Here is a 72,089-nt window from a genome sequence, read left to right as displayed (position 1 = left end):
TCACTAGCTTGTCCAGGTTCGCACCTGAACTTGTGGCGTTTGAGGAACGCCGCTTGTATTGAGTTCGAGAAGAGGTTGAGGCGCGACCTCAAGATGAGGGTTGGAGGTTCGATGATCCGAGATTATGGGCGCTTGGTTGATGATGCAGCCTATATAGAGATCATGATGCAGGAAGAGGAGGGACAGAGAGGCTCCAAGAGAGCCAAGATGGTCAGGGTGATGGCAGGAGACAGAGGGGTGCTAACCCTCAGCAGTCTCAGGGTGGTGTTGCTAGATCGACCTTTTCGGTGCTGAGTGCAGGCTCGACGAGAGGTAATCAGGGGGAGTTCACCTGTTACAAGTGTGGTCAGTTGGGCCACAAGGCTTCAGTTTGCCCACAGAGGGGAGGAGGTCAGAGAGCTGCTTCATCTTCAGCTAGACCGCAGAGCCAGAGTCAGGGCAGGGGTCAGCCCTTGTCGTGTTATCAGTGTGGTCAGCCTGGGAACCTGAAGAGGTTTTGCCCACAGTTGAGTGCCACTTCGGGCACGTCTGGTTCTAGGCAGACGCAGGGTTTTCAGCCAGCTCAGTCTGTGCAGGCCTCGAGGGCCAATCAAGGGGCTTCATCGTCCCAGTCTGTGCAGCAGTCGTTTGCTCCGAGGGGTGAGCAGTTGGATCAGGGGCCTACAGGGCGCGTGTATGCTGTTACCGCGCAGGACCTAGTACCGGCTCTATTAGTAGTGAGAGGTACCTTTCTGTTTTGCAACTTGGTTGCTAGTGTATTGATTGATACGGGTGCATCTCATTCTTTTGTATAAGCATGTCGTTTAGTTTTGTTCTCTTTAGATCTAAAGTCAATAAGTAGTTTATCAAGATCAGCAGCAAAAGTTTTACTAATTGTCATGAGTTGAGGATTAGCTAGAGGTATAACTTTGAAATCAGCTTGAGTAGGAGATTCTTGTGACTCACAATCTTCTTCTTGTAAATGTGTGTGAGTAGAATAAATAGGTTTACTAATTTGAGATGTTGTAGAGCTATCGACTCCTTTCGTTTTATTATAGGAAGGTTGACTAAGATGGATTTGACTATTTTTACGAAATAAAGGTGTATTAAATATCTCATCTTCAGTTTCAATTTCAATAGGGACACTAGATGTACTGTGTCTAGAGGATTGACTACGATTAAACTTAATCCAAATAGATCCATCAATATATTGTTGAATATCCTGGATATCATGATTAGTAGATTGGTTTTGATTATGTTTGTAATTTTCATTAACAGTAACCCATTGTTCAGGAAGAGTAATATTTTTCCATTCAATCAGTTGAGGAATGTTTATATGAGTATCATTGTTATTACTTTGAATTAATAGAGTTTTATCTTTGGGACTTTTATGCAGTGCTTGAACATTTAGATTAGTTTTAATACATTTATAATGAACACGATAAATTAATGCAATATTATGGGTTTTTTCTTTCATGTTAGTAAATGAACCATGTAATTGGATGTTTAATGTTAAAGCATCTAAAATATTAGGATCCCTAAGACTAAGAGTAAAATCAGGAAAACAGTTAAAATGAATAGGGCCTTTGTGGAGACCAGTTTCTACTATACCCATCAAACTATCATTATAATCAATAAAACGAGCATCTTGTAAACATAATAAAATAGAAGTGTTTTTCCCTTGGGGAGTTAATGGGTTTATTCCGACTTGAATTAATCCTAAATGAATAAAATTATGACCAGATTTTAAATGACGTTTTATAGTATTAGCATCAAATAATTGACATGTTTCTCGAGGTTTTTCTAAAGCATAAACTTGCTTTAAAGTTTTAACATGCAAATTAACTTTGAAGGTATTTTGTAGAAAAGTAGTTTTATAAATTTCTTTAACAGACAATTTTGGTATATTCCAACTTAAATCAATTTTATCATTTTGTATTTCTACTTCTTCTTCATTAATGACTAATGCCTTATTAGATATAGAGGGCAAAGTAGTTGATCTAGAACTAACTGAAGAGTTACTTCTAAATAATCGACTCATTTTTCTATTTAATTAAACTATTTTACAGGAATCTTAATACATTGTCTAAATTTATCATGTTTTCACATACCTTGTGTTCATACATACCCTATTCGGATGATCCCTAAAATCCAACACTGCCTAACCAAAGGACTTACCAAGGATTGGGACGAAAGTGGGTGACTAGTAGCAAGGTGGAAAGACACATATAGAATTTTGACAGATTAAGATAACTGACAACAGATTAATCAGAAAGAAAATAGAATTGACTCAACAGAAAGAAAAAAAAGAAGAAAATGTATCAATTAAGAGAAGAAAAAATAAATAAAAGAAACAAGGAAAAAAAATTATTAATGTTAATTGATACTAATTAATAATTTTCGTATTAATTGAGACTAATTAAGCCATTACATTTTTATCAAATATATCAATTTTTATATAAATTGATACTAATTAATACTAATTATGTTAATTGAAAAAAAAATGACAAAATTATCATTTTTATATTATATAAGGGTAAAAAGGACAATTATACAAAAAAAAATAAGAAACTATTTTACAGCTTATTTACCAAACACTACTCTGCTACTTAAATCCATAATCCCACAGCTGCACCAAACAGATTAACAGCTTATGTTCACAGCTATAAGCTATAATCTATAATCACTTTCCCATAGCTTTACCAAACGGGGCCACAGGATTAAATGACATGTTAAAAGATATAAAAAGCATTGCTCAGTGTAAATCCAATTCTGAGATGGAAGACATATCAAAAGAATTCACCTTCTATTGACACAAACCACCATAAAAATTGAAGTTCAAAGATTAAATATATATTTGAAACACAAGCATTAAGAAAAGATCAAATTCAGCAAAGGGTAAGAAAGAATTGGAAATAGCAAAAACAACACCAACTGCAATTACAAGGATAAATAGCTAGGACGAGAAGAACTCCTACTGCTCCATAAACAATAAAGAATATTAAATCTGCAATCTAATAAGCTGGAAATCAGCAAAAAGTTTAAGACTATCAAGTGCCACTTAATAAGAAGTGAGTACTCAAAAAACTGAGAAAAACCTTGGGTAAATATTATGTCACAATCATCATTGGGGTACTTTGTGTTACAGCACCCAAAAATTGGACTACATTTGGATGTCGTACCTTCTGAAGTAATTCAAGCTCATCTCTGAAAGCCCTCCTGAGCAAAATCAACAAAAGCAAAATGAAAAACCAAAAGTTCAAAAAATAATGTAAACAAAATGAAAATGCCATCATATGGACAACTCACATTTTATCCTCATCAGCAGTCACTTCCTCCCCAAGTTTTTTCACAGCAACTTCTATTCCTTGCCATGATACTACATAGAAGGCTCCCTGGGATATGTTTCAATTAGTCTATAAAAGATGAATTACTACTTTCAAGACAAAAAAAGAAGCAGAAGTATGATTGTTGCAACATAAAGTAATCAGATCAACAACCTGAGTTTGCCAATTAAACTACACCTATGATTCAGTTAGCACAGATGTTTAGTCTCTTCTTTGTTACGAAACATTAATTTTAGGCAATGTTTCACCAAAATATAAGAGGTTAGACACTTTAAATTCTGGAAACTAATGTTTTTCTTGTTTTAAATATAATAGGCTAATAAAATCGCTAATGTTTTTCTTGTTGGTTTTTTAATATTAAAAACACAATCCAATGACAAAAAACAAAAATAAAAGATTAGGTTGTCTCCCATTTAAAGTTTTTATTTATTTTATGTTATGTCTAACAGGACATACAAATTAAAGCACCAAAGTGTTACATAACCACTTCCAAAAGAGTTGAAATTACCTTTCGGCTTTGCCCATGGCCTCGAACCATTTTCTTTGCAAAGCTTCATTGGTGGTGGAAATGGGTTTGGATCACGACCCAAAATAAAAGCAAAATCAACATGGAAAAGGCAGCCATCAATACATGCGCCATTTTATGAAGCTGTCCCAAAAGCTAAACTGCCTTAACAGAGTACTTGTTGAACTGTTGAGGTGTTTTTAGCCACCTTAAAATTTCATTTTTGTCGTAGTGACAATTACATTACACCATTTATAACTGAAATAGGAGACTATAATTTTTGTAACGCCCCCAAAATAATACAATAAAGATAACTCATATGTGGAATAAATATGAGAAACAACATACTTTCATACATCAGAGTTTACTGCTTAACAAACAATTAAATGCCATGTAGGCTTACATTTTTCCAACTCATTGCTTGGTTACACAAATTGAGTCTCGCTCATTACATCTTAAGCCCTTGGCTTTACAAATACCAATAAACACATTACAATACATAATTAAGAAGCTCTTGCTTCCCGAAAGTCCATCCACGCTATTGCCTTGGAGGAAACATCTCATCTGCACCTAAAAAATGGTATTCCCTTATAGGGTGAGCCAACAGCTTAGTAGCAATAATCTAACACAATTTATGAAGTAGGTATAAATACCACGTATATAAACAATACTGATATGGAAGCACCCACAAGGCCTACATATCCATATGCCACTAAGGCCAATCTTATCCCATTTTCCATCAGTTCATTTCCAATTCATATATGCTACTCAATTCATGAGTTAAATTCATTACCTTTCAACAACCAAAATGAGACCACAACTCAGTGATTTTCTAATTATGCAAAACATACACATAAATACTTCAAACTTTGCCATTTTACGGATATTTCGTCCGAAGGAACCAACACCCATTTATGTATATATTTTCGGGTCTTTCACCCAGGACACTCCGGCCAACTTGCTTTAAATGGAGTCCATCCCATTTCTCCTCCCCAAACAAATATACATATGCAATGTATTTATAAATATAATCATATATGGAGTATATCCCCTTTCTTCTCTCAATAAACATACATATACAATGTATTTATAATATGGTCATATATAGAGTACATCCTCTTTCTCCTCCCAATAAACATACATATACAATGTATTTACAACATGGTCATATTCAATGACACCAACAATAGATTAGCATTAAATCGCCTAATGCTCATACAATTTCTACAACAATCATAGCCATCCTCCACCGATAGCCCAATACAATTATTTCTAAACAAATATATTCAATATCGGATTTAATAGTTTATTCAAAACTTCCATAGATGAGATAATACATATCCAATATCACCATCTATATCAATAACCATCCAATTTAACATATTCAATGTTAATTCCAATTATTTATACAAAATAATCATTTTATCAAATTAGGGCAAAAATCCCCCTTTTTCCATTATTGACTCAACCACCCAAAATCAACTATTTTGGTACACCAAGATCTTATATTCAACCCCATACATCATTTACCTCTTATACATCAAAAACCCCTCTTTTCATATAACACCCAAATCTTAGATTTGTCCAAACCACAACCAAATCTCATCATCTATACACAATAACAAATAACTAAGCTAAAAACCATATTAGAGTGTAGAAAACCCAAGCAACAAGATGGAACTTCAAAGATGACGAAACCAATTTCTTCTTGGATCAAAACGAAGCTCTTGAAGCCCTCTACCTTATTTTCCAAGACACTAGGGCCAAGAACACAATGAATGTAGATGAAACCTTAGAGAGAATGTGAGTTTTAGAGAGAGAGACTGCAGATTTAGCGTTTGGGGATAAAAATGAGATAAAAAATGAAGCCAAAATGGCACTGCTGTAAACTGATGTACACCCGGCTCGCTCAAGAAAAGGAATGCTCGCTCGAGCGTTCAAACACAAAAAGGTCGCCTCACTCGAGCGAAAGAATGCTCGCTCGAGCGAAAAATGCAAAGCTTCAGGTTTGCAACGCAGAAGCACGCTCGAGCGAAAGAATGCTCACTCGAGCGAATAAACATTTTCACAGGGCTCGCTCTAGCGCAAGAATGTTCGCTCGAGCGAAGAATACCACCCTACAAGTTTTAATGAGACACAGACGCACGCTCGAGCACAAGAGTGCTCGCTCGAGCGAAGAACAGTTTACATAAGGCTCGCTCGAGCGCAAAAAGCCTCGCTCGAGCGAAGAGGCCAAAATCTGGCCAACAAAGTTTTGGAAAAACAAGCAACTAACTTGTTTCAAACACACAACCACAACCTAATAACCAACATTAAAGGGAAGACAAGGGAAAAATAAGGCATAAACCACCCTCCAAACCACACAAACCCGAGTCCGGAACACCACAAGAGATGGGTCAAAACCAGGGTCGCTATAACCTCCCCCCCTTAAAGAATTTCGTCCCCGAAATTACAAATCATGTTTCAAAACCACATTTTAGCCAATTTCCAAAATGATTACCAAAGCATATACAATGCTTCCAAGAGTGATACAACACCCACAATATTCCATATTCTTAAAACATATACAATGTTTATATTGAATCCATGTTCTTCCCAAACAATTATAACATATACAATGTTCTTACAAGTTAAAACATATGCAATGTTCATACTTTTCATTAACAAAATTTATTCTCAATACATGCTCATGCATCAACAAACAAATCTGGATATTTCTCTCGGACTTCTAATTCATGTTTCCAAGTCGCTCCTCGACTCCGTGATGTTTCCACAATACTTTTACCAAGGGAATCGTCTTGCCTCGCAAAACTTGATCCCGTCTATCCAAGACTTCCACCGGTCTCTCCTCATACGAGGCATCCTCGTCTACCTCTAAGTCGGTCCAATCCAACATGTGCGATGGATCCGGCTCATATTTCCGAAGCATACAAATATGAAACATGTCATGAACCCCGAAAATCTATGGCGATAACTCCAAACAGTAAGCAACCTCCCTAATCCGTTCAAAGATCTCAAAAGGGCCAATAAACCGAAGGGACAGCTTCCCACTCTTTCCAAACCTCATCAAATCCCGTCTAGGTGATATTTTCAGAAAGACGTGATCACCCACCTCAAATGACAAAGGTCTCCTCCTACGGTCGGCATAACTCTTTTGGCGACTCTGGGCTGTAACTAGCCTCTTACAGATAAGTGCTACTTTTTTCGTCGTTTCTCGCACCAACTCTGGGCTCAACAAAGGTGCATCACCCACCTCGGCCCTACGCACTGGAGATCTACACGGGCAGCCATACAAGGCCTCAAACGATGCCATACCAATACTCGATTGGAAACTGTTGTTGTAGGCAAACTCCAGTAAGGGTAAGTGTCTCTCCCACGACCCTTTAAAGTCAAGGACACAGCTTCTAAGCATATCCTCAAGTATCTGAATAGTATGCTCAGACTGCCCGTTAGTCTGAGGATGGTAAGCCGTGCTAAAAGTCAATCTAGTGCCCAAGGCACTTTGTAAATCCTGCCACAACCTAGCAATAAAATGCGGATCTCTATCTGAGACGATCGACACTGGGACTCGTGCAACCTCACTATGTCCCGAATATACAAGTCGGCAAGGTGATCTACGGAATCTCTCACGCGTATAGGAATAAAGTGCGCCGACTTAGTTAACCGGTCTACTACCACCCAAATGGTATCACTACCCCGTTGAGTCCTCGAAAGACCTACAACAAAGTCCATTGTGACATACTCCCATTTTTACTCGGCAATAGGCAAGGGTTGCAACAAACCCGCTGGCCTCTGATGCTCGACCTTCACTTGCTGACAAGTAAGGCACTTAGATACAAAAACTGCCACATCCTTCTTTATACCCCGCCACCAAAACTGACGACTCATATCATGATACATTTTTGTGCCTCTCGGATGCACCGCAAGGCGTGAATGGTAAAACTCTCAGAGTACTTCCTCTCGGCAAGACTCCAGTACAAACAAGCGGTCTCGGTACCTCACACTCAGGTCGGGGTACATAGTCAGACCCTTCTCAACCTTTCCACTAGAGATCCTTTCCTGGAGGGATTCTATCTCAAGGTCATCCTTCTGTGCTTCTAACACTCGATTCACAAGTGTAGGTTGTGCAACTACAGAAAACAAGGCTGCAAACTCAACAGACTCGCCCAGAAGCAAGTCAAACTCGCCAAGTGCACCTAACATCTCCCATTCTCGGATGGCTATACAAGCTACATCACTAATGGATTTCTTACTTAGGGCATCAGTCACAACATTGGCCTTTCCAGAATGGTAATACAACTCAAAATCATAATCCTCTATGAATTCTATCTACCTTCTCTGTCTCAAATTTAAGTCTTTCTGTGTAAACAGATATTTCAAACTCTTGTGATCAAAGAACACTTCAAATTTCTCACCATACAGATAATGCCTCCAAATCTTCAAGGCAAATATCACTGCTGCTAACTCTAGGTCATGGGTAGGATAATTCCTCTCATGTGTTTTCAACTGCCGTGAGCCATAGGCTACCACTTTACCATCTTACATCAATACACAACCTAAACCTTCCCGTGAAGCATCACAATAAACTGAATAACTCAAGCCCCTCTCCGGTATAATCAATACTAGAGCAGTGGTGAGCCTAATCTTGAGCTCTTAGAACGACCTTTCACAAGTCTCACTCACACAAACTTGATTTCCTTCCTAGTCAACTTAGTCAAAGGTAAAGCTAGTCTAGAGAAATCCTTCACAAACCGACGGTAATACCCAGCCAACCCCAAGAAACTACGAATCTCGAAAGCATTCTTAGGTTGTGCCCAATCTTGCATTGCTTCTACCTTGGATGAATCTACAGTCACCCCTTCCCTTGACACTACATGCCCTAGGAATTTAACCTCTTCCAGCCAAAAGTCACATTTCCTAAACTTAGCATACAACTTATGGGCTCTAAGTAATTCAAGTATTACTCGTAAATGTTCCTCATGTTCCTCCTCAAAAGGTGAATAAATCAAAATGTTGTCCACAAAGACAACCACAAAATGATCTAAGAATTCACGGAAGATCCGATTCATTAAATCCATAAACACCGCTGGGGCATTAGTTAGCCCAAAAGGCATCACCAGAAACTCATAATGGTCATACCGCTTACGGAATGCCGTCTTCAGGATATCCTCCTCCCTTACCCTCAACTAATGATAACCCGATCTCAGGTCTATCTTAGAGAAACAACGAGACCTCTTCAACTGATCAAACAGATCATCTATACAAGGTATCGGGTATTTATTCTTAACAGTAACCCGGTTCAACTTTCTGTAATCAATATAAAGCTGTAATGCTCCATCTTTCTTTTTAGCAAAGAGAGCCAGCGCTCCCCAAGGTGAAGTACTAGGGAGAATAAAACCCTTATCTAATAATTCCTGGAGTTTAATCTTCAACTCACTCAATTCAGCAAGTGCAAATCTATATGGAGCCATAGAAACCGGTGCCGTGCCAGGCACTAAATCAATAGAGAACTCGATCTCTCGGTGAGATGGTAAACTAACAAGGTCCTCGGGAAAAACATTCGAGTATTCACAAACTACTCTCGGCAATTCAACCCGAATTTCATTACACTCACTACTCAAAAAGCTAATAAGGAGACAAGTAAGTTCACTTCGCCCACTCGAATCATATACCGGTGATAAGGCTCTATCTACACGGTCCCCCAAGAAATAAAAGTAATCACCGCTTAAAGAACATACAGTAACCTTCTGACGGTAGCAATCTATAATAGCCCGGTATGATGATAACCAGTCCATACCCAATATGACATCTATAGCAATCCCGATTTTCCCTTCCTTATTTACTGTTTTCCGAACTCGGTTCCGTTGATAGTTGTTGTTGTCTGTATTTCATTCTCGTCCCTTAACTCTTGGTGTTTGAGCTTAGAATTGTTTTGGACGTGTTTCGAACAGGTTGGTTGAGCTTTTGTCCCAACTCTTGTTGCCCAGATTTCTGGTGATCCGCTCGAGCGGGTCTTCTTGCGCTCGAGCGGAGTTTGCACACCTTCAGTAATTTGTCCGTCTGCAGAAGTACTGCAGATGTGTTTTTCACGCTCGAGTGGATTTCCTTACGCTCGAGCGGGTCGCGCTCGAGCGGGTATCTTTGCGCTCAAGTGGGTGTTCGATGTCTGTAAAAGTACTAGAAGAGTGTAATCTACGCTCGAGTGGGTATTCCTTTGCACTCGAGCGGGTGGAGTTTTGCAGTTGTGTCTTGGGACTCGAGCAGGTATCCTTGCGCTCAAACGGGTCCAGTTTTTGTGTTTGACGCTCGAGCGTTCTATTCTCCGTTTGAGCGGGTCATACGTATATCAGTTGGCAGCTGGGTCATTTTAGATAACTTTTTCAACTCTCACTCTCTCTCTTATTTTTCCAAAATCTATTTTGAGAGCTTCTCTCACTACAGTTCACCTTCTCTCTAAGATTTGATCTAGTTCTAGTGTGTTTCTAGCCTTGTCCCTTTGTAAAAAGTGTAGAGCTTGGCTTGGGCTATCTATCAATCCGAAAATCTTGGGGTTTAGAGCACTTTCGATTTTCTTCACCTTCTCTTTTAGGCTTCGAATTTGAGGTAGGGATAACTACTCATATTTATGGTTTTTGACATAAACTTGTTGTCATTTTGATGTAATGTTGAAGTTAGGTAATTGTGGGTGTTTAATGATAATATTTGGACCATTGGGTCAATATTGGAAAAAAAGGAAAAATACCATATTTGGGTTTTATTGGGTCATTAGTGTAATTAATGACTTTCATTGTAAAATAGTAAAATTGGGAAATTATGAGAAAGAATGGTGGAGTTGGATTGATTAATCACTCACTTTTGAAAATATTGATAATTTATCTGTTGATGCATTTATTATCTGTCTAGAAATAATTGTTTTGGGCTACGGTGGAGGATAGTCGTGATTGTTGTAGACATAGCATGTTGATTAGGGAAAACTGAAACTAATCACGTTGAATATGTCATTGAATATGACAGTTGGACTAATACATCGAATCTGTGTATTGATTGATTGTGTATATGATAATTGTTTATATACATTGTTTTGTGTGGGAGGAGATAGGGGATGTACTCCACGATTTAGGAGAAGATAAGGAATGGACTCCTAAACCAGATGTTATTTGGGAGAAGATAGGGAATGGACTCCATTGATACAGCAAATCTATGTATCATTTATGAAGTATGGAAGTGTTTTAATGTGACATTGATACAGCAAATATGTGTATCTATTATGAAGTATGAAAGTGTTTTGATATGAGTGGTCATCTCATTTGAAATAGAAGTATTGTTGGTATGAGTTGTAATCTCATTTAAATTGTTTGGCCAAGTTCTGAGCCATATTTATAAATTGAAAATTTGTTATGTAATGGAAAGTAAAATGAACATGGACATATTTGTCAAGGGATTGAATGGTGTTGTAAGTTGGTTGACTAGTGTTAACATTTATCGAATGCTCATGTTTTAGTCATTGCTCATATTATGTTTAGCATATCTCTACTGGGCGTTGGCTCACCCTATATGGGACATCATTTTTAGGTGCAGGTGATATGCCGCCTCCAAGGACTTAGCTTGGGAGGTTTTTGAAGCTGAAGGCTTACTTTTGTAATTATTTTGTGTATTACATGTAATTCAAGCCAAGGGCTTATTTTGTGTTTTGAGTTAGTACTCTCCTTTTTGTAACCAAGTGTTGGCTTGGAAAGTTATAAGCCCGTAGGGCATTTACTTTTATTGTCAACATGTAATACCTTTGGATTAAATACTCCGATGAATGGAAATATGTTTATTTCTCTTACATTTAAGGATGTCACGAATGTATGATATGGGTTTATTTTGAGGGTGTTACAACATCAAAACTATGCATGCCAATCAATACAAATGCAAAAGGTAATCGACGACCCGCGACCTCGATGTCACAATCTCGACATCCCTGTTTTAAGATAATCTGACCACCAATAGGTGACTCTACACAAATAGGAGATGCTAACTGTGCCAACTCCAAACCCAAAACTTATGCAAACCCATACGAAATAAAAGAATGGGATGCACCCGTATCAATCAACACATTAGCAACTGAATTACAAAACAAAAAGGTACCTCTCACCACAGAAGGATCAGGTACAAGATCTGGCCTTACAATTGTATACATACATCCAGTAGGCCTCTGCTCAACCTGCTCAGCTCTCGGAGCATATGCCTGATGCACAGACTGAGTCGAAGAGACTCCTTGATTGGCCCTCAAGGCCTGTGCTGACTGTGCTGGCTGGTGACTCTGTGTCTGTCTCGAACTAGACGCACCAGGTGTACCACCCAACTGTGGGCAAAACCTCTTCAAGTGCCCTGCCTGCCCGCACTGATAACAAGTGGGCGGCTGGCCTCTTCCCTGACTCTGGATCTGAAAACGAGCTGAAGATGATGCTGCTCGCTGTCCTCCTCCTTTCTGAGGACAAGCTGGAGACTTGTGGCCTAACTGACCACACTTAAAACAAGTAAAATCTCCCTGCCCACCTCTCCCAGAACCTAAACTCGGTATTGGAAAAGTAGACCTCGACTGAGTCCCCTGAGACTGCTGAGGGTAGGAACCCCTCTGCCTCTTACTGTCTCCCTGACTATCTTGACTCCTCCTGGAGCCCCTCATCCTTTCCTCTTCTGCTTGCATAATAGTTTCAAGGTGGACTGCAGACTAGTAAAGGTTGTCTTAAATTCAGCCACTGACGTGTTCAATTGTAACAATTTAGAGAATTGATCTCTCAACTTCTCCCTAACCGTGGAAGATAGAAATTTATCCTGGAAAGCCTCAACAAAAGCCTCCCAAGTTCCCCCAATACGCCCACGTGCATACTTCCACCACTGACCCGCATCCCCCTTCAACTGGAAAGACGCCAAGGTCACTTTCAACTGATCATCCTCGATGCCAAGCATCTCGAATGTCTTCACTAATTGTTCTAGCCACTTATCCGCCTTCAATGGCTTCTTAGGATCACCCAGAAACTCATCCGGATTCGACCGGAAAAACTCTCTTTTTAAGAAAGATGGCCCTGCTTCAGCTACTTGGGCCTGGACTTGATTCTTAGCTCGAAGAATGTCCATAGATTTTCTCAATGCTCCAACCATTTCACGGGCTAAGGCACTATGGTCTGTTGATTAACCGGTTCGGCCACATTGGCTTGACCAACTCCTTCTTCCTGTGCCAGAATATCATCCAATAAAGGCACCTCATGCCTCCTAGGCCTACCACGCTTGTTACCACCACGTCCATGTCCAGACATCCTAATAAAGGTAACAACAGGAGATTAGCACATTCACAAATGTGACGACGCTAACTCACTTGTGTCCTAATACATTGGACAATAATAAATCATTCCACGCAAGCACATAATCACACAAGCACATACGAATTTTATTCCTAGATAATGACTGTTCCACGACGTTGCTAGAGTTCCAATTAGAAATAACAGTGATCAGATGCTCTTCCAATAAGACTTCCACAAACCCGTAGACCCAATCAACATCTTAGGAACCAAATCCCATACTCACATAAGCACATAAGCATGTTATCACATAAGCATACAATACATGCTAATGTCTCAGTCAAGCGAGACAAACCCATTGTGGTACTAACCACTTCCCACGTACCCAAAGTATTCAAACCCGGTACGCTCTGATACCAAGTTGTAATGCTCCCAAAATAATACAATAAAGATAACTCATATGCGGAATAAATATGAGAAACAACATACTTTCATACATCAGAGTTTACTGTTTAACAAACAATTAAATCCATGTAGGCTTACATCTTTCCAAGTCATTGCTTGGTTACACAAATTGAGTCTCGCTCGTTACATCTAAAGCCCTTGGCTTTACAAATACCAATAAACACACGATAATACATAATTAAGAAGCTCTTGCTTCCCGAAAGTCCATCCACACTATTGCCTTGGAGGAAACATCCTATCTGCACCTGAAAAATGGTATTCCCTTATAGGGTGAGCCAACAGCCCAGTAGAAATAATCTAATACAATTTATGAAGTTTAGCAAAGGTATAAATACCACGTATATAAACAATACCGATATGGAAGCACCCACAAGGCCTGCATATCCATATGCCACTAAGGCCAATCTTATCCCATTTTCCATCATTTCATTTCCAATTCATATATGCTACTCAATTCATGAGTTAAATTCATTATTTTTCAACAACCAAAATGAGACTACAACTCAATGGTTTTCTAATTATGCAAAACATACACATAAACACTTCAAACTTTGCCATTTTACGAATATTTCGTCCGAACAAACCGACACCCATTTATGTATATATTTTCGGGTCTTTCACCCAGGACACTCTGGCCAACTTGCTTTAAATGGAGTCCATTCCCTTTCTCCTCCCCAAACAAATATACATATGCAATGTATTTATAAACACAATCATATATGGAGTATATCCCCTTTCTTCTCCCAATAAACATACATATACAATGTATTTATAATATGGTCATATATAGAGTACATCCTCTCTCTCTTCCTAATAAACATACATATACAATGTATTTACAACATGGTCATATTCAATGACACCAACAATAGATTAGCATTAAATCACCTAATGCTCATACAATTTCTACAACAATCATAGCCATCCTCCACCGATAGCCCAATACAATTATTTCTAAACAAATATATTCAATATCAGATTTAATAGTTTATTCAAAATTTCCATAGGTGAGATAATACATATCCAATATCACTATCTATATCAATAACCATCCAATTTAACATATTCAATGTTAATTCCAATTATTTATACAAAATAATCATTTTATCAAATTAAGGCAAAAATCCCCCTTTTTCCATTATTGACTCAACCACCCAAAATCAACTATTTTGGTACACCAAGATTTTATATTCAACCACATACATCATTTACCTCTTATACATCAAAAATCCCTCTTTTCATATAACACCCAGATCTTAGATTTGTCCAAACCACAACCAAATCTCATCATCTATACACAATAACAAATAACTAAGCTAAAAACCATATTAGAGTGTAGAAAATCCCTACCTCAAGTGTAGAAAACCCAATCAACAAGGTGGAACTTCAAAGATAACGAAACCAATTTCTCCTTGGATCAAAACGAAGCTCTTGAAGCCCTCTACCTTATTTTCCAAGACACTAGGGTCAAGAACACAATGAACATAGATAAAACCTTAGAGACAAGGTGAGTTCTAGAGAGAGAGACTGCAGATTTAGCGTTTGTCGGTAAAAAAAAGATAAAAAAATGAAGCCAAAACAGCGCTGCTGTGAACTGATGTACACCAGGCTTGCTCGAGCGAATGAATGCTCGCTCGAGCGACCAGACACAAAAAGGTCGCCTCGCTCGAGCGAAAGAATGCTCGCTCGAGCAAAAAATGCAAAGCTTCAGGTTTACAATGCAGAAGTACGCTCGAGCGAAAGAATGCTCACTCGAGCGAAGAAACATTTTCACAGGGCTCGCTCGTGCGAAGAATACCACCCTACAAGTTTTACAGAGACGCAGACGCACGCTTGAGCGTAAGAGTGCTCACTCGAGCGAAGAACAGTTTACACAAGGCTCGCTCGAGCGAAGAGGCCAAAATCTGGGCAATAAAGTTTAGGAAAAACAAGCAACCAACTTGTTCCAAACACACAACCACAACCTAATAACCAACATTAAAGGGAAGACAAGGGAAAAATAAGGCATAAACCACCCTTCAAACCATACAAACTCGAGTCTGGAACACCACAAGAGATGGGTCAAAACTGGGGTTGCTATAATTTTAAATAAGAAACAAATGGCATATGCATTAAAACGCAAATTACATGACAAGAAGGCATTAGATTTCCAGTGACTATTCAAGTAGAGAAATTCTGAGGACATGCTGAATACTGAGGACCTAGTGACATGCAAAACTCATACAATAATACATCAAAATGAGACAAAAAAGACATGGTTTAAATAAGTCCAATCCCCTGCTCTAAACAAACTATTGAAATTGCATAAAACAAGGGGTAAATTTCAGTTCCCCTCTCAATGACTGTATGACCACCCTCCAACCCTTTATGAAGACACATAATAATGTTTCTATTACTTGTTAGGCCTGTATCTTTTGACATTATGTCAAATGCAACAAATGTTGTCAGCAACCACTTCCCCACCACTAGCGCACACAAGAAGAAAAAGTTAATTTTGCATTAAATAGTTACGATTTAGGGTAAGCAATATATATTTATATGTATGTACACTCAACTTACTATTTAGAAGGGGAGAAAGAAGAACAACTAACCTAACAATTACCATCACCTTGAACCTTGTGCTCAACTAAGTCATACAATTGCAATCTGTAGAATAACATGTGAAGTCAAGTTTACTACATGTAGTACACGTAAAAAAGAGCATATTGCAAAGAAAGAATATACAATTGCAATCTGTAAAATAATATGTGGGTTAGACACTTTTTTTTTGGGTCTCAAAGTCTAAAGAATATATTCATCAGAATAAAAAAACAGAGCATAAAATTAGATAAGCATAATATATCTTAATATATGAAATTATAAAGCCAAGTCACTATGTCGCTGACAAGTATGCTAAGTGATGGTGGAAAAAGGTTATTTGGCTTAGTTCCATCTCAAGCCATACTAGAGCTTCCCCAAATTCTGTAGAACCATACAAGTTGAACCCAAAACCTATCTATGCTTGGAAAGCTTTATTATGCATAAAACATTCAAGCTGATAAAAAAAAAATGCATAACACATTCATATATTCACAAACAAAGAAGGGGCTGGGGAGCTTTATTCCAGTAATTTTTGAGTCTTTAATATATATATATATATATATATATATATATTTGTACATACAAGCAACAACTAGTAGAACATAAGCAACAACTTTTTTTAAACATATATAAGATGCATAACAATCTCCAACCTGAGTAGTGTAGAGATATTGTTGGTGGAAAGTTACTGTATTTAAGCAATGAAGACAAAATCAACCTTCAAGAACTATCATCCCAATCATTCTTTGAATATTAGCATGTTAGGACATTGACTACAAGTATAGAACATGATGTACAAATATTATATACAGTCTACAAAAGTCTCTGAAATGATACTTCAAATAAATTAGAATTTATTGCCAACCCTTTATGTTTTAAGAACCTCACTTAAATGAACTCAGGGTATACAAGGAGAAAAGCAAGATAAATGGGCATACCACAACTATAATACAAACAACTGTAGAATCCTTTTAGAAAAGTCAATACCGTATCATATTTCTCCACTTGTCCTTCAAATCAACCTAAACAAAATAACCTCAGATATTTAGCACAAAGAAAAAGAATGCCAAACCAAACAAAGACACTTGCAAATGATCATAACACTTCTCACCTCAGTTCTCTCTTCAAATATGTCACGATATGAATTTAAGATGAGCTTCCAGTTCGCTATACCAGACCTTCAGAAGAAAGATACACAAACGTGTAAGGAAATTTAATTACTGAAAAAGATTATTATTCATTTCTTAATTTTCTTAGAGGACATGGAAACAACCCTCAAAGAAAACATAAACAAAACATTATTCCCTAATGGTTAACTCATATATGCTACAATGCAATCCATCATGTTACTATTATACCATTGAGGTCATAAAATTAAACATGCTTCTAAAGAAACTGAATGAGAGGCTCAATTCTATAACTGCTGTGAATAAAATTCAATAAAAAAGAAGAAGAAAACAAAAGAGGTGAATTTCTCATCATTTGATTGTTGGAAATTTCCACAAATTTGTGTATAATTCAACAAAACATTAGTAAATTTGATACTAGAATTGTATGATAGACAACAAAAACCCATTTCCTGTTTCAAAAGTGTAGTTCTCATCATTTGATTGTTGGAAATCTACCCTCAACTATAATTCAAATACATAAATTCAAGTACATACACACACTCACAAACATACAAAGAGAATCTAAAAAGACAATACCAGCATTGTCGTGACTGTCTCTCTTGAGTTCCCATCAATACGAAGCATAGTGCTGGCCTCACTATAAAACTAGTGAGCAAAATCTGGTTGCTGCTGAAGTACCTGGTAATACTGCCCAACAAAGTACGTCCCAACCTAAAATTCAAAGATCCATCTTTTTAGAGAGAGAGAGTGAATATATATAGATATATATATATAGAGAGAGAGGACCTGAGCAGTAGTGACGGGTAGGTGAAACGGAGTAGCCATGACGAGTCTCAAGGGGCTCTAAAACCCTAAAGCTCCAATCAAACCCTAGATCGACAATGCAGTGGCGACTCCATTGTCATCGTCATCGTCGTCCTCATCGTTCACGCTCTCCTCTGAACTGTCCTCACTATCATCTTCTCTATTACTCCCGTGAATCAACCTATCTCCTCTCCTCCTCTTGCTTCGACTCGACCGATCACGGTCTTGGTCCTGGTCCCTGTCTCGATCCTGATGATCTCAATCCTACTTCACTCAACTGGTCTATCTTCCTTTGCAAAATTATCAGAATCAGAATCAACTCAATCCTACTTCACTCAACTGGTCTATCTTCCTTTGCAAAATTATCAGAATCAGAATCAAGAAAAACAAAAAATCGTAAAGAAATTTCAACCAAATTGATTCAAGAATCGATGGATTTAGAATTAGATCTGAAAAAGTACTCTGTTGAGGCAGTTTAGCTTGAGGAGAATGAAGAGAGACAGAAAAAACCCTAGACCTTGAACGGTGAGAGAAAATGAGAAGAGAGAGAAATGAAGAGAGCAAACAAAATTGAGACTGAGGGAGACGGAGCACCATTATAAAGTGGAATGAATTCCGTTATAAAGTGGAATGAGTGTGTATAAGAGAGGATAATGTGTGTCTTTCAATTTCACTTCATGTCTTCTACAACATTTTTCAATAAATAGTGTCCAACAAATATGGTTATAGACAACTTTTGTTTTAGTGAGACAGGTAGTTTTAAACTATTTTGGTTCTTGAATGAACTATTGGTTTGTAATATGTGATAGTGTTCTTAATTCTCAGCTTTTGCTATTGTTGCAATTTTCTATTTTTATTGAACTATGTGGAATTTATTATTACGTTGTTAGGTTAAAAAATTGAAGTTTTGTGTTTCATTGTGTTTTGAGTTGAAGTTTTTAACAGGTTTGATCCTTGATTATATTTGTCTCAATGGAACAATTTTGAAGATTAAATTTGCCCTAGTCAATACGTGTTATCTGTAGTCACTAATGATCTTGAGAATGCAATGATGGTGGAGTACCTTTTCCATTTCTTATTCAGGAGTTAAATATATCTCACTTCTAACATGCCTGAAAAATAGTGGCGAGTTGAAACTACGTGGCCTTGAAGTTCATTTGTGAGTTTGGGGATTGTGCACCAGTATTTTGGGTTGCTCATGTGTTCTGCTACCAAACGCAACAAATTCATCGCAACACCTCTTCAACTAAAATTATGAACGATAAAGTTTTTAAGAAAACAATTGGGACTTGAGTTCTTGTTGGTGTTGCATATTGAAAATGCAGGAGCCCTATGTGTGAAACAAGCCTAATGACTTGTAGTCTGATTTGATGTCTTTTATGTGGGAATTGACCAAAAAGGGTTTATTATAAGTTTCTAGCTAGTTGTTGCATGACAACCAAGAATGGTTATATAATTAGGGCAAGTTACAAGTTTTGTTTATATCTATATATATGTGTTCAATTTTGGGTTGTTGTCATTTCAATTTCCACATTTTGTTAGGAAAATGGTGGAAAATGACTTTTGAGTTGTGGACATACATATTTTCATGTTGCTTTTGTCGTTTCGTAACAAAATGGCGGCATAAAGTTTAGATTGAAACAAATCAAAAGATTAATAATATAAAATTTAGCATTTTTTGATTGGAGGGAAGAAGTAACAATAGTTCATAGTTGATGGTGGTCTGTGTAGTTTGCACTTATAATTACATCCATACTATTTAAAAAAAGGGCAAATTACCTATACCTTCATTGAGATTTAACAAAATTACAAATTTCCCCTGAGGTTTCAAAAATTACATCTTGTCCTGTCGGAATTAACGCCGTTAATGGATATCATAAATTGACTAAAATGCCTTTTTGACAAATAAGGGCAAATTACCTATACCCCCTTGAGGTTTAGCTAAATTACAGATTTTCCCTTGAAGTTTTGCTAAATTACAGATTCCGTCCTAAGGTTTGGCTAAATTATCATTTTTAAATAAGTTATGAAATGCAAAATTAAAATGGAAAAACACTTGTCACACTACAAAAAATTAAGGTTTTAGAGACCAAAACTATTGGATAAAATTATTTTTAGGGGACCAAACATTTTTGTTGCGAAAAGTGTCATTATATTTTTAGCAATGAAAATTAAACATTAGTGATTAATTATTATCTTTTTGGTATCAAATTTTTTGTCTCAAAAAATAAACCATTTTGAGACCAAATTATTTTCTCCCTAAAAGTCTATTTATTATTGACATTTTCAAAATTTTATCGCTAACAGCCTTATTTTTGACTTTTTAGGGCGACGTTTTAGTGACTATTCTCACGACGATAGAAATTAGTCCTTAAATGTTTTTTACAACAAAATTTTCACTTTTAGAGATCAAAAAAATTGGTCTCTAAAACTCATGTTAGATGGTGAAAATATTATAAAATTAACAAATAATTAAATAAGTTAAAAATATAAGAAATTACTTGTCAAAAATTCATAGAATATGTTTGGTTTGATTTTAAGAAATTTATTTTTAAAAAAATTAAAAATTAATTTGGTTAAGAAATAAAAAATAAAAAATAATTATTATTTTTATATAATTTTATCTTTTGAGTGGTTGGAAATAATTTTTACAAATTAAATATATTTTTTCATATTTATTTTTATTAAATTAGTTTTTATTTTTTATATTTTGAAATTTTTTTCCAAACAACAAATCAAACATGGTTTCAAATTTTTTTTGTTTCCCATCTAACGTAATTATTTTGTAAATTTTGTTGATTTATCAAAAGGATTTCAACAGGGGCAATATCGTCCATCAATTTATTTTTTGGTGATGTTAGCTAACCATTCTTAATGTTTAGTTAACGGTAGGGGTTAAATTGTTATGCGAATATAAATCTCGGGGGGCGGGAAGTAATTTCTGAAACCTTGGAAGAATTTGTAATTTAGTAAAATCTCAAGGGAGGTGTAGGTAATTTGCCTTTAAAAAAAAAAGTGAATATTTGAAGTTTTTTGCTAGTAGGGACTTGAAGACCTAAATACAAGCATTGTTACGACCAGTGTTTTAAAAGGCACACTTAGGCACGAGGCTCTCTAAGGCACACATGAGACGCTTCAGACAGTTTGAGGCGAGGTGCAATAGAAAAGGCGCTTGAGGCGTGCGCCTTAGGCTCAGATGCGAGGCGCACGTCTCATGCGCTTCATTTAAATTTTTCTCTATCCTTATTCTTTGTGTGTGTGACCATATAAAATTACTACCCCTTTAATATAAAATGTAAACACATGCTTTGAGCATCAATTTTCATATCAAAAAAAGCTCTAGGCATTAAGCAAAAGCTCTGGGATTGCAAGATGGGTATATGGCTTTGGGATTCCTTTCAATGTAGTAAATTACAACAGTTTCGGGCCAATGATTGAAGCTATCATGCAATTTGATCCCGATTTAAAATTAAAACTACTAAGATATTATGTAATGTGAGTTCTTTATCTAGAAATGATTGAAGCTATCAGGCAATTTGGTCCCGATTTAAAATTAAAATCACTAAGATATTATATAATGTGAGTTATTTATCTAAAAAAATTTTAAAAAAAATCATGTTAATAAATTGATAAAGAAAGATAAATAATATAGGGAAAAGTAAGATTGAAAGTTATTTTTAAGAAATTTTTGAAACGTTGAATGTTATCTTTCATGATTTTTGAAATATTGAATATTGTTCTTTTTTTTTCTCATTTGAAATTTTAAGAATATTTGTTTTATGTTAAAAATTTTGCCTATATTAATATTTTGGTTATCTTCAACAACTTGTGCCTCGCTTCGGTGAGGGGCACGCCTTGCCTTGCGCCTCACGCTTAAGCTCCAAGAGACTTTAGTGCCTCAATACACTTAAAACTTTTTAAAACACTAGTCACGACATCTGATTGCTTGAGAAAAAAATTATGGCTTGAGAGCTTGTATTGATGGTGATTATGTACTTGGTGTTGTAGTCATTGGACATGCTCTAGATTGTCTAATTTAATGGGAGCCATTGTGTGAATGATTACTTTCTTTGTTTCCATTTCTTGTTCATGTTTGTGGATTATAAATTAGAAAATGCCAATATTGACCTATCTATTTGGAAGAATCTCAAACAACAAAACACTAACAGGAAGTGGAAGTAGCAAAATGATTTTGTTTTGTAGAGGGAAGCCTCTACATATTTGTGTGCATATATATATAAATATATTTGAGGAGTTTAAGAGCGGTGTCTTCTCTTCCTCCTCAATTATATGCGCACAAATCAGAGAAATTTCAACTTAGAGAAATTTTTAAACACAAAGAAAATCAGAGAAATTGAATTTCTCTATGTTTTGAAATTTTTTTGTATCGAAATTGCTCTAAAAAAATATTGAGGGATCCCAACTACTATGAAAATATCATATGTCTTTTATCCTATAAAATCTTAATTAGGGACCTTAAAAAAAAATTCCAAAAATCTATGACAAGTTTTTAAAAATATATAGAAGTACTTAAAATGTGTAAAAATATATCTCTATTTTTTTTCTCTCCATATTTTAGGGTGTGTTTGGTAACGTTTACGTTTTCAGTTTATATTTATAAAAATTTTATAAACTGGTTTTTGTTTATTTTTTGTTTATTTTTAAGAAAACATAAACTACAAACGCGTTTGGTAATTGACAAAATGTTTAAAAAAATTTTAAAATATAAAAAAGAGTGAGAAATGACAAGTGGCGGCAAGTGACGGCGGAAGACGGTGGTGGAAAGTGGTGACGGTGGGTGGTGGGTAGCTGGTGGTGGTGGCGGGTGGGTGGTGGTGGTTGGTGGGTGGGTGACGGTGGCGGGTGGTGGGTGGTAGTGAGTGGGAGGTGGTGGTGGCGGGTGGTGGGTGGTGGATGGCGGGTGGTGGTGGGTGGCGGGTGGTGGGTGGTAAGTGGCCGATGGTGGGTGGCGGGTGGTAGTGGTGGGTGGGTGGGTGACGGTGGCGGGTGGTAACCAGTGGGTGGTGGTGGTGGTGGTGGTGGTGGCGGGTGGTAGTGGGTGGTGGCGGGTGGGTGGTGATGGTGGGTGGATGGGTGGTGGTGGTGGCGGTGGTGGTGGCGGCGAGTGGTGGGTGGCGGATGGCGGGTGGTGGCTGGTGGCGGGTAGGTGGTGGGTGGTGAGTGGCCGATGGCAGGTGGTGTTGGATAGCCGGTAGGTGGCGGGTGGTGGTGGTGGGTGGGTGGGTGGGTGACAGTGGCGGGTGGTGGGTGGTAGCGAGTGGATGGCGGTTGCGGGTGGGTGGTAGCGAGTGGATGGCGGTGGCGGGTGGGTGGCGGATGGCGGGTGATAGTGGGTGGTGGCGGGTGGGTGGTGATGGTGGGTGGGTAAGTGGGTGGGTAACGGTGGCGAGTGATGGGTGGTAGCGAGTGGGTAGTGGTAGCGGCGGGTGGTAGTAGCAAGTGGGTGGCGGATGGCGGGTAGGTGACGGGTGGTGGTGGTGGTGGTGGGTAGGTAGGTAACGGTGGCGGGTGGTAGGTGGTAGTGAGTGGGTGGTGGTGGTGGGTGGTAGGTGGTGGTCGCAGGTGGGTAGCGGGTGGTAAGTGGTAGCAAGTGGGTGGTGGTGGTAGTGGGTAATGGGTGGTGGTGGCAGGTGGGTGGCGGGTGGGTAGTGGGTGATGGTGGTGGTGGTGGCAGGGGCAGGTGGCTAGTGGTGGTAGGTAGTGAATGGTGGTGGCAGGTGGGTAGTGAGTGGTGGTGGCAAGTAAGTGGCGGGTGGTGGTGGTGGTGGCGGGCGGTGAATGGTAGTGGCAGGTGGCAGGTGGCAGGTGGCGGGTGGATGACAGGTGGGTGGTGGTGGCGGTGGTGGCGAGGGGTGGCTGGTGGTGGCGAGTGGGTGGCAGGTGGGTGGCGGTGGCGGGTGGTGGCTGGTGGTAGCAGGTGGGTGGTGAGTGGTGGTGGCAGGTGGTGGTGGAGGATGGGTGGTGGTGGTGGAAGACGGTGGTGGAAAATGGTGGCGGGTGGTGGCTAATGTTGGGTGATAAAAAAAAAAAACTGAAAACTCAAAATGGAAACACATTTTTTGTGTTTTCATTTTTTGGCCTAATTTATAAACTGAGACCACTGATTTATAAATCAAAAATTTTACCAAACAGGTTTTTATTTGAGTTTTTAAAATTTTTGTAAATATAAACAGAAAACTGAAAACGTAAGTGTTACCAAACGACACCTTAACATTTTTCTCATGTAACAAGATAGTTTATTAAACTGTTATTAGCATACTCTTTCAAATAGTATTATTTCAATGTTAATAAAGATTAGAGGTTCCAAGTCTTAACCGGACGTGAAAGTTATGAAACTAAATAATAATAATAAAAGATCTTTATAGGGTGATTAGGGCCTACCTCTCCTCTAATGTTAGGTTAGATCATATAAAATGCAATTTATAATTAAGTTATATATATATATATATATATATATATATAACTTCATGATTCGAAATGGGTAGCTTTGTATGGACAATTAGTGTCTGCATCAATCTTCTAAATTATGAATATTTTGCGAGATGCACTTGTCCTAACAATGAGGTACCCAAAAAAGTTTGAGCCACATAATCCAAAAGTGGACCCCGAAATAATTCACTAGTTTTGCTTTCCAAAACTGATATAACTATGACACATTTTAAAATTTATAGAAATAAAATAGAAAGACAAAGGACAAAAAAAGAATGAATTCATGGGCTAATCTGGTAGTTAAGTACAAACAATGTTTCAAAGCTATATAATAGATTGTTTTATTTGTTTTAAATTTTGTTTAGGGGATGCTAGAGTTCAGACTCGTCGACCATAAAAAAAAAAAAAAAGATACGACACAAAAAAAAAATTAAAAAAAAAAACAAAATTTGATGTCATTTTTTAAACAAAAAAGTAACTTTTGATGTTATTTTTTTGACCTAAAATAAATTTAGTATTATTGCTCTTCTCTTTAATAAAACTAATTTATAAGTTCGAAAATCATGTAGATGGATCCTGGGATTCCACCCACATTTATCAATAAATGCCACTATATTAAGATAGCTAAATTTCTATACAAATAATTAGATTATAAAACATAATATTAAGAAAGAAAATGATATACAAGTCTATTTTCTAGATCTAGTGATGTGTCACAAACTGGGCACTTATCATCTTCCTAAGAAACCGGCTCCACGAGTGGTACTGCGTACCCCATGCTTTATGCCAAGGGTCCAACTTAGGTGATACGATAATGATCTATCATGCTTGTCTTACCGCTCACAAACTAATGCGTTTGCAAGGTGCTTGGTGTAAAACTCGTATCTCCAATGAGTTGGTACGTGACTTGCTACCACCGCCAATCCTTAACACCCTCGTTAAGGGGGCATTACCCTGCCTGCCTTTATGCTTGTCCGTTCTCCTATCCATAGGAACCCGTCCCACGCGGACACCACCCTTGGTGCGGACACCATAACGAAGGTGCTTGGTGTAAGTCCCATGTATCATCTCCATCACAATGCCCCTAGACTGGCTTTGATACCACTTGTCACGGACTGAGCACTTGTCATCCTTCCAAGAAGCTGACTCTACGAGGGTACTGCGTATCTACTTGGCACATCATTGGATCTAAAAAGTAAGTCTAACTTTTAAGTTTGAATAGAAATGCACTATTAAGAATAAAGGTAGAATGTCAAATAAATGTGAAATGGTGAAAGTAATGACAAACACAAGGAGTAAAGTGAAAATTGTACTAAATGTAAATGAGAATTGTGTTATTTTTTACAATTTTCACTTACATTCCATTAATTGTAATTATTTATCTAACATTTCTCTCAAAACAAATATAAATTTGGATAGCCAAAATGATGTACAGGAATGGGAATGTGATCATGTGACTCATTCATGCAGGAATGGAAATGTGATCATCGGACTCATTTACTTATGTTTAAGGGTAAGAAAAAGATGTCAGAATGAGACCCATTCACTTATTTATAAATCAAAAAAATAAAATTATATGTAATTTTTTTAATAAATAGAGTGGGACAAAAAATATTCATATCCTCCCCTCTTACATAAGTCCATTAATTTTCATTCATTTTGTCTGTATAACTAGTATAATAGGAATTATCCTGCCTTTCAGAAACTCTAATTAGACGGTGTACTTTTTTAATTGTATTAATTACTTTATGTAATATATAGAAAATAAAATATAAAAAAAATAATAAATATGTAAGCAATAGAATTATAAAACTATATCACATAAAATATAGAACGAATTTATATTATAATTTTTCCACTAGCCCCACTGTACCCCCAAATGCCAAAAGTTATCATTTTCATCAATAGCTACATTTAATGTGGCATAAAATGACAAAATTAACTTGAGTATGATTTGATTAAACATTGGTTTCAAAACTAAAATCAAAGCAAATATTCTCTCAATATTATCAATGTAACTTTCTAAAATTACCATCAAAACTAGTAAAACTTGGCTTCATGTTTCAAATGTAATTTTATTGTTTTTATTGAAAGATCAAAAAAATTATTACAATATTCTCTTAACAAATTGATACAGTATATATAGAATCAATCTGACCCATTTTACACATTGGTTTCAAAACCAAAATCAAAGCAAATATTCTCTCCATATTATCAATGTAACTTTCTAAAATTACCATCAAAACTAGCAAAACTTGGCTTCATGATTCAAATATAATTTTATTGTTTTTTTTGAAAGATCAAAAAATTTATTACAATACTCTTTTAACAAATTGATACAATATATATAGAATTAATTTGACCCATTTTAGTAGGGTGTGTAGAGGACAAAATTGGCCCTCATCCATCATCTTTTGCATGATCTTATTGGTTGAAACACCGCATTTATTACGATAAGTTTATAATAATAAATAATTTTGCTAAATAATAGAAAGAAAATAAAGACAAAAGAACTAAGAATTGAAAGCTAATGAACTAGGTCAACAGAGCATATGCATCCATGATTCTTAATGGATATATATAATGTTGCTTTTGTAATGACTCGGATTCTAATTCATATCAAATTGGTATTGATGGGTTGGAAAGTGAACTTTAAGTCTTATAATTGAGGATTCTTGGGTGATATTTGGAACCTTGATTGAAGCCTTAACAAAGTGTTTAGGCAAAATTAAATCAAAAGCCCCAAATTTGAGTTTTTGTTTTTGACCAGCCTTCACTCTTTTGCCCTTTTCTTTTTCCATACTTTGAATTTGGATGTGAGGCTAGAACCATTGGAAAGCTTGTTTTTGGGGCTTCGATTTTGACACAAGAACGACCTAAAACGGAGTCCGAACGAGAGAGTTATACCTGTTTGAATTCTTAGTGTCTCTGCTAGTTTTCTATAGGGTTGACACCAATCTGGGAAGGGTCGACCCTCTTATGTTGCAGAATTTTTGTATTGGTTGCTAGAAAATAGGGTCGACCCCCTCTTGTCTAAGGGTCGACCCCCCCTTGCTTGTGCCAAATTGTCTTTTCTACCTAAAGGGTCGACCCTTCTGCCCGAAGGGTCGATCCCGCGTGTTTTTCTTATCTCCAGATTTTGGGGTTCAAATGGGCCTTACCTTTGGGGGGTTTTGGGCCTATTATTTTATTGAACTTAGGGCTACTTCTCTACTACTATAAATAGGCTCCAAGTATGGTTTTATTTCAATTTTCTCCTCCTTCCTCTCTCTCAAACCGTGAGCCTCTCTCATCTCTCTCTAAACCCAACTTTTTCCCACTTAGATTGCTAGATCTACTCATCTAGAAGCATCTTCTCACCTAGGTCCCTTAAGGAAGGTTGTAGAGCGCACCAAGGGATTTCAATCCATCCAAGCGGATTGTGTTTTCGTTGAAGTCGAAACTTCGGGTTTCTCTCTCTCTCTCTCTCCTTGCTTAAGGTAGGGATTTTCCTTGCTTCTCTTCACTAATATTTTGTGGATAGATGTGTGATAATTTCTATTGCATAAAACCCTCATTTTGAGGAGATTTTTATAAAAGACATGTGAAGGAAGCTAGGGTTTTTAATTTATGGAAGTTGAATTGATGATTTAAGTGAAATATAAAATGTTTGGGTTATGAGAATGTGGTTTTGTGTCAAATAGTAAAAAGGCCTAATTTATGTTTAACCCTAGTTATGAAATCTATATTGGGAATGAAGAAAGCTTCAATTGACATTTGATTTATGAAATTAAGTTTATGTTTTGTAAAGATGAGAATAGATAATGATGAATAATGGTTGGAAAATAACTATTGTATAGGAAGGTTATTTTGAAGAAATTAAGATGAGTATTTAAATCAATTAATTGGGGATAATTTATGATGATTATTGTGTTATGAAATTGAGTATGAAGATTTGATAATTTTGTGGAAAAGTTAAAAGACCATTGAAATATAAGAATTGAGAATACTTCTAAAAATGCACCAAATGCTCTTAGTGGAGGAATTTTGTGATAAAAATAATGAATGTTATTGTTGGTTTTGTTGGGATTGTAACAACGAATGACTTGATGAATACTAGAGAATGGTGGAAAATAACAAATACGTGTTCTTGAGCTAATAAGTAATGGAAATGATGAATGAATGTGTTGGCTTTGCCCACAATTCATAACAAGCAATGACTTAAGAAATTGATGGATTGTAATGTTGCCTTGGGGTCCGTTTCCCACCGTATTTGAGCCCGCAAAGCGTGGCGCTTAGTAAAGGTTCCGCCTTCCTTCCGGAGTAGTGCCCAGTAAAGCGTGTGGGTTGATAAAATGTGTAAAGGTTCCGCATTCCTTGTGGCTTGTGACCGGTAAAGCGTGAGGTTCCGCGTTCCTTCCGGCTTGTGACCGGTAAAGCGTGAGGTTCCGCATTCCTACCGGCTTGTGACCGGTAAAGCGCGTGCTATGATGTAAAGGCTTTGGTAATGGAGCCGGTGTCCAATTTGGATTGTATGGAATGATTATAACGAGATTTGTACTTGTGTTTGAGATAATGGAAAGTGAATAATCTTGATTGGAAGTCGAATATATGAAATTGCATGGGTTCTTTTTATGTGGATTATAATGGGTTGTGATGTGTTGTGATATGTAGAAAAATAACTCATGGATATGTTTATACTTTTAGGTAAAGTTAACAAGGGATTCTTGGGAAGACTTTTTTTTTGAAAAATATATTTGACTGTTATAGAAACAAATGAAAGGGGTTTTTTTTTTGAAAAGTTTTCATGAATTTCTTTATGAGAATGGTATTACCTATATGTATTGCAATTTGTGTATGAAAAGAACACAACGAATTTATGTTTATATCACTCTTTAGCATTTCATGATCACATGTATTTAGGAATCTTATTGTTTAGAATCAGGGAAGATTTTTACTGAACTTCGTGTTCATCCCAATTATTTTAACCATTTTTCAGGAACGAAGTTTGGAATGTCGGATTGAGGATTGAAGAGTTTATTCTCTCTTATTTGTCATAGCGTAAATGAGAGATGTTTGTTGTAATGAGGGATTCTTGTGTAATTCAATGGGAACCTTGACTTGTATTATTGTTGTATTTATTCAAGAAGGAATAATATTATTGTTACTCCATGTAATGAGTAGTTGCAATTATAATTGTAGTTAATAAAATGGACTTGTACGGAAGGTTTTGGTTATATTTTTAAGTAATAAAACTTGGGGCGTGACAGCTTTTGATTTCTAGTTATATTATGCATTAATAAAATAAATAAAATATGTCTTTAAGGCTTTAGTGTTTTTTTAAGATTGTTTTGGAAAGATGGTTAAAAATTAATTTTTTGATTTTTTTTACTATTTTATGTGAAAAGTAATGTGACCTAAAATAAATTAAAAATTTACTTTTAACTTTTTTGATGAGTTGCCAAAACAGCCCTTAAAAGCATTTATAAAATGAAAAAGTCGAAGGGCAAAAAAAGGAGGGGGGCCTAAAAGGCATCAAAACTAAAAAAGAGGAAAGAAAAATGTTTTGTAAAACAAACAAATTAAATTAAATGGGTTTTAATTTTTGGTTTAGTTCTGTGCTGACCATACGCTCACGTGTGGCCCCTTTTAACTCCCACTGCCCACTTCCTCATTGGCTGCTTTCTTTTTATATTTTATTTTATATATATATATATATATATTTAATGCTACCCTAACAAGAAAAGGTGATGTTGTGACAATCTATTTGAATATTTAAGTCAATTCTCTATTTTACATATGTCTTTTTAATTATTAGTCAATCATTTTTTTTTTACATATAATGGGATCATAAAATAGAGTAAGTCTATGAACCCCACTTTAACTACCCCACATGGGAATGTGTGGTTGAGATTGAATTTGTGTAGTGTGGGAGTCCATGTGTAGAATAAATTTGAACCATGAGATGATAATTCTAGATAATTTCTAGGTAGTTAAGTCTGAAATTGTTGTATTACTATTACAATAAGTCTAAAAAAATGAACTTCTATATATTTTTCTCTTCTTCTATATTACTTTTAGTATATCATCTATCTCCACCCTGGCAATAGAGATAGATATTAGTAGTGAAACTCATTATATCAATGATAGAATGACATGTGAGAAGAATTAAGTATGCTCCATCTCAGCTCTCTCTCTAGTTTGTGAGTTTCTCTCTCTCGACTTTTCTTCTCTTAGGGTTTTTAGAGGCTGTAACAGTTGGCGGTAGAGGAGGGGGTTCTAGCGGCCTCTACCCTCTCTCTACCCCTCTTTTTCTCTTTTCTTTCGTTGCTTTGCTATTTAATAACTTGGAAGCTTTGGCTTTCCACCCTCGCCTCCTTTGTGAGGTGTTTCTTTCTCGCTTTCATTTTAACTCCAATAGTTGCCTTCACAGATCCGCCGTCACGCCTCTTTTCTGCCTCCCGTCAGCGTCGCCTCCTCATCTACCTCATGTTTTTAACCATCATCACCTTCTTCCTCAAATCTACTGGATGTTTTCCTAAATCCCATTTTTCTCTATCAGAATCTTAGCCCCTCTTTCCCACCGCCTTCACCACCACAGGATTCGCCATCGTCGCTGCCAATAATTTGTTTGGTTGTGGGTTTGTTCGTGTTTTTTTTGGTTTCTTTTATGTTTTGTTCTACTGTTTGTTTGGTTATTTAGAGTCCATCAATATAGGATTGTTAAGCATACCCTCTCTGTGGTTGGGATCTATGATTTATCTTGAACATTCTCTATTATCGAACTTTTATGATCGGCTCTACTTCGCAGTATAAGCACGAGAACAAAATGTGCGTCTGAATATTTTCATACTTTTCTCTCCTTTGTGCTTCTCGCTTTATTTTCACTTGTTTTGTCACGCCCTCAAAATAAACCCATTATATATATATCATTGACATGCAATATTAAGAGAAAACAATTCATTATCCCATTCATCAGAGTATTATTAAATAAAAACATTACATGTAATACCAAATTAAATGCCCTACGGGCTTACATTTTTCCAAGCCAACACTTGGACACAAAATATGAGTTCTAACTCTAATACAAATAAAGCCCTAGGCTTGATTATATATCAAATAAAAACAAATAACTAAAGATGGTCTTCAGAATCCAAAAGCTAAATCCTTCCAAGCTAAGTCCTTGGAGGTAGCTTATCACCTGAACCTAAAAATGATGTTCCCATAAAGGGTGAGCCACAGCCCAGTAGAAAAATACTAAACCAAATATAAGCATTGAATAAAGCATTAGCATTCAATAGATGGTTAACCAAGATAATCAATTACATCATTTTATAGTCTCATGACAATATTGTCTAAGACACGTTTTACTTTCTAACTTTATCAATATGGCTCAGAACCTGGCCAAACTTACAACAGTGAACTATATATATTATATTTACATTCTTCCAATGTCAACAAACAGATGAGACTCAGGCTCAAATCAAACACTTCATACTTCCAGTTTGATACACATTTTAGTGCTGTATCAAATAAAACACTTCAATATAAATAAGCACACATAAAAGTGATGCTAATGGAGTCCATCTCCTATCTCCTCCCAAACAAAAATCCGGTTTAGAGGTCCATCCCCTATCTTCCCCTAAACCGTGGAGTACATCCCCTATCTCCTCCCACACAAAACAATATATGCAAATGCAATGCTCAATCAATACACGTATTTTCTGTATTAATGCAATAGTCAAAATTAATGACTTAACAAATGTGATTAGTTTCAGTTATTCCTAATCCACATGCAATGTCTACAACAAACATGACTATCCTCCACCGATGGCCCAAAACAGTTATTTCTAGACTGGAAATAAATATATCAACAATTCAATAGGCAAGTGATTTTAATTATCCAACTACACCATTTAATCAATGAATTCCTCAATTTCATGCATTTAACCAATTTCCCCAATTTCCTTAAATTAATTATACAAATTAATTTATTAATACAACTAGGGTTTTTCCCAAAATTTACCAAAGTACTCCCAACATATCAAAATACCAAAACTTAGGACAAAACTTATAGGATAGAGTAGGAAATCCCTACCTTGAAGCGAAGAATTCGAATGGAGAAGATGACGAAAACCAAAGTGCTCCAAACCCAGGATTGTTCAGATTAAACGGAAGCCCTCGACCCACTCTATCTTTTTAACAAAGGACTTAGGGTAGAAATACACTCTAAGTAGATCAAACCTAAGAGAGAAGGTGTGTAGGGAGAGGGAGAAGACGGTTCTAGGGTTTTAAAATAAAAAAGGAGATGAAAAATGATCCAAAAAGTCGGATCTCGGATTTTTATACCAGTCGCCCCGCTCGAGCGTGGAAACCCCCGCTCGAGCGCCACTCACAGACTCCCGCTCGAGCGGCCAAACTCCTGCTCAAGTGGCGAATGCACACTCCCAGAAGTTTTTGCAGACAGGTCCCCGCTCGAGCGCCCAAATCCCCGCTCGAGCGTCACTCACGACTTCCCGCTCGAGCGTCCAATCCCCTGCTCGAGCGGCCAACACTACACAGGACATACTGGATGGGTGTATTCCCCGCTCGAGCGTCCAAACCCCCGCTCGAGCGGACAAGCCAAAATCTGGGCAACTAGACTTGGTTCCTAAGCTCAACCAACCTGCTCCAAATCTTCCCAACACAACCCAAGACTCAAATTAAGAAAATAATGAATGACAACAACAATTATACAATGACGGAATCTACGGAACCTAAGTCCGGATACAATAATCAAATGGGAAAAGACCGGGGTCGCTATATGTTTGGTGTAAGTTTTGAGTTGGATGGACTCTTGTAAGTGGCGTTTGGCTTTCTTGAATGAAATTTTCTTTGAATAAAAAAAAAAAAGAAAGAAAGAAAAAAAAAAAAAAAAGGCATGTGAGATGATACATAGCAATAGATAGTATAAAGGGTAAATTACAAATACACTCTTTAAGATTTGATTAAAATACGAATTGTCCCCTGTGATTCTGGAAATTACACTCCACCCCCTGAGATTTTTAATTTCATAACAAATTGCCCATTTTATTAATAAATTATCAAGTCAATTAACTATTTTTAATGATGCTAGAAATATGTTTTAATTAATAATTTAGGTAATTTTATTATTGTATAGGAGAGCAATTATGCATTTCACTTTTTAATTAATTCTATTAAATAAAAAATTCTAACAATGGGTATTTATAATTGTTCAAACCACAGGGAATAATCTGTACTTGAAGCAAACCTCTGGGGATGTATTTATAATTTACCCTAGTATAAAAAGTGATGAATGTAACATTATTATTCTCCCAATAATAGAGATCTCCATTGACATCCTTCAATTGCAAATTGCTCAATGCTAGTAATATTATTAAGAATGTTGATAAATTATATCAATGATAGAACAACCTATGAGATGATACATAACAATAGATGGTATAAAAAAATGATGAATGTAACGTTATTATTATCTCAATAATAAAGATCTCCATTGACATCCTTCAATTGCAAATTGCTTAACGCTAGTAATGCTATTAAGAATGTTGATAAATTATATCAATGATAGAATGACTTATGAGATGATACGTAACAATAGATAATACAAAAAAGTGATGAATGTAACATTATTATTGTTTCTGTTACAATATCTCAGAGAGAGAGAGAATATTATGTTATGTGTATATTAAATATTGTCATGTAGCCGACCCCATTTGGTGGGATTTAAGGTTTCGTTTGGTTTGGTTTGGTGTATATTAAATATTGTGTTGAATAATTATGTAACAATATATACAAGACTCTTTTATATAGGAAGAGAGAAACCTAAGTATGGTAATGGATAATATGGTATGTATGATAGGCATAATATATAATTACTATATTTAATAATCCCAATAATAGAGATCTCCATTGACACCTTTCAATTTCAAATTGCTTAATGCTAGTAATGATATTAAGGTCTCGTTTGGGAACAAATTATTGTTGTAACTTTTTGGTTTTTTGGTTAAAATATGAGGTAAAAAAAATTAGTATGTTTAAAATGACTTTTTAGTTTTTTTATGAAAGAATGTGCAAAAAGTAAAGAAAAAATGAAATCTTTAATTTTTTGGTATAGGTTGTTGTCTTTTTAGTTTTTTTAGTGACTTTTTGACTTTTAAGCTAAAACAATGAGTTGCCAAACAAGTCCTAAGAATGTTGATAAATTATATCAATGACATATGAGATGATACATAACAACGAATAGTATAAAAAAGTGATGAATGTAACGTTATTATTATCCCAATAATATAGATCTCCATTGACATCCTTCAATTACAAATTGCTTAATGCCGGTAATAATTATGTTGATAAATTATATCAATGACATATGAGATGATACATAACAATAGATAATATAAAAAAGTGATGAATATAACGTTATTATTATCCCAATAATAGCGATCTCTATTGACAACCTTCAATTTCAAATTGCTTCATGTTAGTAATAAGATTAAGAACGTCAATAAATATATCGATAAGTATATCAATTAGACTGATTTTTGAATTTGGAGTACTTTATAAATCAAGAAAGAGTTACATATTTAAATATAATATTTCGTTTGGTTTGATTTGCTTCATATAAAACATTTTAGAATTGAAATAAACCATACTGATAAAAGATTGGTTAAAAATTAAAATTTTGATTGTTCTTGGACAATCCACTTAGTTTGACCAATTTTTCTTACACCACTATTTATTTTTGTATTCTACTTAAAAGGCAAGTTTATTTATGTATATTAATAATGATTATGCAAAAATATTTATTTTATTTTACAATTAATTATACTAAGATCCTTAATTATTAACGAATATTACTTTACTTATTCATTTATGAACTATACATATTAACCATCTCAACTATGAAAATCATACAAATACATCTCTTTTTGAGATAGTATGGAAGGGGTTTATAAGAGTAAAAGTGTTACATTTTTATAATTGAAAAAATCAAAATATATGAATTCATTGATAAAAAAAAAAATGATATTCACTCATAAATGAATGTTTGCTATGATAATTACATACACGAACTTGTAACAACTCTTTTAAGCCGTCCTATATGTTTGTCATTGTCGTTGTTTGAATAAATCATAATATATTAGGCTTGTTTGGTTTGTGTCTCAAGATATAAGTTTTGAGAAATTTTTTTAAAATTTTGTTTGGTTCAAATTTTTTGAATTTTTTTTCCAAAATCACTCTCTCTCTTATACATCAATTAATCACTTTTTCTCTCTTCTCTCTCATTCTCAATTATTTTTTCTCTCATATACATCTACTCAATTACAACAAAATATCAAATCATCTCAAACTCTCAAATTTCAAAACTATTTTCAAAATATACAACCAAACAAATCAAAAAACATTCTAAACTCTCTCTCCAAAACTTTTTTTAAAAATTATCTCAAATCACAAACCAAACACACCCTGAATTTCTCAAAAAAATAAAAAATAAAAAAATAATTCATGAAACCTAACGTCTTAATAACTAAAATTATAATTTTTTTATTAATATGCAATTATTTTTTAAAAATTACATTGGGTGTAATTATCTTAATTTAGAATGATTTAAATAAATATATTTTTTGACTTTTTATAAAATATAAATTGAATATAAATTGAGTTTAAATTGATATAATAAAAATATAATATAATTTAAATAAAGTAGTGACTTTTTAATTTTATTTTATTTTTTTTTATTTTTTTTTTTCAAAACATGCTACTCGAGCCGCCTTTGAAACCTACAAAGATAAAAAATAAAAAATAAAGAAAGGACAAAAAGGAGAAAATGACCACCCAATGCCCAACCCAATACAAATCCACAAGATTTGTTTATACTTCCATTTAAAAATGCCTTTTGTCTCATGTTTTATAGAATCATCACCTGGAATCATGCTAAAGGCCTATTTAATAGAGTGAAAATGTTTATACCTTATGTCTTAAGAGTTTATATTTTATAATTATAAATATAAATTATTTTTTAATTTATAAATTGAATATCTCTTATTTTATTTAAAAACTAAATTAATTTTTAATTTATAAAAAATTATAAATTATATTATTAAACTAAATTAAATATATCAAAATAATTTAAATTAAATTAAAAATTAAAATAAACAATTTTTAAACTACACCAACCAACCAGGCCCAAAGGCTCTCTCTCTCTCCACTTCCACATACAAAACCAGCAACAGCCCAACACCACCACCATTACCATCTCCAACTCACATCACACAATTCACAGATGTTGCTCTCTCACCCAATTCTCATACCTCCTCAACTAGGGCTCACTTCTCCTACTTCCACCCACAATCCTCAGCTCTTCACTCACCACAAAACCACTCAATTAGGCACTTTCAGACCCAGTAATCAAGAACCCAAATATTTGTCTGTTGATTCTCTAAAACCTTGAATTTCAATGGTTTAGGGTTTTGCAATACTCACTTGTCGAGTCCATACAAGATTATACAGTTTGGTTCTTCCACACCCAGAAGTAAAAAACACAATTTTTTGTCTCTTAATTCTCCGGAGTCCGTTATTTTTAAAGGCTGCAAATTGGGTAACATGAAATTAGGGTTTTATAATTCTCAGTGTTTCAGACCCAGAAGCCAAAATCAGAGCTTTTTGTGTTTTGATCCCCTGAACAAGCAAGAATTTTCCTGTCGTGGACTTGGTGAATTGAAGTTAGGGTTTAATGGGGCGGGTCAGAGGAAAGGGAGCTCCATTGTAAGATCGAAATCAGTGTTGAGTGTTGATAAAGTATTGGAGAGTGATGGAAATGTTGGAGTGGATAGGAGCTCCTATGATGCAATTGTTATTGGGTCAGGGATTGGTGGGTTGGTTGCGGCAACACAGTTGGCTGTAAAGGGAGCTAGGGTTTTGGTACTTGAGAAGTATGTGATTCCTGGTGGGAGTTCTGGGTTTTATGAGCGAGATGGTTATACATTCGATGTCGGATCGTCTGTGATGTTTGGTTTCAGTGACAAGGTCAGCTTAATAACCATTATCTTTTTTTTCTCACACAATGCATTTTATATACATAATGCAGTCAGAGGAACCTAGGAGAAAAAAGAAAAGAAATGATTACTTTAAGTAACAAGAGAAAAGAAAAGAAAAAAAATGATTGTGATTTCTCTCCTTAAGGAAGAAATAAAAGAAAAGAAATGATTGTGATTTCTCTCATTCTTGTTTGGTTAAGTTTCATTAAGAGAAAAGAAAAAAAAATTATTTTATGTTATATTATCAAAATAACCTTTTTATATTTTCAATCATTTTATTTCATTTATTTTTATAGGGACAAAATAGGTATTATGAAAATAGTAGTTTCTTTTCTCTCCCAATCTCTCCACTTTTGGAAGATTGAAAATAAGGCTTATAAGAGAAATGTGTTTCTCTCCATTTCTTTCCATTTCTCTCTACTTAGGTTATCCAAACAAATAAGAGAAATAGATATCAGTCCATTTCTTTTCTTTTCTCTTCAAATCACTCAACCCAAACTTTAGTGTAAGTTTTTAGGGTGAGTAGATTTATTTCATTAATGCAATTGTGTGTGATATTGAAGAATCTAAATGGTATATAGCATGTGCGGAAATGGAGAACAGGTGTAACTTTGGGCCAATTAGAACTGAATCAATTTAGAAAATGGTTGTAAGTCAGTGATTAACAAATATTAAATGATACATGAAAAATAGGCCCCTTGGTGTAATTCACTACTCTGCAGGCAGACACTAGTTATGAAACTATATGACCTAAGGAGGAACTGTCTAATGCTTGATTCCAGCAGAAACAATGGAGATTTCAAAATTTGATTTTATGCTTATGTTTTGCCCACTATGTGTGGTATTGTCAACACTTTATTCAAGTTCTTGAGTATGGTTTTTAGCTTGAACCTTTAGTTCAACTTTGGTGACCTGAAGGCTATGTATGGATCTAGGATTTGAGTAGGGATTTGAGGAGGGAAAGGCGAAAGTGAGAGAAATGTGAATGAAATATAAGCTAATTTTTTTCTCCATGTCCTTCGTCTTTTCCGTTTCCTATCCAAATCCTGATCCAAACACAGCGAAGTGTCTTTAGTGTGGGAATGGCTGTGGACGTCTAAAACTATGATCTTGGCAGGGAAATCTAAATTTGATAACCCAAGCATTGGCAGCAGTTGGGTGTAAAATGCAGGTGATTCCTGATCCTACTACTGTTCATTTTCATCTACCCAAGAATCTTTCTGTCCGAGTACACAGAGAATACAGTGAATTCATCGCAGAACTTGTCAGCAAATTTCCCCATGAAAAGGAAGGGATTCTGAAATTCTACGGTGAATGTTGGAAGGTCTGTTTTAACTGAGGTGAATGCAGCTTCCCTCAGGGTGTTTTAACTGTACTTGTGATGCAAACTTACATTAAGATTTTGTATACGGATTCAATAGATCTTCAATGCCTTGAACTCACTGGAACTGAAGTCACTGGAGGAGCCAATCTACCTTTTCGGGCAGTTTTTTAAGAAGCCTCTTGAATGCTTGACACTTGGTAAATGTTTCTAATTGTTTTTTTTTATTTCATTAAAAAGTGTCAAAAACATATGTACGCATTCAAAACAAGCCTATAGACCTTTAATCTCGAGGATTTATTCCTATAATGTGTGACATGGGGGCTTGCATGTGTGTGGACACTTCATTTGAAAACAAAATTTTAAATTCTCGACAACATTCAAAAAATTCTCAAGGGATAATTAACCTTCCATGTCACCCAATTATGTAATAAACACAAGAAAAATAATCATCAATATGTTTAGCAGACCTTCGTTCATTGTTTTTGGTATGCCGTAATAGTATATCTAGTAGTCATTCTCCTGTTTCTTGAGTTGATCTGGGTATTTAGGCTCCAGTTGGAATATCTTTTAGGCAGTAATACTCAATAGCAAAGTTGCATGTATTTTGTATTTATATTTTTTACAGTACAGGGAGAATCTTGGAACAAGGAGTGAGGAACTTGTCAAATTACATGAATTTATAGTTCTGCAGGAAATTCATTAATATGCAAAATGTATTGTTGCAACTATTAAGTTACCAATTTTCCCAAAAGCCTAAGCTATAAGGAAATGGGCCAAAAAAAAAAAAAAAAGTCTAACACCCTTCCTCATGTGCAAACCTATCTTGCACGTGGAGAGACAAATAGAAGGAGAACCAAACAAACAGGGACATAATACCAAATGCTAACGGAGAGACTTGAACCCAAGTCTTCTCTCAACCAGAGCTCTGATACCATACCATGTTAAGTTACCAATTTTCCCAAAAAGCTAAGCTGTTGGAAAATAGGCCCAACAATGTATATCAAGCTATTTAGTAGCAACAGGCAAAATTCTCATCTCCATTATTTCCAGATTTAGGGGTTGTTTGGGATGATCTAAATAAGTGCATTTTTTGTCTTTTTACGAAAAGATGTGCAGAAAAGTAGAGAGGTGATGTGATGGAAAAAAGATAAAAAGATGGATTATTTTTGGGTTGCCAAACTTGGCCTTAATGGAGATTATGAATGGCAAATAATTGCATTACCATTATTTTACAGCTTAAAATTGCCTTTGATAGGGTCGCATGGAGAAGAAGGATTCATGTAACCGAACCCATTTGATGGGACTTAAGGCTTGGTTTGGTTGGTTGGTACCATTATTTTACAGTTTAGTTGCATGTTATATCAAACCAAAAACAATATATCTGCACTCCTTTTTTTCTTTTCTTTTTTTTAAATTTTTTTTATCACATCTCTTACATGGTTAGTAAAATCTAGTGACTGTGGAATAAATACCTGATATGAGTAACTGTAATTGTCTTCTTGTTAAATTCTGGGTTTGACTTGATAGAAGTGTGTAAGAAATAATGTATAGAGAAAGAGAGAGAATAAATTGTATGTATTATTATTGCTTGATGTAATGTTATATCAATTACAATGATTCATGATTCCTATATATAGAAGAGGGTGAGTGTGTAGTAGGTAAGGAGTAGGTGAAGTGGAGGTGGTAGTGGTGTAGTGGGTTAGGTTTAGTGGAGTAGGTGAGGTGGTAGTGGTGTAGTGGGTTAGGTTTAGTGGAGTAGGTTTAAGTGGGTGAAGTAGGTGGAGAGTAGGTGGATTTTAACAGCCCCCCGCAAACTCAAGGGGGATAGGAACTAACCAACTTGAGTTTGGAGAGAGTAACAAAATAAGAAAATACATAAAAATAAAAGAGGATAGGTGACACTGTATGGTCGTGTCAGACCATTGGTGAAGACACTGGATGGTGGTGTCATAACGTTGTAGAGGACACTGTATGGGGGTGTCATAACGTTGTAGAGGACACTGTATGGTGGTGTCATAACGGTGTAGAGGACACTGGATGACGGTGTCAGACCGATGTAGAAGACAGTTTATGGGGTCATGTCGGACCGTTGTAGCAGATAATGCTGTGACAGTTGTTGTGACAGTTTACGGAGTCTTGCTGGACCCTTGTAGAAACTAACCGGAATCAATGTCGGGACAGTTTACAGAGTCTTGTCGGACCCATAAAGGAGCTAACCGGAATCAATGTCGGGACAGTTTATAGAGTCTTGTCGGACCCATAAAGGAGCTAACCGGAATCAATGTCGGGACAGTTTACAGAGTCTTGTCGGACCCATGAAGGAGCTAACCGGAATCAATGTCGGGACAGTTTACAGAGTCTTGTCGGACCCTTAAAAAGTCGCACCCTCAAAAGGTGTGCCCAATTCATAAAAAGGCGTGCCATCAAAAGGCGTGCCCAATTCATAAAAAGATGTGCCATCAAAAGGCGCGCCCACTTCATCAAAAGGCGCGCCCACTTCATCAAAAGACGTGCCCGACAGAAAGCGTCGAGCCATCAAAAGGGGCGCCTGACACGCGGCGATGCACGTGATTGACAGAGCGCGTGTCGGCCTCGTCGTTTCTGTCTTTATAAACCAAAGCGAAGTCTGAGGCTTGGAAGCATAACAAACCAGTTGAAACCTCTTCGTTCTCTGTAACATTCTGTAACCAACCCTTCTCTGAAACACTCAGCAACCCAAAAACATGGCTTCTTCTTCCCGTTCAGCTACCCAGAACATAGCCTCTTCTTCCCGTGGTCTGCTCACTCTCTTTCCCGACCTCAACGAGTCAACAAGAGAGATAACTGGTGCGGTGGCCTGTGAACCTCAACCAAACACCTCTGGTTTTGCTCCGTTGAACTTTCCGATGCGGTCGGTGGAGCAAAAAATGGCAGTGCAAACGGATATTGAAGCTAATCAGTATACATTGAAGTCCTGTGTTGAAACTATGACTGCGGTCACAAACTTGTCGCACCGGCTGCAGAGTAGGACAAATGAGGTGCAGCAGTTAAACGCCCAACTGGCTCTGCTCCAACGCATGTATAAGGATGCGCGAGCAGAGATAAGTGTGCTAAAGGCGGAAAATAAGGAGCTGAAGCGGAAGGCCACCGTTATGTTCCGATTTGGAGGTCCGCCATATGCTGTAGTGGAGGAGCAGGGTGGAGTGATCGTGCCCAGTGGAGTGGGAAACACGGAGGCAACACCGTCAAGGGCCGCCCAGGACGGAGGCAAGAAGAAAAGACCGGCGGAATAGGCGAAAAAGTGAGATCGGTGGGTGGCCGTCTGCAGAAAAGAAAACAAATCTTGTGGTTGTTGTTTTTTTTTTTTTTTTTTTTTTTTTTTTTTGTGTAAAATGGTGATCGGGGTGAGCCCCAACATGAATAAAATAAGGGAAGGTTTGGTGTGCAAATTTGTATTTTTTTATTTTTTTTTATTTTTTTTAAATATATATATATATATTCTATATATTCTAGTGGGATGAATGATGAGTTGTATGAAACGATGGGAACAAGTCCATGTGAGTTAGGGAATGGCGATGATAATGTGTTGTGGGTGGTGGAAAAAGTAAAGTGAGAGAGAGACACACTGTAACATATTAACATAGTTTATCTTAGGTTTACCGGCACATTCCTTTTCTGAAGATATGCATTCCAGCTCAAACCACTTCAAATAATTCACAAATCTCATCATCACCTCACGTGATAAGAAGACAAATTTGCAGCTATAACACTGCCCAACGTGGGTGAACAGTTGGTTGATAAAAGTCCTTTGGTGAAGTGATGGCGAATCATCCTCACTCTTGAGCCCCTCCATTACACCAACTTTGGTACCGTTTACCTTGGAAGGGGCTTGTGCATTGGCCTTAACCTGCAAACCCCCAGTGGCAGCAGATTTTGATTTAATCCCTCGTGCATCCACATTTGCTGGAGGTCCTCCAAGCTTGCTGGATGTCTTGGCACCAGAATCGGGTGGAGGAGATGCAACTGGAAAAAATGCAGAAGTAGCGGCGGTAGCAACCATTATGAAAAATCTATCACCAAGCTGAGAAGAATCTGGAAGAGCACGGTAGAAAACGTCAGAAATTGGATGTTTTGGTGGCAGATTCGAAGCTGTCTGAGTGCGGAAAAGCAGTTGAGAATTGCGTGATTAGTGAAGGTCGTTTGGTGGAGAACGGTGAATCAGAGACGACGTCTGCGAAACAGTGTGCATCTCCGACTTCAAATGTGACAAACAAGCCTGAGGTGGCTCAGAAATGCCCTAAGTTAGGCATGACTTCTGTGCGTGGAAGGAGGAGAGATATGGAAGACGCTGTGGCCATTCACCCCTTGCTTTGCCGCCGGAGTAGTCAGAATCCGGCGGATTTGCACTTTTTCGGCGTTTACGACGGCCACGGTTGCTCACATGTGGCGGTGAAGTGCAAAGATCGATTGCACGAGATAGTGAGAGACGAGCTCGAAAGCCACGAAGAAGATTCGTGGAAGAAAATGATGGAGCGAAGTTTCTCTTCTTGCAGAGTTACGGCTGTGGAGAGTGGAAGGTATGTGTAGAAAATTCCAGCGGGCAGCAAAGGCAAAGGTGTCGGCCGGCTGCCCGCCGGTGAGAAAGAAATACAGGCTTAAATCTTATCGCTCTGATACCATGTAAGAAATAATGTATAGAGAAAGAGAGAGAATAAATTGTATGTATTATTATTGCTTGATGTAATGTTATATCAATTACAATGATTCATGATTCCTATATATAGAAGAGGGTGAGTGTGTAGTAGGTAAGGAGTAGGTGAAGTGGAGGTGGTAGTGGTGTAGTGGGTTAGGTTTAGTGGAGTAGGTGAGGTGGTAGTGGTGTAGTGGGTTAGGTTTAGTGGAGTAGGTTTAAGTGGGTGAAGTAGGTGGAGAGTAGGTGGATTTTAACAAAGTGCATATTATTGAACATTAGATCTACCTTCTCTATGCCATCTCTGTGAACGATGATTGACACATATTTCTAGTCTATGTTGGATGTTCATACTGCTTTCAATTTGTTTTCTGTTCTTTCATTTTCTCTATAAGTCACCAAGTGTTGATGACTACCCAGTAGCATCCTGATTTTAAATTTATCTCACATGCTATGGGTATTCTCTGCAGCCTACTATTTGCCCCAAAATGCTGGAGACATAGCTCGGAAATTCATAAAAGATCCTGAATTATTGTCCTTCATAGACGCTGAGGTGGGCTGATATTATTCTTTTGATCATATTGAAGGTTTTCCTTATTCATGAGCCTTGGGATCGAAATTATATCCTGTTTATCTCACAAGGAAGAACTTATCCATTGTGTTTGCAGTGTTTTATAGTGAGTACGGTTAATGCTTTGCAGACACCAATGATCAATGCAAGCATGGTAATCTGTCTTCTATTAGCTACTCAGTGCCCCTCTCTTTGTTCTTTTCCTGTTTCCTCATTTATTGTTTCCGTTAGGTTTTATGTGACAGGCATTTTGGGGGAATCAACTACCCTGTTGGTGGGGTTGGTGGAATTGCCAAATCATTAGCGAAAGGCTTGGTTGATCAGGGCAGCGAAATACTTTACAAGGCAAATGTGACAAATATTATAGTTGACCAAGAAAGGGCTGTGAGTTTATCCTTAATGTGAAATAAGTGATACCAAATTTTCTGCATTGGTTGGCCTATGGAAAAATGTGATTTTGTTTCTCATGTTATTTGTCTGCAATTTGTAGGTAGGAGTGCGACTGTCGGATGGAAGAGAGTTATTTGCCAAAACCATAGTATCAAATGCTACTAGATGGGATACATTTGGTTAGTTCTTACTGAGACTTTGCCAATCCAATATGATCAATTTTGACCAAAAAGTTTTGCTTTTGCATGTGAATTTTTTTTTTCCTAATGGAGACCTGATTGAATTGTATTTCTCTTATTACAGGCAAGCTTTTAAAACGAGAAGATCTTCCTAATGAAGAACAAAATTTCCAAAAACTGTATGTCAAGGCCCCCTCTTTTCTTTCGATTCACATGGGGGTCAAAGCTGAGGTTTTGCCACCTGAAACGGATTGCCATCATTTTGTTCTTGAGGTACTTGGTTTCTTCAGAAAACTCATTTGCTTGGTAATTCAAAGGATTTTAATGATGAATGACTGCCTGATGCATTCACTTTATTGTTATCCGTCATTATCTAGGATGACTGGACAAGTTTGGAGAAGCCGTATGGGAGTATATTTTTGAGCATTCCAACAATTCTTGACTCATCATTGGCTCCAGAAGGGCGCCATATTCTTCACATATTTACAACTTCTTCAATAGAAGACTGGGAGGTAAATTTAGTTTAAGATCTTGATTCTACTTTTTGTTTTGTATATCCCTTTCTCGTTCTTAATACTTCAGTTGGAATATGTATATCATAATGTTTTGACTACACAAATATCTTGTTTTTATCGTACTAGGGGCTGTCTCAAGGGAACTACGAGGCAAAGAAAGAGCTTGTAGCTGACAAAATTATTAGCAGGTTGGAAAATAAACTATTTCCAGGGCTTAAATCTTCTATTGTTTTTAAGGAGGTACACCCTCGTCCTTGTAAACCTTCAAGCAGTAATTTTGGACAATGTTGAGAAACTTAAAACTAGAAATTTGACTTCAGTCACAATAGAAGTGGTATTTAGATGTTGAAGTTCAATGAAGTTTTCTAAGAAGAAACTCAATACTTGAAATTGATTTGTAGAACACTTTCAAATTAACAATTTTGGCTAAATTTTTCTCAGCCTTGTGATTGATCAAATTCATGTTACAAAATTTTAAACTGGGCCATCAGGTGATGTAGTTTTTCAAAATAATCAAATTTCCCTTCTGAAGTTTAGTAATCTAAGGGGGAAAATATGATTCTTGCTATTAAAATGGCTAGCCTTTCCTTTATTGAACTATATTTTTTACGGTGCTTGTATAGTAAAGTTTTGTGCCCCCTCTCTCTCTCTACTCTTTTTTTTTTTTTTTTTTTTTTTTTTTAAATGAATAAATTGATCTGTCTTTGGGATTCGCTTGAACCTCCTACTTTTCGTATGTTCTTGCTTTTGAATTTTGATCGGTGCTATTATGGTTGCCATGTCAAGAGTAATAACTAGAAAAATCTAGGGAACTTTGTTCTATCAATTGACACTTCATCTAAGCAAGTGTTTTCTTTGATTAATTGCTTAGTTAGGTACCCATTTGATGTGCCATAGCATGTTTTTAGCTATTTGTATTGTACCCGTCTCTGTAGCAGTGGTGTTGATGATATGATGTGATATTAGCTCCAATACTACTGCACAAAATTATGATGCACTAGATATTCAGAGAAAAATGTGAAACCTTCCAAAAAATGGAATTAAAAATTGGAAATATTAATAAAGCACAAATTATTACACGTATTTGGAATATATATTACTTGCTGTTGATTATATGGTATCAGCTGTTATGCTTTTATGAAGTATGAGGCAGGGAACATTCTGGAAAATTTGTGAAATCGTCTGATAATGGAAAAGACATATCGGAAGATGTACAAGAAAAACACACATTACTGAAGGAATATACACAAACTAAAGAAAAAAGATTAAAAAAGAAAACTAGAGACTCATGCCTTTACACCAATTTTCTTCAAATAGTCTTTTTTTTTTTTTTACTGCATACTATTCTTTTACCTTCAATATTCCTCTTCCAACTTTTGGATAGGTAAAAGTTCGGAGAGAAAGAAAAAGAATAATAGAGGATGAGACGTTCAAATGATATATTGAAATCACCAGTTTTCTTTCTGATTCAGTAGTCACATTTGATTTAAACCTGTACTAAGAGAGAGAGAGAGAGTCGCTTTCCTATTTATTTATTTTATTTTTTTGATGAGAAGGAGAGTTTATTGCTTGTGATCTTGACTATGGAAGGGTAATTGAAAAATGGAGGACAGTTTTGAAAGTGTAGTTTTTGGACTTGTGAGAAAAAGAAGGTTTACATGGGAGTGGGTTTTTTTATATTAAGGGGATAAAGATTTGGTATTTGCATATTTACCACTAACTGATCGATCACTACATCAATGAAAATGTAAATGATCTGTTATTTTAAAATGTAAATGAGCTGTTATTTTTGGGCTTTTGGAAAACAACAATGTGGCAGAACTTGAAAAATGAAGTCTCATCAAAATGGTTTTTGCCTTTGCGTAAGTATTGATAATTACATGTGCACAGAACCTGTCTGCCTCAAGATTTTTTACTAATTTTCTTTTATTTTATTCCCTTCTGATGAGCACAGTATACTAATCACGTTGATGTTTTCTACCATAGTGGTGGTCAGATCTAAGTGAAACGGAGTTTGATCCTTTCGTAGTTGTCACTGGCCATTGAATGCATTAGTCTGCCTAAATTTTCAGCATTGTCATGGGCTTTATAATTTTGTTCAGACATTTCTTACTATTGTTGATCATGACAGGTAGGGACACCAAAGACACACAGGAGGTACCTGGCTCGTGTTAATGGTACCTATGGACCAATGCCACGGGGCACTCCAAAGGGCTTACTGGGGATGCCATTCAACACAACTGTGAGTTGAATCACAAATTCACATGGATGGTTTAGTAAATAGATATTTTTATTTGCATCAGGTCTTTCAATTAATTACCATATTATTTTGGAACTTGCAGGCTATAGATGGTCTGTACTGTGTGGGAGATAGTTGCTTCCCAGGACAAGGTGTTATTGCCGTTGCCTTCTCTGGAGTGATGTGTGCACATCGTGTAGCTGCTGACATTGGTAAGCAGATTTTAGATGCTTCATTTGAACAGAATGTTTGGCTGAAAATAAAGTCTGATATTCTTATACGGTTTAGTTATTCTAGAACCAGAAATTTTGTGTAATGGCAGCACTTTGCCTATGATTGGCGGAGCTGTCCTGGTTGACAAAATTGTAATTCTCTATTACTGTACTTGAAAGAGCAAAAAAATTTCAACTTCTTTAAGCTCATTTCTGGTCACAGCTGTTTATAGATTCCCACAAAGTTGAGTAGTGATAAAACAAAGTTGAATCACCACATTGTTTATTTTTGCTTCAACTTTGAATAGCTTCTTTCATTTAATTAGGGATTTTTCATTTTCCTTTCTTTTGTCCTCAGGACTGGAGAAGAATTCCCCAATATTGGATGCTGCTCTTCTTAGATTACTTGGTTGGTTAAGGACACTGGCATAATCACTACTTATATGATAGAAATACAAGAAACATCATCATCATGTGGAAGGGAAACCGTCGCTCGCATCTGAAGTGCAACCACCTACTGTAAGTTGAGGCATGAAGATGCTTGCTTTATATCCTTGAGTTAGTTGGTGACTGTCAATGCTGAATCCGGTTATTATGCAACATTGATTTTAGTCAATTTTGGAAATTTAAATCTTCAGTTGTAACTTTTATTTATACAGACTTCAGGCTGTATTTATAGAAAAGTTTTAGATTGTAATTCATGATTTGATACAGAACTTGTTTAGTTATTGCAAATGGTTCTTCATATAGAAGTAAATTGTACTGTGGTACTCTTTAATTCATGGATTGGAAAGTTCTAATAAATCAATGACCTTGCTGTGCTTAGTTTACTTGGGTGAATGCACCTTAAATTGAATTTGAAAATTCCTCCCATACCAAGATTTGAAATTTAGTTACAAAATGGAGGTTGCAAATTTTCAAGGAGGTGCTATTTGAATTCAACTTACTAAAGCCAAACTAAAACAAAGTGGAATGAGGACAAAAATAAATTAATATGTAGTAAGATATCACTTGCTGCTTCAACTACAAACACCAAATATGCTTGTAGCTTTCCAACTACTAAGTTTGAATAACTTCATGAAGACTTGATCAATAATGACCATCCAACAGTGAATTTTGAATTCAACATCAATTCTGAGACTTCCAATAATTAAGATATAGAAGTGCATAAACCAATTCCAGTTTCCAATACCAAGTGCAAAACTGAATTTTTGAGATGCTACCTGGATTTAATAGATATGTATGATTAGCAGTTGGTTAGAACAGATAAAGTACTCTCACAAATGTGAAGGACCTATCTGTATATTGAGTTCGAAACGTATGTAAAACCATCCATAAGGAAACTTTGGGCAGTTACATCCACGTACATGCCTGTGATAATATATAATATTCTCCTTTATGGTATTTTTCGCTACATTAAGGTCATGTTTGTTTGGGTGGATATGAGTTTGGGATTGGTCTAATAGTCTAATAAAATTATTAATCCGATGTTTGGTCAAACAATTGAAATATGGACTAATTATTTTAAACTTGACTATTAGTTAAGAGAGGATACATAATCCAACGGATTCGTAGTCCTAGGACTATTAGTCATGGGAATGCTAATCCAGTCCGTCTAAACAAACATGACCTAAGGGTTTAGGTTTCTTAGAGGTGCAAAAAACTCATAAAAGTTCTGGATCAGTGGTTTAGTTTCCAATTTGTGACCCTGTAACTCAGAGTCTTCTCAAGATAGCTCTTCGATTGGTAGAAAGCACAAGCTAGCTAATGTGCTCAGCTTTGTCCCTCGCTCAAAAAATCTTCTCTCCTTTAACCTCCCAGCTAGAGCTTTGTCCTTCGCAAAGATAGGTATGCCAAGAGACGGTAACCAACAACCATGGCCAGGAGGCAACTAACTTCAGTTAAACCGCTGTCTATTTTCACTCCATTGATTGAGTCCGTAATGTGTTCGTACTGCACCTTCAGAAGAAGTTTGTATGTGTGATAATTGAAAGACAGATAGCGGAGCCATGATATGAATACTGGAACTTTCTGCAACAGAAATATTTGTTAATTAATCTAAGTAGGTATAGATTTTTGTTTTGTTTGAGTACTTTCTTTCCGAGAATTAAAGATGCGGTAAATTTAACTTTTAAGGAAATTGCTTGCTTACCGCCACAAAGTATCCACCGGCCAACATGAAGGTCATTACTGTTACAGAGGCCAAAGTTGTTGCTCTCTTTAAGTCCATCAGTGTAGCCCCAATAGCTAGTCCAAATCCCTGCCATTGCACCCAAGCTTGTTATGAAGCATTGTAGGAGTAGTATATGGTACCTTGTTGATCTTGTTAACAAATGGTTGCTGACTTTGTTATGAAGCATTGTAGTAGTATATGGTACCTTGTTGATCTTGTTAACAAATGGTTGCTGACTCTAATATGTTTCCGACTCTAGGACTGGGCTGAGCACATAAATTCATTCAGGGGCTGTTTGGTGCATTTATATGAGCTATTTATGTAAAACCCAAGTTTTGTATATTATTATTTTTGAATAGATTGGTAATTAAATTAATTTATATGGGTCACTTATTTGTATATTATTATTTTTGAATAGATTGGTAATTAAATTAATTTATATGGGTCACTTAGTAATATCAAGGAATTAATTATGAGATGACATTATTATTTCTACAACATAGGGGGGTAATTTTGTAATTTTGGAAAAAGAAAAGAATATTAGGTTAAAATTGCCATCATGCCGTGGCTGTCTTGAAAAAAAAAAAAAAAAAAAAAAAAATCGAGAGAGGCGTGGATGCTCAGCAAGGATTTGAAAAAAAAAAATTAAAGAAAAGAAACCAAAACCAATAGGAAGAGGAAGGATTCAGAAGAGTGGTGGTTTTGCTTTATTCATCACTTAGGTAAGATTTATTTTATTGTATTCCTATCTATGATTTAGTCTATGTTGGGGTTCGCGATTTTGCTCAATTTTAGAGTGTATTTTGCATTCCGTTTGAGTGGTTCATATTTTGAGATTAATATGTGATAGGTTAGGTTTAATGGTGATGTGTTTGTGGGATACAAGATTGACTACAAGCTATTACAAATTTTTTCATGTATATAAACAATAATAGAATAATATGGGTTGAGAATTTCCGAAGCTGTGATGGCTTTGTTTTGATGTTAAATTGTGGGAGTTCCTAATAGGCGATTGGGTTAATTTATTCTATTGTTGTTACAAGAAGAGAAAGATGGGTGCACATAATAATTGTTTATGCGGTGGATCTTGGTAATTTGAGATTAACTTGGGAAATATTATTTTAGCTGTTTGAGGTAAGTAACCCTCTATCACTGTTGGTTCATTTTTATTTCTACTGAATCGTTTAAAATTATAAATATTTATTTATAGCCTTCATGTTCTCTTAAAATAAAATATGGGTCAAGTATAAAACAACATCGAATATTATTATGAAAGTTATTTGAATATTTTGTGAAACTATTCTGAAAATTGTACCAAATGTTTATTCCGAAAATATTGAATATTTTATTTAAAAATTGTGTATTGTTTGAATTTTGACTATCACTCTAGCCTGACTATGATTTGGACCCTAGCCAATGGGGTTTATTCATTGGCACAGAAACTAGTTTCTTTTGAGGTTTTACCACCGGCCTATGTGTGGTTCTGGGCCTTGTCACGGGCTAAGTGACCGTAGTCATTAAGACTTGGGTTTTGTGAATGAAATCATTGAACCATCTGAATATCGAACCATTGATTTGAACAACGAATTTACTTTGAATTATCTTGTTAGCTTTTCAATTAAATTGTATTGTACATTGTATATTTTTAGTTATGAAACCATCTTACAAATAATTGTCATTTATTGAATTGTAGCAAAAATTACATTTAGTGGTTATCGACTATTTTTTTTTTTTTGTGTGTGTGTGTATACTTGATCCAGCTAGCAGTGATGGTTGATTATTTACTGGGCTGTCTAGCTTCCCCTTATTTTTTTTCAGATTCTGAGGAGTAGAGCTGCGCGAGATTTTTACTTGTGGGAGTGCCGAGAGTAGGACTATGAATTAAGTACTTAGATTATTGTTTTGTTAATGGATTTTATTAGTGGTCTTGGTGGACAATTTCATATGATAAGAATTATCAATTTTTATGGATTTTAGCATTATAATTATTACGGATTTAATTGGAGTATTTTATATTGTTGGTTATGTATTGGACTCTTAGCCTTGCATGTTCACTTAAATGAGTGTGCGGCATTGTCACGGAGCTTGGGGCGTGACAATTATATCCTCTCTTTTTGTTTTTGGGATTTTGTGCCAAACTGTTTGTTTGGTGTAACTTTTGCTCACAGCTTATTAAGATGAAATAGCTTAAATAAGTTGAAACAATTTGATTATCTAGAAGGTGCTTTTGGCTTCTTCTTTCTGATTAGCAACTTTCAACTTACAAGAAGTTGCACCAAACAGGCCCTGAGTCAAAGAGGTGTCAAAATTCAAGCACAAGATCTTACTTTGAATGTTACCATATTAACAATCGTTACTCTAAAAGCTTAAGCTGTTAGACAACATTGCAACTTTTTTGCGACATATTTATTTTGTCAACGAGATGAATAAAGAAGCATACCTGAGCTGCCACAATGCAGAGGAACACCGTAACCATGGTTAGAAAAAATGGACCAGCACTCTTTCTCAAGCCTGCCATGAAATAGACCACAAGAAGAAAAAGACTGGGCAGTAAAAGGTCCAGAGGAAGGTCGCTTGTAGTCCTAGCCACAAAATATGCGCTTAGTCTGTACATGTCGGCTGCTCGTTCCTTGTTCAGCATGGCTCTTTCTTGAGGAAATGTGAAGATTGCTGTGAAGACTGGAAAAAATCCCCAGAAGACAGCAATGAAGAAAAGCAGCCCCGCCTGCATTAATGCAGATGTATATTATGGTAAAAGGTTCAGACCAAAATGAAGATCTCAATGACTGGCGTAAATCAGGTTTCTTTTGTCGTAGAACTATATGAAATTAACCATTAGCTTCTTTTAGATGGGATCATGGGATTCTGTGGAACCTTCTCATTCTTTAACTGACATTTTACATAATTGTTTTATTGAGAGATCTAACCAAATTTAGCCAAAATTATAGTATTTTCGAATTATAATCAATATGTATAAAGTTTGTAGTTCAAGTTTCTGTTCCCTTCTAGCCCTAGATCAAACATGGATGAGAGTTCTTTTATGTAATTAGTTCATTTATATTGTCTTTTTTTTTTTTTTTTTTTTTTTTGGGGGGGGGGGGGGGGATACCTCTTTCTTATTCAGCTTCTATGTTTGGGGATTGAGGAGCATTAGCTGGTTAGGGATTCCATTTTAATTGGTCAACTTGTGCATTTTCACAAGGCAACGATTGCATACCTGATCTTGCTGGTTTGGGGGGCTATTACCATCCGATTGCCACCAGAGCAATCCCAAAATGACCGCAATAGCGAGAACTTGTGTAATTCTCAACCAGCTAAAATAGTCATGGCGCCGTTCTTTGAGTCCTCTACAGAATAATATGGAGAACTGTTTCCACCAGCTTGTTCCCCATTCTCGCTTTGAAGTAAATACTTTTGACTTCAGTTCTTCATCAATTGGTGTAGGAATCATAAGCTTCTTTTTCTCATTGTCTGCTGCTCTTGTCTCATAAGCCCCCACTAGATACTGTTTCCAAATGAAAATAACATCAATAGTCATAATCTAGCACTCACTGTACTAGTCACAAATACAAATACTCTTTCGCGTCATGATATACCATCTCTAAGGGCATAAAATTTTCAGCAGATTTTACTAGTTTTAGCTAGAACTTTTTAAATGACATTTGGTGCTTTTCATTAATATTTGAGGAAGAGTCATTCAATGTGTGACAACCCATCTTTTATGTTTATGAATTCAATATTACTTTACCTCATGAACAGCTGCAGGAGAGGGCTTCCCATTTCTTGTCTCTGTTTCTGAGTTTCCCATTTGCACTCTGTCCTCCAATTCGGATGGTACAGAGACATCATTTATGTTACCATTTGCGAGGTCTAGCAGGAACTCTGCTGGATTCATGGCAATTAGTGGGGAGCATCCAATGGATGAAAAATAAACCATTGCTTCTGATGCCTTTCCAAAATAAAGCAAATTTCCTTTTCCAAGAAGGATTAACTTGTCAAATTTGTGGAAGAGTCTGCTGGATGGCTGGTGGATTGTGGTGATCACTGTTTTCCCGCCCTGCCATGAAATTGAAACAATTTAGACCAAACTAAAGTAAGCCTTATGTCCCACTCAAGTGGGGTCGGCTACATGAATCATTTTCCGTCATTCTGCTCTGTCAAGGGCTATATGCTCAGTTTAAATTAAATAAATTTATATCTTTTTTTATTACTACATCCCGTGTTAATTTAGGTCTTCTCCTCGTAACATTTTCATTCATGGTGATCATATCACTGTTGCTTACCGTTGCGTCTATAAGTTCTCTCATTGTCTAGGTGATTTGCTGATGATTTGTACAACCTGTGGCCCTAGATATGGCATAGTGGGTAAAGAAAACTCTTGAGAAGTTGGGATGAAGATAGGTTTGATTTATTGTTATAATTTTTATTTTTGTTGTCATATATAATCATGAATTTGCTCATAATAATGTGAAATTGAAGCTTTGGACTTGAAATGCAATATACCTCAGCTATGTCTTGTAAGATTTGAACGATCCTCAAAGCAGTTGTAGAATCCAGGCCAGAGGTTGGTTCATCAAGAAACAAAAGAGAAGGGTTGATTATAATCTCATTGCCAATACAGACACGCTTCCTCTCTCCTCCTGAAACTCCCTGAACAAAAGAGCTACCGATCATAGTGTCTTGGCACCTGAGCACATTGATATTCCTCATTGATCAGCTCATGAGAATAGGTATGATTCATTTGTGTGTGGTCTGTTTTTTTCTATATCTGACTTTAGCTAACACATAATTGAAGATAATAGCATAGCAGAGAAATGAGAATTTACCTCTCCAAGCCCAACTCGTCGATTACGTCTATGGCTCGTTTTTCCTTTTCTTGTTTTGTCAATGTCTTTGGAAGTCGTAGGAGTGCTGCATATGTTAATGTTTCCCTCACTGTAAGGTGAGGAAAGAGCACGTCGTCTTGGGTCACGAATCCTATCCTGAAATATATTTCATGTTATTCTAATGTGTGATTACCCTTTATTTTCACATCACTTATCTTTTTCTTTTTTTTTTTAATGGTAATGTTCAGGGTATACTTTTATGTGAACATTGAACATTCATATAGGTGAAAAATTATAAAACCAATTTCAATTAGGTAGGTTTTAGAGGAAATCTGTCTTAATCAGGCTTAATATGATGAAAGTGGTGGAAAGCGAAGGAAATGGTGGAAAAAAGTTAGAACTGTCCTGAGTTTGTTTAGCATAAAAGTGATGGAAGTTATAAGAAGGTAATTTTTCTATCCATCCCATGGTAGCATGGTAACTAAGCTTTTAGTTTCTTACAAAAAACACAGAAAAATACAAGAAAGTTTAAATTTGTTTATAAAATTTTTAAATTTCAATATCAGCGTGTCTGAGTCGTGTCACGTATCCGTGTCCATATCCATGCTTCTTAGGTTTTAACTTTCTTTGCATTAGTTGTAGTGATGATGAATTTCTGTGAATATATATAACAAAGGCCTATGAGAAAACTGTTATTGTGTATACTGCTCTTTTTTAATATGCAGCCGCATAGCTTGTACAAATTGAAAGTGTTTTATTTTGCTTTATATGCATAAGCACATTACTTACCTTACTCGGACTGCCTACCGCTGTGTATATGCATACCAGTTTTCAAGTCTCATATATGTATATGCATACCAGTTTTCAAGTCTCATATATAGATTTTTTATTAGTGAAATATTCCTTGTAACCAAAGTTAGGAGTTTTTCAGTAAATTTCCTGAGAACCAAACACACATAAATACAGTGCTACTAGCTCCTTCATGTATATCTAGATTGTTACCTGCTCTTTAGGAACTTCGAATATGGCTAGTCATTATAAGTAATTGAACCTCCTGGTGTCGACCCTCTCACCCTGCCACCGAGCAGACTTAGAAGTGTAGTCTTTCCACTCCCCGAAGGCCCCATCAATGCCAAAACTTCTCCAGGATTCACCGAACCAAAAATCCCATTCAATATTTCTTTCTCCACCGTTGATGTCACTCCTTTTATAACCACCTTGTATGTCACGTCCGTAAACTGCATATTCAGAAGAAAAAAAAAAAAAGAAAAAAAAAAAAGTCTCCATTTACAATATTGGCAGCAATAATTCCTTGAAATAAGTGTATATATTTAATTGTCACAAAATAGCATAGTAGTATTTGTACTGAGCATGGCTGTGTTTTTAGTTTTTGTCTTTTTTATACAATATACCTGAAAGCTGTCTCAGATGATGGATTTGAAAACAATTTCACAGTTGATTATGAAGGTGTTTGAACTAGTTCTTATGTTTGTTTCCTAGATGAATATTATTTTATTTTTCAATGAATTATGGGCGTTCTTGCATTGTTGTTGGTGGTGGTGGTGAAAGGAAATTTTTTTTTCTGTTTGGGAAGATAGTTGGGTTTTTTTGTGATTGGATGTGATGTTTGTGAGAGAAAAAGTGAAATAATTATGGGATTTGATGTGATATTTTTTTTGGATTTGTTTTTTTTTTTATTTTACAAAAACTTCGTCTTTTAATGGAAAAAATCAAAAAAAACCCAAAAAAAATTGTTGCCAAACACCGCCATAGTATGAAAATTAATCCATGCTCTTTTGTGAAAATAGGGGTTTGTCATCTCGATACATATATATATATATATATATATATATATATGCCCTGTACATCCACACACACACACACACTCAAAAAAAAAAAAAAAAACTAAAAACACAAAAAACAAGGGTAGGAATGCTATTGTGATGTTATATATGTTACCTTGAGATAGATAGGCAAGGTTGGTTCTGCTTGAATTCTCTTCTTGTGTATGCCAGCTTCAAGATCCTCCGCTGTAAGTAATCATGTTCAGTATTTATAAATTAGCAGACTTTTGATTTTGCTTTTCCAATTTTGTTTGATACACTAATATACATACATGCTCGTTTGATATTGTCAAATGTTTGAATTACAGGCATTCTAATTGTTTGATCCGGCTTCATGCCTCATGTGGTAATGAATGATTTTGAGGTAGAAATATGTGGTAATGAATGATTTTGAGGTAGAAATGCATACTTAAGTACCAATATGAAAGGATTTTGTTTTTGTTTCTATCTTGGGTGCTTTTAGTTTCTGGGACTAAGGTTAGTTAAGGATTGGGGCCATTATAGTTAAGGATTGGGGCCATTATAGTTTGGGGCATTGGGGCCATTATAGTTAAGGATTGGGGCCATTATAGTTTAGTCATATGATTAGTTAAGGATTGGGGCCATTATAGTTTGGGGCATTGGGGCCATTATAGTTTGGTCATATGATTAGTTAAGGATTGGGGCCATTATAGTTAAGGATTGGGGCCATTATAGTTTAGTCATATGATTAGTTAAGGATTGGGGCCATTATAGTTTGGGGCATTGGGGGCATTATAGTTTGGTCATATGATTAGTTAAGGATTGGGGCCATTATAGTTTGGGGCATTCCCATTTAGCTATGATTTTTTTTTTTCCCTTAGCCTTTATTTTCTTGATGTACCTTATTTGTCGAGTTATTAAATTTTCATTTCACGTGTCACAAAAAAGTCAAGAAAGTCTTAACATGGAGAAAGTACAAAAATGAATCACTAATAAATACAACAAAATAGGCTTAAGGGAGGGGCTGTGCCGCACATCACCTTCTCGTCTTTTTGTATGATTCTTTTATTTGTTTATTTTTGTTTACGGCGATACTACATGCACCAATTAGTGTATTAACTAGTGTATCAACCAGTATTATTATTATGTCATTATTGTTGACCCTACTTATTATACAAATTACAAATACTAAAAACTTTTAAAATTATATCACATCATCTGTTAATATATTAATTAGTACACTAATTGGTAGATATAGTATTATTCTTTTGTTTATGTAGCAAGACTATTTTTGTGTACTTGTTTCTGTTATTGCACTTCAATACCCTCGGGACCCTCCTTTTCTAGGCTTTTGTGGGGGAGAAGCATCCTCTTTGTAGAAAGCTTTCAACTTATTTGGTCTAATAAATTCCATTTTTTAACCTCTGATAAAATGATTTTTCTACATAACATTTTGATGGGTCCAAAAATTAACCGAAATGACTAAGTTTTTTATTTGCAAAGGATTTTCTAATAATCAAGTCAAAATGTACTAACTTTTTTTTTTTTTTTTTTTTTTTGGAACAAAGAGAAAAGATGTTCCATGAGGGTATCATAACATCTGTAGACCCTTACTCTGAGATGGCCGCTTGACAACAGGATTTAACCCAAAAATAAATGGAGGTAGTGGATCGTATAATATCTTGTTTTTTGCATAATTTTGTTTAATTGTTGTCATTATTTGATTGTGATTTGATAACTTTTTTAAGAAACTAAAAATGTTTGTCTAAGAAAGATATCTCACGCTTTAAAATTTTGAAAGACAACTGATGAGAAAATCAAAGGTAAGGACCACATAGTAGCATTGTTTGGTACAATGATCTAACCAAAATCTTACCAGAAGTGTAAACAATCTCAGCCAAAATTCATGGTGGGTTGGGGGACCAGAGAAAGTTGTGCAAAGAGATAAAAGCCCTTCTCCAAATTAAATTCTTGTTACCACAAGTTTCAAAACCATACCAAAATTTAGGACCCTCAATATGAAATAGACTTGGGAGCTTCTATTTTTTACATTAATTTTTTTTTTTCACATATCATTTTTTGTTGAAAATTAATTTGAAAACAGAATTATATATCAGCTCTGAAGCAAAAACTTATGATTTAAAAATCAACTTTCAAATTCAAAGTATAGTCAAACTATAAGTTCTTATTCAGAAATTAATTTTCAAATCATAAGTTTTTATGTGATAGTTTATTTTAAAACTAGAAATATAGATACTGACATTTGAAAGTAGAAACTCTCAATAAATTTGTATTTAATTAACGGAACTAATTCGATTGAATTATTACACCTTATTAAGAAATCAGTAGTTTGAATCTCTTCATCTACATGTGAGTCTTAATTTTCCGTGTATTTATTTTTTCAATTTAGAAGTTTATTTGTACTAATTATATAATGTATTTGATTTTGATTGTTATGCTTGTAATTCATTACATTTTATTTTAATACCCGTGTCGTGGTCATGTTTGGTAAGTGCATTTTTCACTTTTTTTTTTAACTAAAATTCATAAAAAGATAAAATACTTTAAAATAGTCAATGAACAAAATGTCACATCAAACTCATAATTATTTTATTTTTCCTCTCACAAATATCACATTCAACTATAAAAAAAAAATTAACTATCTTCCCAAATATCAAAATTTTAGCCTATTGAAATAATCAAAAATTAAAATAGTCTATTAAAATAATCAACTTTCCAAACAAATCCAGGATATAAATCAAGCAAAATAAAATAAAATAAAAAGAGCGCTGTTGGGTAGCTTGAAAGTGAGCCGACTGGCTTGAATGCTAAAACGACATCGTTTTGGCCATTTTTTTTTCCCCATCGCTTTTCTCTTTGAAACAGAGAGACCAGAGACGAAAGAGGGAGGAAGAAAGAAGAGAGAGGGGGAACAGAGAGAAAGAGCTAGAACTTTCTCCACCCACCGGCGCCACCATCACTATCACAAACCTCTCCACCCACCGACGCCACCATTGACCCTCTTCTGTGTGTATACACAGATCTATGCTCTCTCTCTGTTCCATCTCTCTTATTTTATTCTTCCTCCTCTCTTTCTTTTCTCCCACCAGTGCTGCCATCACTGTCACAAATCCCTCCACCCACTAGCGCCACCATCACACAAATCTATATGTATACACAGATCTGTGTCTATACACATAGATCTGTGTATAGATCTCTCTCTCTCTCTCTCTCTTCCCCCTCTTTTCTTTTCTTCTCTCTTCTTCTTCCTCTCATTCTTTTCTCCTTCTTCTGTCTCTTTCAGAGAGAAAACAAAGAGAGAAGGGAAAGAAAAAAAAAAAACAAAAAGAGGTTGCCTTCAAGATATTCGAATCCCAACCATTCGAGTTACCCCGTATTTTCCTAATAAAAATAAGGGCTGGTTTGGCATAGCTTAAAAAAGACAAAAAGTACTCAAAAAGTTAAAAAGTTATCACTATTCACCAAAAAAAATAAAAATTAAAAAATCAATTTTCTAAACAAAAGTACAACTTTGATATCATCTACGTGCAGCTGTTGTGCTGTGTTTGTTGACAAAAATGAAATGATTGGGTGTAATTTTAGATGGTTGTTGTTCGGCCCGTGGGGACCATCACGGGTCCCGTTTTGATAATCTGAACCGTTCAATGCGTAAAACTCATCGAGTACTATATGTCTGTAAAAAATCACATTGATCGGATATCGATAAGTGCATGATCAAATCAGTTATGTACAACAAATGGATGGTGTTATAATTAACGATTGAAAAAAAACAAATCTAATCAGATAGCTATCGATATCCGATCAACGTGATTTTTTATAGACATATAGTACTCGACGAGTTTTACACATTGAACGGTTCAGATTATCAAAATGGGACCCGTGATAACCCCCACGGGCTGAATAAAATCGTCCAGTGTAATGCCCGAAAAGTAGCCAATAATTTCTAATTCTCATTTCACTTGTGCAGATTGTACGGCTGTGGCCCATACCTCTCCATTCTTCTCTTACACACTTCTTTATACAATTTTTTAATACACATTTTTTTATAAAAAGTCAAAAGGTTAACCCAAATATCTATATTTTTTTCTCAATTTTTTAGTCCAAAAAGATAAAAAGTGCACTTATTTAGGATATCCCAAACAACCCCTAAGACTTGTCTTCTCATGCATGTAACAGTTGGCTAGACACAGTTGATGACAAGTGGATATGGCAGTAAATAAGAGTGTGACATGAGTGTGACAGTAGTAGAAAAGAATGGGACTGTAACCACAATTTGTTATTATAATAACCCTCACTTTGCCTTTGTCATGCTTACATGTATTTATATGATTTTGTCTTGTTAAGTTGCATTCATGAAATCCTGTTTTGTTTTATCTAAGTGTTGTTGCATACTTTGTTCCTTGTTTAGTGTGTGTTTAGCTGAGGTCATCTTAAGCCTAGGTCACACCTTTAAATCTCTTATACCTAGGACTATCTTGGAACCCCTTTGGTTGACCTCCACCTTCGCCCTGGCATATTGGCCGAGATGTCGTCATCTAGGCCGAGGTGTTCATCACCTAGGCTGAGATGTGTATCATCTAGGCTGAAATGTCATCCTTTAGGTATTAGAGATCTTTGATCCCTGCACCTGGTGATCTTGTTCCTGGACTGGCATGACCTAGACCGAGGTGTGGCATAGCTAGGCCAAGTGTTGTCCTTCCTAGCCGAGATCATTGTTCCCTTACTTGTCGAAGCCTATGTCCTAGCCGAGATCATTACCTGCCGAAGTGCCCATGTTACCTTACTTGTTGCTTACACTTTGTCATGCTCTTGTCTTATCAATCTATCACCTTTTTGAGGAGACCCAACCATCCGTTGCCACGTGTCCCAGCAGAGGGTTAAGTCAGCCGGCAGAGTTAGAAATATATCATTTTGTGTCATATCTCTTGCATGGTAGAGAGAGAAACTCTAGGAAGAGAAGAGGAAGTTGGAGTGAGAGAGCTAGATCCCAAGCTTGATCTTTAGAGTTTGAGCCGTTTAATTCGTGTTTTAAGGTTAGAATCTTGATTTACTCTTGTTATTCTTTATGTTGATCTGATTGCATTGCATGATCTAGCATGATTCATGAGCCATGCATTGATTTAAAGTTGTTTTAAAAAGAGAAAATGGTGTTCTTGTGTCCTTGAAGAAAAATCATGTTTTGATCCGAAAGTTTGTATCAAAAACCAGTCCTCTCTCTCTCTCTCTATCCCTGGTGTGTGTGTCTAACTTGATCGTTGGAGGGGTTTTTCGGCCACACACTGCCCGGTAGCTCACCGCAGTTGTGTTTGCAGGTCGATCGGACAAGTAGGAACTTGGAAGAAAGGAGTGTGGGCTTGCCTGAATATTTGCTCCCCGCACAATTGGCGCCATCTGTGGGAACATTGCAGACAAAACCTTGTCTTCCAGGCTCATCTGATCGCCGTCCATGGCGAACAACGAAGAGATTCCGCTATCCGCCATCAACGGAGTTACCCCGGAGTCGGGCAGAAGGAGAGAAGGACATCCCTCCATCATTCCTCCGATGGCGGACCTGGAGACTTCTCTAGGAGGACACTCAGGAGACGCGCGCGATAAGCGCGGAAGAAGTTATGGTCATTCACGGAGTCCAGACGGTCATTGGCGGCGGAGAGAATCGCATGCCAGACGTCTGGAACACAAGCTAAGGGACCAGGACGCCGTCATCCGGCGAATAGCGGCAGAAATGGAGGAGCTGAAGCGGCATGTCAAAGGAAAGGGTGTAGCTGGAGGGGGAGACCACAGTGAGCGTACCCAACCCCGCCGTTTAGGCAGTCAGAGTCAGCGGCACACTCTTTCCATTTCTATCACCAGAAGTTACAAGGTTGGAGATTCCGACGTGCATGTAGAGAAATCCAGCGCGCAAGATAGCACTTACCAACCCTCACATCCGGTGACGACGTCGAGGTACTCTTATTCCGCTCAATCAGAGGATTTGCGGGCAGTTTTGAAGGAACGGGCTCGCCGGCGGTAGGCTCAAAGGGTGCTGGCGTTCCAGCGGCTATCCTATGGGGTTCACGCCAGCGAGGAGGTCGGAATGCCTCCACCCCGCCCAGCCGCGCCTCTTCCTGTAGACACAGACTTGGTAAGGCTCAGTGCCACTCCATTCTCCGTGGATATAAAGACAGCACCGCTTCCAGCAGGCTTCCACTAGCCAAAGTTCACGCTCTACAACGGAATAACCGACCCGTATATGCATGTAAGTCATTTCCAACAGGTCATGGCCGGACATAGGCGGAATGACACTCGTATGTGCTTGATCTTCCCGTCGAGTTTGGGCGAACTGGGTTTGAAATGGTTCGAGAGGCTACCGAATGGGAGCATTGAAAGGTGGCAGCAGTTGGCCGAGGCCTTTGTGACGCGCTTTAAAACCAACACGAAAACACCAAAAGAAGTTGATCATCTACTGAGTGTCAAGATGGAACCGAGTGACACATTGAAAGCATACAACTCCAGATATTGGGAGACCTTCAACGAGATCTTGGATTTCCCGGTCAACCTTGCAATCACACAGTACAAGCGTGGTCTCCCGGTCGGACATAGACCACGGGATTCGCTTACCATGCACCAGCCGACATCTATGGGCCAGCTAATGCAGCGCATCAATGAGCACATTCAAGTGGAGGAGGATGCGTCAGTATCTACCGCGAAGGCAATTCCGGTAGCAACGAACAAGAGGTAGGCTGGTAAAGTGCACACGGTCGGACAAGAGTCCAGCCGTTCAAATGACCGCGCTGAGGAATCAGACCGTGGCTCAAATCGTAAAAATCGGGGTAGGGGACGTCGGAATGACCGGAATGACTACCCCCGAGATGACGTAGCCGATGCAAACAGAAGATTGAAGGCCAGGACAGGTATCACCACGGTCTTTAAGATTCCAATCTATCGCATACTTAGTGAAATCCGTGACGAGGAGTATGTCCGGTTTCCTGCTAAGTTGGGCGACGGACAGAAGGGCTTCAATCCGCGGTACCGTTGCACGTTTCACCGGGAGCGCGGCCACCGGGCAGAGGACTGTTTGCCTTTGAGGCAACACTTGGAAGAGCTAGTCGCAGCCGGACACCTGGACCTTTACATTGATGGAGGCGTGAAGGCAAATCAAGCTCCGGTTGACCCGCGAGGACCGGATGACCGGGATGCGCCGCCTCAAGGGATTGTTAATGTCATCCACGGGATAGTGGAACCGGCGTGTGTATGCGAGCTCCGCGGTATGATCAAGAACACATGAGGGAAGTTTTGTCGGTTCAGTCTGCGATCAAGAAGAGGAAGACCGAAGTGAAAAATGTGATCAGTTTCTCCTTAAGGGACCTAGAGCGCATTCAGACGCCGCACAACGATGCCTTAGTGGTTACACTCCGCGTCAAAGAATTTGATGTCAAACGGGTCTTGATCGATCAGGGAAGCTCGGTCGAGATCATGTATTACGACGCATTCAAACAGCTCAAGCTCCGAGATACGGATTTGGCTCCGACAACCTCGCCACTGGTTGGTTGCAACTGACAACCAGAGTGGTCTTTGGGAAAGATTATCCTACCGGTCAAAGCGGGGTCCGTGGTAAAGCAGGTGGAGTTCTGGGTGTTGCAAGTGCCATCTACTTATAACCTGATCCTTGGAAGAGGATGGCTTCACGCTATGCAAGCTGTGGTGTCAACCTACCACCAGGTAATGAGATTCCCCTCGGCTATGGGGGCAATTGAGGAGATATAGGGCGATCAAGTCATGTCGAAGCAATGCTTCGTGGCAGTGAATGGGAGCCGGGCTGCCAAGGGCTTCGTCCAAATGATTGAGGGACCGGAAGACCGGGGAGTCCTTGATGATGTGGGTACTAAGGTCGAGGACAAAGCCGTTGAGGAATTGGTGGAAGTGCGAATTGATACAGAGAATCCAGAGAAGTTCTTCTTGCTCGGCTCAAGCCTTACCGCCCGAGAAAGAGCCGAGATGGTTGAGTTTTTAATGGCTAATATCGAAGTCTTCGCATGGTCGCCTTACGACATGCCCGACCTCGATCCGAGTTTTATTTGCCATCGCCTCAATATCTTCTCCAAAGCCAAGCCAGTCATTCAGCGAACAAGGAGATCGGCGCTGCATCACGCCGAGGTAGTTGCCGAAGAAGTGAAGAACTTGCTGGAGGCACGCGCAATTCAGGAAGTGCACTACCCTCGGTGGATTTCAAACACGGTCGTGGTGCCCAAGAAAAATGGGAAGTGGCGAGTCTGTGTGGATTACAAGACCGTCAACCGAGCCTGCCCTAAAGACAGCTTCCCTCTGCCCAGAATTGACCAGCTTGTGGATTTAACGGCTGGACATAACAGGCTCAGTTTCTTGGATGCCTACCGCAGATACCATCAGATTGCCATGCATGGCCTCGACCGAGAGATCACCTCATTCACTACACCACGGGGACTCTTCTGCTATCGAGTTATGCCTTTTGGTTTGAAGAACGTCGGGGCGACTTTTCAAAGAATGGTGACTAAGATGTTTGCTCCTTTGTTGGGCCGGACAATGGAGGCTTACATTGATGATATGGTGGTTAAAAGCCGGCATCAAGGAGACCACTTATTCGACTTAGCCGAGATGTTCGCCATTCTAAAAAAACACAAGCTACGCCTGAATGCGTCTAAATATGCCTTTGGCGTGGGATCCGAAAAATTCTTAGGCTTTCTAGTCACGAACCGAGGCATCAAAGCAGACCCCACACAGATCAGATTCGTACAAGAATTGAAGCAGCCTAGCTCGGCTAAGGACGTACAGCATCTGGCCGGAATGGCCGCCGCGCTTAATCGATTTATAAGCCGGTCATCAGATCACTGTCGTCCTTTCTTTCAAGCATTGAAGTCAAAGTTCTCGTGGGATGAAGAGTGTGACCGGGCTTTGGCCCAGCTCAATGAGTATCTGTCTTCGGTGCCACTGTTGGTAACACCGAAGCCCAGCGAAGAACTTTACCTTTATCTAGCCGTTTCACAGCATGCGGTCAGTGCAGTGCTTGTCCGGTCGGAGGGAATCAAGCACCTCCCTATCTTTTACGTCAGCAAAACCTTGTTACCAGCAGAGTCGAGATACTTGCCGCTGGAAAAACTTGCGTTGGCATTAATGATGGCCTCAAGGAAGTTGGCTCACTATTTCCATGCACATACAATAACCGTTCTGACCGAGTTCCCCCTAAAAGCTTTATTCGAGCGGGCGGACTTCTCCGGTCGAATTCTTAAGTGGCGGTCGAGTTCAGATAGTTTGACGTCAAGTTCCAGCCGCGCACTGCCATAAAAGCCCAGACTTTGGTCGACTTCGTTGCTGAATTCTCACCCGAAACTCATCCGGTATGCCCGGTCGATATTGCCGTGGCAGATAAAGAGGTGAATGCAAGCCTGACAGAAATACCATAGCCTGGCAGTGTTGGCAATGCGGAACTTGCGCGCCCTGCCGAGACACCCTCAGTTGACACGATACTACAGCCCGGCGATGCGATGACGGAGTTGGGTATCACCGACCAACCTGCTCTGTCCGGTACCGCATCACCACGAGGGAAAGAAATGGAACCGCTCAGCACAAGGCCTGCGGCCGGCATAATACCGCAACCTGGCGATTCGTCTACGGACTTAGGCATTATGGATCAACTTGCTGAGTCCAGCGCCGAATCACCAAGGGAGGAAGAAATAGAACCGCTCAGCACAGAGCCTGTGGCCGACATAATACCGCAACCTGGCGATTCACCTACGGACTTAGGCATTATGGATCAACTTGCTGAGTCTGGCGCCGAATCACCAAGGGGGGCTGAAGTGGAACCGCTCAGCACGGAACTGGAAGCCAAACAGCCGAGCAACCGTGATCCCATCAACCTTCAAGCCTCTCAAGACCCCTCAAAGTGTTGAAAGCTCTTTGTTGGCAAAATGTGGAAACTTTTTGTTGATGGAGCCTCGAACCGTCACGGTGTCGGGCTGGGCATAGTTTTGATTTCGCCAGACGGATTGACTACTGAACATTCTATCACCCTTGGCTTCCCAACATCCAACAATGAGACCGAGTACGAAGCGCTCTTGGCCGGGCTCAAGAGCGCGCTTCAGATGCAAGCATTCGAGCTGATGGTTTACAGTGATTCCCAGCTTGTGGTTAACCAAGTTTCTGGGGTTTACGAAGCAAAAGATGACCAAATAATGAAGTACCAAGCTTTGGTCCGGGACCACATCAAGCGATTTCAGGCGATCAGAGTCCAACAGATCGGCCGAGAAGAAAACGGCCGAGCAAATGAGTTGGCCGGCCTTGCTTCTATGGTCGACAGCGCATTCCCCAACCCTCTTTTGAATGAATTCCTTCCGAGGCCCAGCATTGAGGAAACCGAGCAGACAGAAGTACTCTGCGCTGAGCTAGGTCCTTCTTGGATGGACCCTATTATCCTTTTTCTCAAAGACCAGACCCTTCCAGCCGACAAGAAGGAAGCACATAAAGTGCGGGTGAAATTAGAGCGGTTTTGGCTCTCTCCATCTGGCGCTTTATACAAGAAGTCTTTCACCGATCCCTACCTGAAGTGTGCGCACCCGAGAAGCGTGGAAGCCTTCCTGTACGAAATTCACGAAAGCATCTATGGTAGTCACATAGGGGGCAGATCTCTGGCCTACCGAGCTATTTCGCAGGGCTACTGGTGGTCGTGCATGCAAGCCGACACATAGAAGTATGTTCGCAACTGTGAGAAGTGCCAGAAGTTTGCCCACCAGATCCACCAGCCGGCCAGGGAACTCCTTTCTCTCACCAGCCCTTGGCCCTTTGCAATGTGGGGGCTAGATATAGTGGGGCCACTCCCAACCGCACCAGGAAACCGGAAGTTCTTCATCGCGGCCACAGACTACTTCACCAAATGGGTTGAAGCAGAGTCTTTGGTAACAATCAAGGAGAAAGACGTCAAGCAGTTTGTCTGGCAGAATGTGGTAACGCGGTTTGGCGTCCCCAAAATTCTAATCTCTGACAACGGCACCCAATTTGACGGACGCCTCTTTAGAGGATTTTGTGAAGACTTGAAGATAGAATTCTACAACTCCACCCCGGCTTACCCACAGTCTAATGGTCAAGCCGAGGCGTCAAATAAGACCATCCTTGATGGGTTGAAGAAAAGGCTGGAGAAGGCAAAGGGAAAGTGGGCTGAGGAACTCCCCAGCATCCTTTGGGCATACCAAACAACCCCGCGACGGTCTACCGAGGAAACTCCTTTTGCTTTGGCATATGGCACAAAGGCGGTCACACCGTTGGAAGTTGAAATGCCCACTCTCAGAAGCGAAAGTTTTGAGGCCGAGCTGAACGCCAAAGCCATTGCCCAGGAATTGGACCTCGTGGACGAACGCCGAGAAAAGGCGCTCATCCATGTGGCTGCCTACCAATAAGAGCTCTCAAGGAAATACAACAAAACGGTGCACCCCAGACTGTTCAAAGTAGGTGATTGGGTCTTGAGGAAAGTCATGGGCAATACCCTGGTGCCAGGTGAAGGCAAACTAGGGGCAAATTAGGAAGGACCCTACAAGATAACCGGTTTGGCGGACAAGGGGGCATACCACTTGGAGGACTTGGATGGTAGAGGAATACCCCGGCCATGGAATGCGGCCAACCTCAAACTGTATTATTTCTAGCTTTTGTTTTCTTCTTGTACAAAGGAATTTTTTGCGCAACACTTCAGAATGTAATATTCTTTTTGTCAATATATAGAAGTGTCATTTTTACCTTAGCTTTATTATTGTTGCTTTTTAATTGAGATTGCAACCGAGATGATTTATTCCGGTTGAACGAGTTGATGATTTGCTCAACTTTGAAGATTCTCAACCGAGATGATTTAATCCGGTTGAATGAGTTGATGATTTGCTCAACGTTGAAGATTCTCAACCGATATGATTTACTCCGGTTGATCGAGTTGATGATTTGCTCAACTTTGAAGATTCTCAACCGAGATGATTTACTCCAGTTGAACGAGCTGATGATTTGCTCAACTCTGAGATTTTCAACCGAGATGATTTACTCCGATTGGCAATGCTGATTATTTATTCAAACCGAGATGTTTTGTTCTGGTTGAAACAGTTGATGATTTATTCAATTATATGCTTACAACCGAGATGTCTTTTCTGGTTAATTAAATTATGCAAGATCGTTAGTGTTGCCGAAGTGTTTTGTCCGGTTGAAGTTGCTCAGCTTTAAGACCGTGCAAACACTTGATGAAATTAGAGCTTTTTCATTGATGTGAAAATAAGTACAAAAGGTGGGGAACTTAGCCCGGTTACATATTCAGACAAAAAGTAAGGAAAAGAAACCTAAGCTAAGGGGGAAAGGTTAGTGAACTCATCCTCGGCTGCCTCCAAGTTGACCGTTGGAGGTTGGCCTTGGACACCGATCTCAATTCGGCCGGGCTGCTCCTCCGTTTGGCGGTCCTGCTCCTCAGCATTTGCCTCGGTTTCTCCTTCGAGTCCTTCCTCGTCCTCAGCCTGCAACGCGCTGAAGACGTCGTTGGCATACGGCACGAGATAGGTCGGTAGGAAGACAGCCGGCGGAGAGGCAAATACGTCGGTCCCTGGGCCTTGGCCGAGCTGATCGCCGGTAGACTTCCAACCCGCTTTGAAGTATATATCTTGGGTGGCAAAGACTTGTTTTTTGTAGCTGTTCTCGGCCTCCTTGAAGCCGACATTATTTGCGTCCTCCAGCTCCTTCTCCCTTGACTTTTTGAGTGCATCCAGCTCGGCCTGGATCGCATCCCTCTCTTTCTCGGCATCACCAAGTTGGCCGAGCAACCGGGAGTTGTCCGCATTGGCTATCTTCAGTGAAGATTTTGCTCGGCCTAGCTCGGTCTGAAGGCTTTGAACTTGGCTGGCTGTGTCATTCGCCTACTGCCGCAATCGATGAATGCACTCCATGACCAAGTGTTGCTTCTGGATGGCCTGTAAGAAGAATGATTGATCAAAGAGGAAACCGTGCAAACATTTATGAAAATTTGAATAGAAGTTTGACTCTTACCCTGGTCATGGACTTCACGGCCAACTTCATTAACCGGGTGTCTGTAACATGGTCGCTGCCGACCACGTTGCTCGGTAGGATAAGGGCCTTGGAGAGGTCAAAGGCGAGAAGGTGTTCTTTGTCGCCCTTCACTGAAGCTGTTGCCGGGATCTCCTTACCCTGGTGTTTGAGCTGCGGTCGCCATGCCGGTGTTGGGTCGACGGTGACGGCGGATTGCTCGGTTGTCAACTCTTCAATTAGCTCGGCAGAAGGGCCTGCGCGAGGCCGTTTCCCAGCCCGACGGTTATCTTAGCTAGCTTGCCCGGCAGCATGTAACGCTAGCGCGACCACGGCCCCACTGGATTGATCGGCAGCTGGAGAGTGGGTGATGACGCTCGGCATCTCAGTAGAAGTTGCTGTGAGGAGGTTCTTGATACGGCTTCGTTTTGCCATCTCTTCTTCTTTCGTTAACTGGATTAGGGGCACGTCCGGTAGTGTTGGGTCGGGAGGAGGTGACAGAGCACGGAGGAAGTCAGTGACCTTACTCCGGCGCGGAGCTGAGTATCTATATGTTGGGATGTAACCGAGTAGCTCGTTACAATCCCGGTGGCGGTAGCGGAGCACGGTCCAAATGGCTTCTTCGTTAGGGTAGTGGTAGTTGGCTTGTAGGGCTTGAATTGCTGCAAAGGAAAGAAGAAAAATGTTAAAATACAGAATATGGAACAAAGGCAATTAACCGAGCCAGTTAGCACGGCTTACATGTCTCGCCGAAATTTTTACTAATGAACTAGCCCGGTACGTCAGCCGTTTCATAATTGCCGGACACCCAGAAGAAGTCGTCGTCGTGTAAGTCTTTGTCTAGGGTGCCGGTCACTATTTTTTCTTTGCCCGGCCTAATCTTTAAGTAATAGGCGAGGCCATCGCCGGTGTGCCCAAGGGTGTACTATCTCAGTATCTCGGCTAAACCTAAGTTGGTCCCTAGCTAGTTATTTAGCTCATGGATGCCATTGATTATTCGGTAGGTGTTGGTTGATACTTGTGTGGGTGCTAGCCCGGTACGGCACAGGAATTCGGTCAGCAGAGGGTTGATCGGGAAACGGAGACCTCCTTCAATGATGGAAAGCACGGTGAAGGAGCACTGGTCTAATATGTCCCAAGGGGTTGTCTCAATTTCGGCGAGCTCTAGGTGAACGTCTATCGGGATACCGTAGTCTTCCCGGAACACGGCCAAGGCAGCCGGAGTGTCAATAAGGAAGCAGAAGCGCCCCATGTGTAGCCGGCTGGATTAGCTCGGCTAAGGTGGTTTGGCAGACTGGTGTCTTGATGGCTGCTCGATCTTTGAGAGCCTCGGTAATGGTCTGTGGTCCCCTTGGACTCTGCAAGAAAAGGATGGTAAGTGTAAGAGGGAGCGCGGTCGCGCAAAACGAGCTTGACTTTAGCTCAGTCATGAAGAGTGCCAAACCACCTCGGTCGTTAAGGCTAACCAAGGAGCCCGGTCGCTCAAGCGGACCAGATTTTAGCCCGATTGAACGGCCAAGTCATTTGGTTACCCCAGTTTCTACTAAGGTTGGGACAAACTGCTTATTTGCTCGGTCTGAACGATTTTTTGGATCAAAGGAAGACCTGGAGCCCGGCCCGCCCCAGATCTTCAGTGTTCACCAGAGAAAATGAAGAATAGCAAGGAGAGTGAAGGGTTAGGGACGGTTTTGGGTGCCTATGTCCTAAAACCTACGGATTTAGTGCCCTATTATGCGAAATACCAAGTGAAATAACAACAAAAGGGGTTGACGAACTTATCAGTTAAAAGCAGTGGCTACTTCCTCGAACACGAACTCAGTAATGGCAAGAAAGGAAGGGCAGAAGCTCTGGATCAGCAAGAATGAAGAAAAATCAGTAAAGTCGAAATGAAGAAGGAAAGGGCGTATATAGGGGAGGAAGATCGCCAAAAATTTGAATTGAAGGGACGTGACTATTGGTGGCTCAAGGCCAATCAGCACATGACATGTGTCCCCATTGATGGCAACGTCAGAGCTGAAGAGACAAGAAGGTCAGACGAGGCGTCGACTGAGCAAGTCAAGGCACAGGAAGGTCAGACGAGGCGTCGACCAAGCAAGACAAGGAATCGAGCACAGAAATTAGCCCGATCGACTTCTTGCAAAACTGAGAACCGAGGAGTGTTTACCCCGGTCATAACAAGTAATCCCAATCACGCTTTGGCGGACAGAATTAAAGGGCAATTGAGAGGGAGATTTATGGTTTGGTTTGGGCCGTGGTAATGGCCAGGCAGATTTGGGCCGAACAAGTTTGGGCCGCAGTGAAACGGGCCTATCCTGAAAGGTTTTGCTCAGTTAAGGCAAGGCGTGGTCGGCTGAGCTGTTTGACTTCATGGTATAGAAGCCGGTCGAGTGAGATGACCGGCGCCAGGCAAGGTGTGAAGGTTCCACGGTCCATGATTTAGCTCGGCAGGAAGGCCGGTGGCAAACTAGTATGAGCTGTCCCGAGCTCGGTTATGCCGGGATGCAGCCGAGCTCGGTCCTCAATGAGCTTGATTATTGGAACGCTTGGGCTTGAAGTGCAGCATGGCCGTTGGC

At 38.1% G+C, this 72,089-nt stretch overlaps 2 protein-coding genes across 3 annotated transcripts; one reads left to right on the top strand and one right to left on the bottom strand.

Annotated features, from left to right (window-relative positions):
• The first annotated feature begins 36,707 nt into the window (after positions 1-36,707).
• Positions 36,708-48,505, top strand: CRTISO (carotenoid isomerase). 2 transcript variants are annotated; one of them, XM_028200057.2, is made up of 13 exons: positions 36,708-37,570; positions 38,699-38,905; positions 39,003-39,102; positions 44,045-44,127; positions 44,243-44,299; positions 44,377-44,529; positions 44,636-44,714; positions 44,839-44,987; positions 45,092-45,226; positions 45,356-45,469; positions 47,361-47,471; positions 47,572-47,680; positions 48,039-48,505. In XM_028200057.2, exons 1-13 carry the CDS (start codon positions 37,148-37,150, stop codon positions 48,110-48,112), a joined length of 1,794 nt encoding a protein of 597 aa, XP_028055858.2. In that variant the 5' UTR covers positions 36,708-37,147; the 3' UTR covers positions 48,113-48,505. The 2 variants fall into 2 exon arrangements, 1 of the variants encoding a protein (XP_028055858.2); XR_014346615.1 differs by having other exon boundaries at positions 36,724-37,570; positions 45,356-45,417.
• Positions 48,506-48,861: 356 nt separating this feature from the next.
• LOC114260029 (ABC transporter G family member 22) lies at positions 48,862-56,981 on the bottom strand. The gene is given in 10 exon segments (XM_028200082.2): positions 48,862-49,711; positions 49,833-49,940; positions 52,294-52,578; positions 53,071-53,358; positions 53,602-53,910; positions 54,357-54,540; positions 54,680-54,835; positions 55,682-55,917; positions 56,639-56,709; positions 56,796-56,981. Coding segments are annotated over 10 exon segments (1,911 nt in total). The 5' UTR covers positions 56,860-56,981; the 3' UTR covers positions 48,862-49,501.
• Between the last annotated feature and the right edge of the window lie 15,108 nt (positions 56,982-72,089).

This window comes from Camellia sinensis, chromosome 12 (assembly GCF_055761805.1).
Source record: "Camellia sinensis isolate YWXY chromosome 12, ASM5576180v1, whole genome shotgun sequence".
Lineage (NCBI taxonomy): Eukaryota > Viridiplantae > Streptophyta > Magnoliopsida > Ericales > Theaceae > Camellia > Camellia sinensis.
Note: the sequence above shows the minus strand (reverse complement) of the source record. Positions and strands in the feature narration are given on the sequence as shown.

Coding starts and splice junctions, on each gene's coding strand:
- CRTISO (XM_028200057.2), top strand. CDS start 37,148: ATGAAATTAGGGTTTTATAATTCTCAGTGTTTCAGACCCAGAAGCCAA. Junction 44,530..44,635: donor TAGTTGACCAAGAAAGGGCT/GTGAGTTTATCC, acceptor TGCAATTTGTAG/GTAGGAGTGCGACTGTCGGA. Junction 45,470..47,360: donor CTTCTATTGTTTTTAAGGAG/GTACACCCTCGT, acceptor TGATCATGACAG/GTAGGGACACCAAAGACACA.